At 36.4% G+C, this 60,948-nt stretch overlaps 1 protein-coding gene across 1 annotated transcript; it reads left to right on the forward strand.

Annotated features, from left to right (window-relative positions):
• Positions 1-29,341: 29,341 nt before the first annotated feature.
• mAChR-B (muscarinic acetylcholine receptor) lies at positions 29,342-60,723 on the forward strand. Its single transcript, XM_028313811.1, has 5 exons — positions 29,342-29,421; positions 38,260-38,388; positions 53,403-53,553; positions 56,936-57,119; positions 57,683-60,723. Exons 2-5 carry the CDS (start codon positions 38,309-38,311, stop codon positions 59,776-59,778), a joined length of 2,511 nt encoding a protein of 836 aa, XP_028169612.1. The 5' UTR covers positions 29,342-29,421; positions 38,260-38,308; the 3' UTR covers positions 59,779-60,723.
• Positions 60,724-60,948: the final 225 nt, after the last annotated feature.

Below are 60,948 nucleotides of genomic sequence, written 5' to 3' on the forward strand. Positions count from 1 at the left end.
TTTAGTTTGCAATTTGCTAAACTTTCTTTGAAGAGCTGACAAATCTTTGGTACGTGAAATGAATTTTTGAATATCTGTAGTTGCAAACTGTAATGTTCTCTTTAAATCGTCTAAAATTAAATCTCGCTCGAAAATATCCTGAATACATGAACTACTACTCTCGCTATTGGAATCTAATGAGGTCTTGGAATCATTTTCCACTTTCGATTGCGCCATTTTGCGTTACAAAGATGGTCGCACGTGGAATGAAAAATGTGGTACGTATGTACGCTAAAATTACGATAAAACTACACAATTGGAAGGAAAATGAAAATCCGGCTCGAAGGACCAACAAATAATATGTTAGCTATACTAAATTTTCAAACAAACGGCGAACAAACCTCTTTTCCACAGTGCCAGCCGCGTGCTCAGCCGGGCCCGGCGTATCTCCGAAATGCAGTTTGCTTGTGAAGTATTAGCACATATTGATGAAAAAGACCATAGTTCCATAGGGGCTGGATCCCGCACTCATTAGATTCACTTGATTTTGGAAATTGACAAACGCTTATGTGGTTGCCGAATTAAAGAACACACCGCTGTTGCGCACGGGCGTCCTTCCGAACTCAAAACTCTTGCGTCACTGGGGGGCGTCGCAATCGCAATCGCGAGCCTAGCTCTTTAGGATTGGAAAGAATGTTGCCAGTTTGTGATTAAAAAATGCAATTAAGAAAAAGAGCAAATTCCTTCCAGTTTGTGTTGTTTTATCTTAAACTAAAATTAAGAAACTAATAAATATATTTCGGTACGAAACAGTCAGATTAAAGTAAAGCCTGCGAATCCACAGTTTATTACAATTGCCTGAAAACTAATTTAGTTTTAGGGCCCTAATGATGAATTCCTTCGGGAAAGTTGTGGTCTAGAAATAATAGGTATATCAAGCTAAATACAGTGTCGTCTTATATCATTATAATACAGGCCATTTTGGAACAAAAATGTATAGTCTGATGTCTAACTGCACCTACCCAATTTAGATGTTACTAGCGGCCGCCCGCGTCTTCGTACGCGTGGATCTCGTTTTACCCGCTTAGGGGTTGAATTTTGCAAAAGCCCGTCTTAGTGAGCACCTACGTTCTAAAAGGAAACCCAATGGAAAATTTAAGACTCCTAGGACTTGTAGTTTCTGAGATTTTGTGATGAGTGAGTCAGTCAATCAGTGACCTTATCTCCTAAACTAAGCAAAATCGTAGAACATCGTGTTTTAGATACACCTTGATGTAAGGAATCTAAGTTTTAGCTTTGATTGAACGTCAACTGCCTGGCCAACCTGTAGATTAGATGTAATACCTGTGGTAATACCTAATTGGGTTTTGTCGAGCGTTGTCTATAAATATACGGTTGGATATTCCAGCCCCTATCTGGAACAAGAAGTCTCTTAACTCTTAGTTAAGTGCAGTAAAATCTGAATATGAAGTTGCAATAGATGTAGAGCAAGTTTGCCGCTGCTTGCGCTTGTTTATACGTTTAATGGAAGAAGTTTGGATTTGTGTTCTTAGAAGCACAAGTGGTAATACTGGAAAGATGTTTAGCTCTGATTAGGAGTTATGTTGTCTGAGTAAATGGGTTTTATCTTACAACTTTGTATGACGTAGACTTGCTACAGTCATCGGCGAACACTCTAGGATCTAGGTGATTAACGCCCGTATTCACAAAAGATGCTTACTTAAGTGAAATCGAACGCACAGCGTTGAATAGAGCTCTGTGATTGGTTCATGTGTCACCCTGTGCGTCTACGCGCACTGTGATACCTCATAGTATGTTTGTGAATACGAACGTAATAGAGTACATAATGATAAATACCCAATAATTTTAGTTTTCTTTATTGTAAACGTTACAGTTGCGTTTCAATACTGCAGTAAATTATGACGATCTAGTCAGACAACCCACGAATCACAAAACGGTCTTAAAAACCAAACGCTTTACATTTCATATTAAAAGTATACAAGTATTATGAATTCTCGTTGATAAAGTAAACAGTTATCCTCCCTCTAAGATTTTTCTCTTTAAAGTCTCTTTTTACTACAAGTTCAACATACAGGCTGATAAACTAAGTTACTGTCACGTTTTTTTACTAGTGGGTTAGTTCAGAGAGCAGTAGGACATTTAAAAATGAATCACTCATCACGAAATCTCAGAAAGTATAAGTGCTAAAAGTCTCAAATTTTGCATGGAGTTCCTTTTAGAACGTAGGTGCTCACTAAAAATGGATTTTACGAAACTCCACCGGGGTAAAACGGGATTCAAGCGTACGAAGTCGCAGGCAGCTGCTAGTTATAAATACTGTCAATATCTTCTGAAATCTGTCGCCAACAAACTGTAGAAACTCCAGCGAGTCGCGAAGCCGGCAACAGCTAAGTTTAGATGTAGGCGTTTAAATGAAACGTGATCCGGATAAATGGATTGCGGTCGGGTTTCAGAAGTCTCGGTCGTTGTTTGTGAGACTGTTTTGTGATTTAGACAAAAAATCTTCTTGTGACGTAGGTTTGCGCTGTCAAACGTAAATAGACAATTTCTTGTCTCGATCTCTTTCCATGTTTTTATACAAGCTTTGCTTTGTTTGGGAATAGAGCGCGGAGTGTTAAATGTTCAAGGATATTTATTTATTCCTTGCAAAGACTTTTCTTTATTTATTAACTTAATTGCGTTACTCATGTCAATTTTTTATCCTTCATGGGCTTCAGAGATCTGCCATCTCTGCTCATTTTTTAGTAAAAGAAAATTGAGAGAGCCTGTCAAGTATCTGAATTGAAATCCACCTCTAATACACGAAATTAATATCCTGTATTGTCACACAATCCATACAATTCCATTCAACATTAAATAAACAACAGATAATAATGTGTCAGTCAAAAACAAATCTCGCTTTCACAATAAATAAATCATGTAGTACATCGAACGTATAAAGACGGGCGTGATATTTCGGTTTACGCAACAACTGTAGATAGAGAATCGATTAGATCTGACAAAGATAAATAAGTGTTTAGGCTGTAAGACACAAAAATCTGATCTGAAAAGCCTAATCAGATTTGGCACAATACGAATAATTCCAAACCACAACTTTTCTTCTGGTTTTAGCTCTTATTTTTCATTCAACTTTAAGTATAAGTAACAATTTGCAATTTAAAAAGTTTGTCTATTGAGTTGATTAAATAGGGAGAAAGAATCACGTTATCTCAATTGTTTGGTGGACTTAATCAAATGCCTAATTATTTTGCGATGGTTATTTTTTAAGTGTGCATAATATTTTCTTCCCTTAAAATGTTAAAACACTGTAACCACTGAAACTTTTCTCTCTTTTAAAATTCATTTATTAATGCAAGTAGGCTTTTATAAAGCACTTTTACACGTATTAACCCTACTACTGCTTCAGGACAATAAATGGGCCAGTGCTGAGAAGAAGCAGCGCAAGAAACTCAGTCACTATTGTTTACTTTTCATAAGTCTATGTATCTTCAAGACTATCTAGACAATCTTTAGTCTACTGCAATACAGACTTAGGCTAAGAACTCATGGCGCGATTTTCACCCGCGCCCGCGCGGTGGTTGCGGGCCCGCAGCTTCTGTAGAATGCACATACTTATGTAAAAAGTAATGCACAACTCACGACGCGGTTTTCGCCCGCAGCGGGCGCGGGTGTGATCGGGTCCCGCTCGGCGGTTTTCGCCCGCGCGAAAACCGCCCGATCGGTGGGCGACCATTTTGTACCAGTGACTTAGCACGCGGCGCGATTTAAAATCGCGCCGTGAGTTCTTAGAATAACCGTGCAAATAACCGCTCCCGTGAGTTTTGAAATAAAACCGCAATCCCACAATCGCCGCGGGCGCGCGTGAAATTCGCGTCGTGAGTTCATAGCCTTATCCAACGGCTGTGACGCAGATCGAAACTGTTGTTGACAGGTGCAAATCGGACTCTCGAGTGTTATACAACTAGTCGTTATCGATATAACAAATAATCGTGCGACGCGTCTGTAACGAGAGTGGGTTTTGTTCGAGTGGGAATAATCGAGAATTGGATAAATGGATATGTTTTAGTAGTTACTGAAATAATTTAACGAAAATTTTAATAATGGCTTAAAAGATGAAATTCTCTAAGAATTAAAGTCTTCAAAGACATTTTTTCTGCAAATTGGATTATAAAAAGCGCTTTCAAACATCCAGGCTATAATATTTCAAAGTGTCATACATAAGTAACAGGTATGTAAGGTAAAAAAAATGAGCAAAACCGGGATACCTAGCTTTGTTTGTCGATATCTGGGTTAATGAGGAATTAAAGATAAAAAACGTAGATTTATTAGGTTTTAATATAATTTAATTACTCATAACTAATTATTTACTGGAGACTACAATGAATGTTTTTTGCGAACTAACAGCCCAAAATGTTGCCAAGCGGCACTACCGTGAGATTCAGTTTATGAACCTTTGAACTTCAGAGACAATAGCGACATTCCCCAATAATGAAGGTAATTAATAGCTACGCTTTATTTCCGTCCCTGATAAAGGCAATTTATTAGTTAGTAAATCTGAAACTAAACTGAAGTAGGTTGACATTTAAATTGAAAACCGTTAATTAAAACTTTTTGGTTAGAAGAAGAAGGGTGAGTTTGTGATAAAAGACACAAGGCATTAATAGTACACGAGTAGGAAAGGATTACAACTTGAAATAATGTTGCAAGTAATAAATAAATAAATAATTCATGTACTAGCCACATAAAAGAAGAAAACATACACACATGCATAATACAAAAAGTAGGTACTTGTACTCACATGCTAGCTTCTCGGCATTTCAAAAGAAGATTTCATGACAAAACCACGTCCAAATTCCAGCACGTAACGAACCATCCTTCTGGAAAAGAAATAAAAAATTCAAAATACAATAAAGCATACCTAACTTTTGACATAAAAACATTTAAGTGAATCTTTTAAAGACAAAAGTTAAAAGGACTTCTTTAAACCTTAAAATGTTGAATGGTTAAAAGTTCCCAAGAGTTATTCTCTGGGGTAAGATCATTAGGAGAGAAATGAAAGCATCTAAGTGAGGAGTCTCGAACTAAGTACGACACAGTTTTTACAGAGGTGGCGAACACTAATGACCTTTTTTGTTATTAAAAACTTGATTTATAATTTTACTCTGTTCTTTACCAACGACGTTTCACGTTTAAGGTAAGATTTTCACGTGAAAATTTTAACACTTTGAGAGAACTTTATCTTTACTTTGTTTTAAATCATATTATCTTATATTGACACATAAAGTTGTTGTACCTATAGTCTATCCAATATAGCTTGATTAGAATGACAGCTGTCATCAAAAGTAACGACATAACTTTGTAGTAGCGGTCAATGAGAGCTAAATATTGGCGGACAAGAAATAATTCACGTCTGACCTACAAACAATATTTTCGACGACAGTGCTTCCAATAAAAATGATAATTTCGTGTAAATGCAGCGTTAAATTACACTAATAAGTAGTAATTCGAAATCATAAAAATCAAGCTAGAGTATTAACGACGTCTCTACAAGGTTATCTCGAGTTACAAAAATGTTAGTGTTGGGACATATCGACAAATGTCATATTAAATTAAAACTATTATTTTAACATATTGAACAAATTTTGTTTCTAACTAATTTTTTAACATATTTAAGTCAAGTTATACGTTTTTCTAAATGTTCACTATTAAAAACCAAAAAACATTTCATTCTTTAATAATCAAACATCGGAAATCAATCACTGGTAGTTTTTNTTATTTCGGTACGAAACAGGTGTGTACAAAAGTGACATCATAAATAACATTTTTGTTATATAATCAAGGAAAGAAAAGGTATTGAAACACCAAATCGTAATCATTCTAATGGTAAGGGCCAAGTAATCCTACAGGTATAAGGATTTGCCAGTAAAAGCTTTACTCGGGATTTTCGGCCATGTTGTCATCACGCGATCCAGAATTTATGTAACCTTATATAAAGTAAACCAATAACTAAGCGAAGTATACTGAAGTAAATAAAGAGACCCTCAACAATAATTGTGATACAACTAAGCTTACGTACCTTTAAGAGACGTAAGACGAACTATTATGTTATTTTATCCCACTATACACAAATACAGAACGCGTTCTAAATACTAGTTCCCAATTAAATAAACAAAATAATATACAGAAGAGTACGTTTATACACAGCGCATAAAGCAACGACAGTAAAATAATTTTCAGCTGTGCAGTTTTCACCGTACTCCTGCTAAGCTTATTATTAGTGCTCAAAGTGAACAAAATATTATGAAGTATTTCGGTTTTCACGTCTACACTCCAAGAACATTTAAAGCAATGCTTTGGCACAATTTTAGCTGTTGAATGCTGTCACTCTTTGACAAGTGTCGATTTGGCTAGTGAGGACACCAAAAAGTATTTAATTGAACCCATAACTTTGGTTGAAGGCAGGGCTTGATCTAAGTCCACCTAGACAGCTGCCACCATATTATCTAAATATTTCGCTATAGCAAAAATGTTAATAGCATTGTTGTGTTTCGTCGACAGTTAGAGGCCAGTTCCACGTGAGGATTCCAGGTGAAACTCGATTGAACTGCCAAAATTGGATGGAATTCAAATAATAACATACACACATACCTACAATTCGCGACAGGTCTTCTACAGCTTATAGACAATAAACAACTTAATTGGAAAACTACCTAATATGTCTCGTTAATTGAGTAGGTAGGTATTTCTCCATCATTTGGTTTTTTGTCAAAGGAAAGAAAACAAATCGTGATATTGCTTCCATCGTTAAATAATAGCTTTGATTGGCGAATCACTTTGTTAATTAGAAACAGCGCCTTGTTTAAAACTTTACTGTACCTTATTTTCCTGTACATATTTTATTTACTTTTCGTCACTCGGTCCAAAAATAGCATTTCGTTGTTATAATAAACAAGGAGAAACTTCCAGAATTACTTGTCAACTTCGTAATTTAATAACAACCAATAAAATAAAACTTTTAATTACGAAAGTCAAAGTTTAAGTGTCCGCATTTTTCCTTATTGTTCTACATTGGAGCAGTCTAAGGAAAACAACCAGTCTATGACTATACCGAGGGATAGAAGGATTTATGCTAATTTGTGAGACATATAGATAAATAAATAGAATCTTGTGAAATCAGTGCTCAAGACTCAAGAAGTAGAAGTAACAGCTGAGAACAAAATATACCTAAAGTTAAACGTAGTGTTAGCATGAAACATTAATTAATTTAATAATATATCCAATATTCAAATGATCCAAATAACTGCAACCTCACATAAAAAATTAAGACTTAATGTAAATGTGGTCTATTTCCAAAAACTCGGCTCACCGTAAAAACTTAATGTTTACTATGATTGTACGTTTTACTGTTGTTGTTTTCCTAGAAACAGGGAAAGTTTCCGAGAAAAATAACACAGAACTTACATATTATGATGTTAGCGAAGTGAGTCAGCTTAATTCGTTTCGAAAAACTCCAAATTATTTGTTTGTTTTGAAAGTTTTTCGTTGTTAACATTTTGAGAATTTGAAAAGTTTCCAGTCAATTTTGGACGATGCAATCGAGTTTATTGAAATAAAATGAAATTCAGTTTGAGCACTACTTCTACAAAAATAATGTAATAGAGATGTTTGTTCAGACAAACACTAGTTTTACAAAACAACTAGGTACCTATACTCTACTTTAAACTAAATTATCATTATTTTCAGCATTTATGAAAATATAAAACCACCCTGGCGGTGCGGAGCTTCGTCTGAATGGGGAATTTACAGTCAAATCTAAATTACAAGTAAGTAATTATGTACGTATTCGGCAAGCTTGTGGATTGTTATTACGGATTGTATTTCATGGAATTGAACTACGAGTAGTGTAGAGTTCAGTCTACTCAATATTTACCAACCATCTGCCTTAATGTCTGTATATTATTTCTCAAACAATTTCAAAGGCAGCTTCTCTTCTTCTGAACATTAAGGCAACCATGTTTTTTAATGTAGGCATTTGACCACAATCGCACCTGATGTTAAGTGAGATGCTGTCTAGGATGGTAAATTTTTTATCTGCCCTGTAAGTGCTTATTTACTTTCACCCTGAAAAGGCCCGGATTATAACGTTGAAACTTTGTAGACTAAATCGAAGTTTCTCCATAAAAGCAATGAAATACGCTCTTTTAATAATTAACTGACATTATCATTAATAAAATTGTGTATCAATTAAAAAGCTATAGAACTCCCTATCCCAAAGGACGAAAAACTGACATAATTCTTCTGGCAAGACATTAAATGCCGTACTTTATGGGGTTTTCTTGCCGGCCTTTCTGTTTCGTCCCATGACCCAGTTCAGGGCGCCAGGATATTTAGTGGCGTTCGATGGGACGAGACCTGATAACAGGTGATCGATTGGGATCTTCGTGGGAACTTGTTTACTGGTTGCAGGCGCTGAGTTTTAAGATAAAAAGATGATAATTAGGGTAATTTGGAAAGTTTTTCTATGTATTTACGATGAAATATCTAATACTATTTCAATATTGTAAACGTAAAAGTGGAACATGATCGCGCATTAGTTTTATATTGCTCTTGAGCAAATATTAACGAAGTAGGTACATTATGATAAAACCTCTTAGGAATATAATAATAACGGGTGCAAAGATGTACTTAACTTTTTGTTTGTTAAAATAATTAAGTATCTACTTAAACATAAAATAATGTTGTTGTTAAATTGTTAAAGTTCCACCACTTTTTGATGAAAATATTTTTAAAACTTAAAGAATCACTAAGATGTCTATAAACAACACGAATAAAATTGTTATGGTTCTATTCAAAATCACTTTTTAATGCGCCGTCTTTAAAATTCTAAGTAGTTTTAAAAAATGTCTAGCACCTATAAATTTTACTGCGCTATAAGTTGTTTAAAATCTGGAGGTGAGAGTTTTGATGTTGAAAAGTAATTAAAACTCCGTCATCGGTATTTAGTGTGAAAGCAGGCTGTGCCACCTCCTTCATTTGCATTTTTATAATGTACAGAGAAATAAATAAAAATATGTACAGAGAAAAAGCTTGATTTACTACTTGCTAAAATGTCAGATGACCATTTCAAAGTTTAATTAATTAGATTAAGAGTTAATGTCAAGACTAATGTCCGTTTTCACCATCAAATTTTTAAGTGACCTCTATGAAAACAAAATTTCTGTTATTTTTTACCATAGGGGTCACTTAAACATTAGGGATTTATGGTGAAAACGGGCATAAGGTAGGTCAAAGTAGTCTGATTTCGTTTCTAAACCAAAGAGTAACCCTCCTTATTTTAAAACTACAAACCAAGTTCATTTATTTATTGCATTGTTTTGTAAACAAGCTACCTTTTTATTCATTCATTCATTAATTGACGGATAATTAGTAACAAAAAAACATAACTTTGAGAAATACCTACTTAAACACCTGTCCCATTAATTAAACTGCTTACTTTATCCCTACTTAAATATCACAAAGCTGAAAGTAGCAATTAAAATCATCGTCTTGAGCATGGTGACGTAATAATTAGATAAAATTAAAATGTATATCTAAATACATACATGAGATTTCAAAGTCATGTTGCCCGATTTTCATATTGAACGGAGGCAAAATTCTTATCCCAAGTATTTAGCTTTTCTAAAGCTGTGTATTTTGTGGTCTGTAACAAGCAATCTCCTTGCGAAATTAAGTTAAATGCTGGCACTTATCAACGCTTGCTTAGCGACGACAATATTACAGGAAATTTTAAATGTAAATTGCTTAATTTAGTTAATTAGGAGTTCAAATGGGTGCGCTTTTGAACGTTCATTCTTAGTTTGCATTATGTATTAGTTAAGTCTTCGCGTATTTATTCTGCAAACGCTAGAATTTTAATAATTACATAATCCTAATATTTAAAAGTTAAATTATTTTGTTAGTCTAACTAATGGACACTATTAAGTACATTCATCTCAATACATTGACTCTACATAGGCATCTACAAACAATAAAACATAGGCATTACTCTGGTTCAGCACCGTCCTATGGCTGAGATGATGATGATGATAATGATTCTCTGGTCGTTGTTGGAAATGATCATTGGGCTTTTGTTCTGTAGTTTTTTTGAAGCAAACGAAATTGGCTTTAAAATCACTTATAAACGTTACTTTTTAACGCTAAACCCACCTTTGCTTTGCAATAGGTACTAAGTTGTGAATCACAACAGTGTTAAATTGTTAAATTTAATTTTTTTGTTAAATTTTATTTTATTCAAGCACTACAACTTTAAATACTATTCCAACTGGCTGCACTACAAATAATATCATAGTCCCAAAACAATATCGGCTAACTAACGGGGTCAACATCTCAGTAGTGACGTCACAGGCCGCAAATCTCCGGGGTGCGGGCGTATCACGTGATCGCGGCTGACGAAGGCCCAATTAGACCTATTTATGTAGCCGAGTCCCCAGCGGACTGATCCGGTTTGGACTGGTTCGGGATCGGAGTTCTATCATTGGGTAGCGTAAATGGAGATAGCAAACTCAGACGCGAGAAAGCTTTTATTGTAGGAGCCCCCCTAATACATCAGGTATTAAACTTAAAAGGAGTCCCCAGCCACTTGAAACAAAATGTAATCTTTAAAGATACTGAATAAAGATTTTTTTTTACTTGTTTCATCTAAAAAAATTAAAACGAAAGATCAAAGTATATTTTTTATTGCAGTCATTAACACTTACTATCATTAAAAACCATTTTATAATTCCATATACTTAGCTAGATATCTAATTTAATAATAGCGTTCTTGGTCTTGAATAAAGTTTTTTTCCATTTTACGTTACACTTTTTCTAGTCTGGTTTTAATCAAATCAAGTATCTTAGTAAAATATTCCTTACTTGTACAATAGAATCTATTCGAATAAAAAGCAATTTTATCGTGCTTTTAATAATCGCGAAATATTAGGTCCCTGAATCTAAGTAAAAGGGATTTCCAAATAAAATACTTTTGCATATTGTCTGAGCTATTAATTTTGTTTTCTGTAAATAAAATCATATTTAGAAGAGATGTTTTTTAACTACAACTGATTCTAATCCTCTATTATTAAAATCCACTAATATTTAAAATTAAATCCAATCTCATAATAAAAATAATGGTTTTTTATCCTTCGACGATATGAACATTATTAGTTATTATTTTTATAGGCAAAAAATCGCACAGCCATGTAGTAATTATTAACTGGATAGGAAATGAGTAAAAGAGAAAAGGATCTTTGAAATAGGTATTTCATTTTAAAACATTTTCTATAGAGAACATTCTCGATGGCAACGTAAGTCCGGATTTGCGTTAATAATAAGGATTTATTAAAATGTATTCAAATCCACTTTGAATGTTTTGCGATGAAACGAGACTCGTGTATTTTTTTCTACTGATGAATAAATAGTGGGCATTGATATACGAACTTTTTGTCACAATTCTGATCATATGTATTAAACTACAATTTACTATACGATACAAAGCTAGCGTGGGTGTGGGCATATGAGGAGGGCGTTCAGCTAGCCGCAGCCTTATAAAAGGTCGTCCGTTCATCGAGCACGTCCTACGCTACGATTGCCAAGACGCGGTCACGTTTACTCCACGGCAGTTTCAGCATTCTACATTTTTGGACTACGTTCATTTCTTCTGTCTTCTATCGAATGACCTCTTGATTTCAGTTTGTTCCCATAACGAGATGGCAAGCACCTACTACCTAGAGATCCAAAAGTACAAATTACATATAACTTTAGGGATCTCCAAATTATACTTTTGTTTACGACATGGCACTGACACAACTCATTTACTCAGCGAAACAAATAAATTGTAAACTCAACGAAAACATTTAGACCTCCCCAAATGTTACCCGCACACATATTAACTTTAATGAATCTCATTAACTCATCCTGTATTGTTTTTCAAACTTTGTTTCGTTATCGTTACTCAATGCTATTTTGTAATAAGCAATCCTTAAATTTTTAAAGTCAAGTTCCGGATTTGATTAATTTTCCATTGTTTTTGGTTAATTGGCTGATTATTTCGCTATTTTCGTACCACTTACAAAAAATGCTTAAATTAACGGTGAACTTTACTTTCTAAAACTTTTCCTTACTTTTAAAAGAGCTTCTGCACGAGCTTTTGAATTAATAGCGTATAACCGTAATATTACCATATCAAAAACATTTAAACTGCACAAATGGGATAAAATATTATTTTAATTAGTACAATATGGGATTCTATGAGCAACTCTACAGCACCACAAACAGTGTTTTTATGGACTATTATTATCGAACTTAATTCTATGAAACCAAACTAAGATCTCCAGATAAACCCAATATTCTTTATTGATACTATCTCAACGCTAATGCTATTCATACAAAAGATTTATCTAGATGAGGTTTCAGTAATTCTATCGTCAATACCTTATTCACATACACAAATCTCCAGATTATCGTACGCCATAGAAAAAGCTCGTCCTTTCTTAGAGCACACATAAATCGGCTGTATCGACGGATCTAGATAGTAAACATGGCGGGACGAGGAGGCTTGTGTAGGCACCTCCGATATACGCTGTTATTGCCCATTACAAACTCGCTTTAGATTAGGCCCCTGGCTGAGACAGGCGGAAATAATATGGCGTTGTGTCGTACAAATGTCAATTTAGCGTTCAAAGACAAAAACTATATTACAAGATAGCAGAGTGAGCGCAGAAGCATGTAGGAATGGGTACTAAAGAAACTATTGTGCCGTAATACCTACATAATACTTAGTAGCATGGTAATTCTGTTCATGATCAATGTTTTTCACCTTTAACTCAATCAAGTTACAATAATTGTGTTTAAGAAGCTCATATCCAATGGCTTAAACCTGAAAATTATTAGATATAGTCAGCTTTTTGCAAAACGCTACGCTTTTTCTCAAAAAGCGGAATGGATTATAATTATCCGCTTATACAATCGCTATCTTATGTAGGTAGGTATTTACCTGATGAAAAACTCGGGTCTTAGTCTGTTCTGTGTGCTTAGTGCTAGTTTACATTAAATGTCATCGCAAGGACTGCGTAAAAAAATGACATAAACTAAAATCTTCTTTGTTTTTTTTTGAGGCACTTGCTAGCGACGTCGTTTAATGAAAACTTGCACTAGTAAGCAAACTATAGACAATTTTCTTGTAACAAAATCGCTGTCGCACCTCACACTGGGCTAAGTTCTAGACATGTAAGGATGCTTACCGAAGCACGTGTACAGCGGCTACCTGGGGTCAAGTGTCCAAATAAGCCGTCAGCAACTTTGCTACCTCGAGCGCACTCCAGCGCTGATTGCAGGAGACTCCGGGATACAATGGGACTGGTTTGTTGTAGCACTTTGCGTATGAAGGCGTTTGGTGTTTGAAGAAAGGCTTACGATGGGGATGTATAACATAGCAGTATTTAATAAATAAAAAGTTAAGATGATACAATTTCTTAATGGTTTCAAATGTAACTTCTGAAATCCAGTGTGATTTGATGTTGTTGATAAGTTTTGGCAGTATACTTGGTCATATTATAGAAACATACAAATAAATGAATTAACTACGTACTTGCAACAAGACGAGAGTGAATTGACACTTACAGGGCAGGTATGTAATATCCATCTCACAGGCACAAGCCAACATCAGGTGTGATTGCAGTCAAATACCTGCCTTGTTCTGTATTAAAAAATCCACTCATCCAGTTTAATAGAGTTATGAGACAGTAGCAGCTAAAATGAAAGAGACTTTTGTAATAAGTATTCCCAGTATTTCATAACTTAACTACCGTTTTATACGAAAATAGATTTATAATATGGATATAACCAAATTTTACGATCATTCAATTGAACGTAAAACGATATTGCTTCCCACGCACTCGTCAATATTTCAACCACATTCTGTTCAGTGCCTGCTTATATCAAGTCAAATCGGTCTACGTTATTCCCACGACGTAGTTCCACCAAGTACGCAGATGAATAATAAGCCCTTTGGGTCGAGTACAATGGGCATCCTTGAGAAAACTCCTTCTACGAAAAAAATATTGATCCTAACAATAGGTACGAGTATCATCCAGTTGTCAGACCATGATAAATTCAATCACTTATGGATAAAATCTGACATAACCTAAAAAAAAATTGAAAATTATATTTTAAAATTCGTTGTGGAAAGTTGTTTATCTGAGAAAATATACCACAAATTCCAAGAAAGTTCCGCTAAGAAGTGTGGTTTTAATTATAAAATTTTCAACATACTTCTTAGCAGCTTATTGAAATAATTAGCAAATGCTTTGCTTAGCAGGGGTAACAACATTATTACAAGTACATTATCAAGTTTTTCTTTTGTTTGCAATTTTGTTATGTAAGACTTTACTGATGATTGTAAAATCATGAATATGGAAATATTTTTATTAGCTGCTATCAAAAGCGATAAATATATCATACTATTCATAGCCATTTCACCAAAGAAAGCATCCATAGTCGAATGCCATATTGATAGCTGAATAACGACTGAAACCGTTTGATCGAACGTTCGTTACGACTTTAAAACGCTTCCTTATCAAGGGGATGACGTTAAAATTTGAAGGTTATATCTGCGATAATTTTATGCACGGTCCATTAGGCATAATGTGCTAAATAGTTCTGCCAATAGTCGATTATCGATAGTAAGTAAAATTGGCGGAGACTAATGGGAAAGATCAGAGATAGCAATGGTAGCGGGTCTCCTTTTATGTAGCTCTACGTTTTTCCCTTAATAATGCGTGAGTGGGAGATATGGAAAGATCGAAATTATTTTAATTGTTTTGTGAAGTGGGGTTTTTATGAACGTTCCTGATTTGAGCAGATAATATTGTCATCATTTTTACAGAACTGTATAATATTACAGAAACATTGAACCCAACTGCGTAAAAATGTACTTAAAAATTATCGATATTAAATCTATCGACATTTCCCGACATTAGCTAAAGCATTAAACAAATAACTTAGCCATTCAAAAATGTACTCTCCGTCTTTATGATAAGATATTTACTTTAGGCATATTTACTTTGATTGGGTAATATACTTTAACGACATGTTTTTATAATCTCTCGTAGATAATTATGTCTGTTCATCTGCACTTTTATGCTTTTAGTAATAAAAGCCTTGTTTATGTAGAATATCGTAGTATATTTAATTATTTGGGCTGAGTTTCACCACCTAACTTTGACCGTAACTTTAACGATAACCGGTGTTTTTTGTATGGAGTTTGACAGATTTTTGACGTTTGTTAAAGTTAAAGTAAGATGGTGCAACCCAGCCTTAGAGGCTACCAATGTACCAGGTATTTAGTCTACTAAAAGGTCAGGATGGAGACTGAGAGACTGCTGAATAAACAGCGTTAAAATGGAAGAGATAAAGTTGTCCGTCTAAAAACGCAGAATAGGTAGTAGGAATATCTATATATACAGGGTGTTTGGTAAATGGGTATATGAGCCGACACTAGCCCATGTTAACATGGGCATATAAATGGTATGGTGAAGTCAGAAAATTGATATCTTAAATTTAATTATTTTAATTTTCATACAAATCTGATTTTATTATTTATTTTGTATGAAAATTTAAAAAAATTANGTCAGAAAATTGATATCTTAAATTTAATTATTTTAATTTTCATACAAATCTGATTTTATTATTTATTTTGTATGAAAATTTAAAAAAATTAAATGATGATATCAATTTTCTGACTTCACCATACCATTTATATGCCCATGTTAACATGGGCTAGTGTCGGCTCATATACCCATTTACCTACATACAGGGTATAAAAGAAAGTCGTGTTAGTTACTCCATTTATAACTCAAGAACGGCTGAACCGATTTAGCTGGAGGTAGTTTAGAGCCAGGAGAAGGACATAGGATACTTTTTATCCCGTTCGAAATAAAAAAAAGGTCTGCTTATTTATTGCCATAAAGGCGGAACAAAGTTCGCCGGGTCAGCTAGTAGTTAATATGTTTTCTTAGATATGCCTCCATTTTCAAAACATTTTTAAAGGATTGTCTATTAACGAAAGTCGGTAATAAATAAATTAGCGTTTAATGAATTTTCACTTTAGTGAATATTGTAGGTATCTTTATCTTTAAATGATGTACCTAGGCGTCTACCAGCAATGTGGATTATTGAATAGTGGGAATTATGCAAATTGCTACACTTTCCATACATTTATCCAAATGGACTATTCCATTTCCAACTCGGCAGTGCTGTGCCTACACAATTAGTGTTTAGTACTAGAACAGCGACTAAAAACCATTGTAGCCTGTTGCACTGCCTCAAAGCTAACGAGCCGAATTCAATTATGGCCGATCCTCCGGTTCAAACCGGTTTAGACCGGTTCGCAAGTAAACAACGATGTGTTTGACGATTAGCGTGGCTTTTTGGGCTAATTGATTTGTATGATTGATGGGATGAAATTTGGTTCGGATGTAAACGTAGCGTGCGACCTTTGATGTAGCTAAGTGATATTAGGTCCGTTTTTGTCACTTTCTGTTAGAATAATCCAGAGGTGGAATTGTGTAGAGCAATCGTAATCATTAAAATTTGACAGTTCATAACTTACGATAAAATCCGTTAGACAAAGCGTTTGACAGAATACGAGTAATCGTACGTTATGAGCTATCAAATGATAACGTTTGCTTTACACAATTCCACCTCAGGTTTGAATCCAGTTTTGAAGCACAACAGACATTATTTTTATTTTTGTGTTCGGCGATACTAGCATGATAAAATGAATGCTTTTATTTTTAGTTTAGCTGTAAAATAAGCTCGAGGGATTAGCGGGACTATTAGTACTGAGCTCTTTGCTTTTTGCACAGCTGCGGCACACGCGGTAATATCAAAATTCTATACACTACTTTTATTTAAACGTGCTTTACAAAAAATATAATACATAGGTAGGTACATTTTTATTGGACTATATTAAATTAGGTACTCCAATTTATCACATAGAGTCGTCATGTGTATACTTTTGTATAGGTACACCATGTCCTGAAATCTTTCTACACCAACTCTCCATGAGCATTGAGCATGGACTTGCACTTAGACAAATGGAAATTGGAATATGTTTGCACAGCACGAAAGCCTTCGATGTCGGATACTATCGTTTGCATAAGAAGCGTATTTTGGAAGTCCAATCTACGTGTAAAATCGAACAATTGTTCGTTCGTTTCAGCCAAAAGACGTCCACTGCTGGACAAAGGCCTCGCCCAAGGTTTTCCACAACGAACGATCCTGCGCTGCCCGCATCCAGGCACCTCCCTCGACTATCACCAGATCGTCGGTCCACTTAGTGGGAGGCCTGCCCACACTACGTCTTCCGGCTCCCTATAACCCCTATGTTAACATATAACAGGAATATGGTTTTCATAGGGGTCACTTACAAAATAGGAATTGATGGTGAAAACGGGCATTAGTCTTATAAATTATACCTACTTGAAAAATAATGAATATTTTTTAACTACTTAAACTTCCATCTAGTCGGTGCATTTTAAAATAACATTAATGTACTTATGGGACTCTACATATGAAACCCGCCGACAGCGCGGCGATTTACACCCGTATTNTACTTCGTATGGACACTTGACAGGCAGACTAAGGGTGAGTTGCACCATCATACTTTAATTTTGACAAACGTCAAAAATCTGTCAAACTCCATACAAAAGCACCGGTTATTGTAATTGTTGCAACTCAGCCTTGTATAGTTTTTATTTTGTATTTCTGTCTACATACATTAAACAATTTACAAAATCTACCACGTTTTAAAAGGGTATTTTTTGTTAGTAGTTCATTTGTATTTATGTGTATTTTGATTATCAGTAACTATCTTTCAGCTTATTTGGTGCGGAATTATCAATTTGATATTGTTATAAGTATCTCCACATCCCTACAGTTTTACGGTATTCCAAAACGTACCCCAAAAGTAATCAAACGAGTATTAATATTATCAGAATTTGCACAAATGTTACCCGGTCCCATGTTAATTTGCCCCAAACTATTTATATGCAAATACAGTTCCAATAGTTTCGGTTTACTAGTCATTTTATAGCCTTAGCTATCGAATTTATCGGGCCGAGTTTACGATGTTGACTGTTTAAAAGGAATTCTACACAGATACAATTTGATTCTTTTTACTGTAGGCACTTCACCTCATTCAACTTTCAACACACAACTCTAACATTCGATTATAAAAGATCAGTCAAACAGTCTCCGGTGCTAGGTTTTTCATTTACTTTTTAATCAATCTTTCAAAACTAATTAGAAATACTCATTTGATAAGATAAGATAAGAGAAGAAAAACTTTATTTGACACAAAAAGAAAATTAAAAAAAGAACAAAGAAGAAAAGAAAACTAAAAAATAAACAAATTAAAAACATTTGAACTCCTATTTTTGTGTGAGAAATAAAAAAAGCGATCAACTTTTTGATTTAGTTGCATAGGCGTCAAATAGTGCTTACAAATCGTCAAATATTTAAAGAAAAAAAAAGCCAATAAAAAACAAAGTTTTGATCATAAAGAGCCTTTACATGTCTCATTATCTTTTTACCTAAGCTACTAGCGCGTTTGGTTGCTGAGAAGAAGCGCCGCAACAAACTCAGTCACATCTAAATTTTAATAAAAAATATTTTTTCAAATAATTTATTCAACGTGGACAACTCACGGGCACCAGGCAGTTAGCATATCATATCCTATTTCCAGGTACTTTACCTTTTTAATAACATAATAGTATCTGGCGAGTGCTGATATCCCACCAAGCGTTTTTTCATGAGGCAACCCTCGTTCGAGTGTGTAACTGGCGAAATAACATGAGCATTATACGCTTAGAGTATACTCAACCACAAAAATGTGTACTGTGACACATGTTATACGAGTACTTGGCGCAAAGACTCACATTAGTTATGGGTGACGTCACACAAAGGCCGGCATAGCGTTGTTACGTATAATACGTTCGTTCGTTCGTTTCAGCCAAATGACGTCCACTGCTGGACAAAGGCCTCCCCCAAGGTTTTCCACAATGAACGGTCCTGCGCTGCCCGCATCCAGGCTCTTCCCGCGACCTTTACCAGATCGTCGGTCCACCTAGTAGGAGGCCTGCCCACGCTACGTTTTCCAGCCCGTGGTCGCCACTCGAGAACTTTCCTGCCCCAACGGCCATCGTCTCTACGAGCTATGTGCCCCGCCCACTGCCACTTGATTTTAGCAATTCTGCGAGCTATGTCGGTTACTTTGTACGGTTACGTATAATACGTAATAATTAATAAAATATTGACGAGTGTGCATCTCTGATTTATAAATTACTTTATGTCATCGCCTGCCACGAGTCTTTGCGTCGAGTATAGGCTGGGTTGCGGTTGCACCATCATACTTTTATTTTAACAAACGTTAAAAATCTGTCAAACTCCATACAAAAAACATGTTAACGTCACTGTTAAGGTTAGGTGGTGCAACTAAGCCTAAAATCAAAAAATCTAAAATATTTCATTCAAATAAAATAATTTGAAGGTTTTTTAGTATGCGAATACTTTTAATGAACCTCAAGTCTCAAAGAAACATGCGACGGATAATATTTTTCTATACGATTTAAGGTAAAATGTAAATTTCCTTTGATCGAACAAAGTTCTCTAAGCATGAACTTAAACGTTAATAACTTTCAAATAAACATCATTAACCAAGCAAACTCCTTCAAAAGTTTTGAGTTCTAATTATACTTATTTATCTTTTCTTAAAGCTAATTTAAAATCAATTTTAAAAGACTCCACCTCCTCCAGAACATCAAGAGTGTTTGCATAAGCAGCTTAAAACATTTTCTCATAATCTAAGCAAAATCTAGGTAAAGCTTTAGGGAAATTAGAGAATAAATTAATCTAGATACCTATGGCGGGCAGCGCAGGACCGGTCATTGTGAAAATCCTTGGGGGAGGCCTTTGTCCAGCAGTGGATGTCATTGGATTGAAACGAACGAACTTACCTGAATATTTGAAGCATTCTAATACAACACATATATTATAGTAGAGTATCATATTGTTATATTATGATATTAAAATTTTGTGCATGGGGCACACTGAAAATCAGCGTCGTGGCCTTCCTCGCCGTGGGCTATGGCATATGCTGAGTGCGTTCCCATTGCAATTGGCATCACTGTTGCGACAGGCTGGCTCTGCTCCGTTCATTTTCTCTTCCATTGTTGTTTTATGTGTTGCCTTGCCTCTATTTTTTATTTTATTATTTACCTTTTTTGTCCTTGTGTGATATCCATAGCATTAAATGTTTCTTTTTCTTTTTTTCTATATTGCCACAGTATAATACACATATTTTGTAGTTGACTGTACCAATTCAAATACCCTGGATTACAGGGGACACGGCTTGGAATCACATAGATGGCCATAATATCTGGGTTGGATTCGTTTTGCTAAGGCTCACAATGTGCTTACACGTTCAAAGTTCAAACATTTTACTGGATAAGTGTAAACATAAACATTAGTATAATCACACCTTCTAAGACCTTATGTAAAGACTTTTAGTAGTAAAAATACGCATTTTTAGCAATAACATACCAAATTCTAAGATCTTCGTGTGCTTTCGTAGAATCTACATTAGTTTTGTAAAGAAAACACTGGAAATGTTTTTCCTGACGAGTTCTTTGTGTGCGGAACTGCCATAACAACGTTGTGTCAAATTTAATGAGGCGTCGAGGATGGCTGACAAGGCTCTACTGGGCAGCTCGTGACGATAACGGAATGGACAGTCAGATTGTTCAAGCCTTTTTTGGATTCCGTAGCATAAAATCCAAATTGTAACTCTTAGAGGATTGTCTGATCGTTGGTTTGACATAGCTATTTAATAAATAAATAAATAAATAAAATCATTTATTTGCCAGAATACGGTTACAAGGTTATAGAGAAAGAAGTTTCCAACATATTCTATTGTACACACGCCCACACTGTTAACTATCCATTTCCGTTTTTGCTCTCGCTCTAATCAAATGGCGATTCTTTGCGATAGAACGAGATGACATGACTTTCAATGGGCAGCGATAGTACATATGATGTGCAAATATTACAAAAAAAATACAGTTATGTTATTAATATTAAAAATTACCCAGTAATATCATTATTATTTGAATGTCATGCAAATGTCAGAAAATGATTATGAATTATTGAATTAACACAATAGATCACACATTAGATTCAAACAATGTCAATGATACTTTAATTTTTAGTCAAGAAGGTATCAACTTGAAACCCTTAGTCCGAGAGCTGGACTCGTCATATCACACTCGTTATTATATCATATCAATTTTAGGAGAAGGATAAAACAGTGATAGCTTTATTTCGAATCTTTGATCAATTAATACTCATAAGTAGGTAGGTACCTACTAGTGCTTAACGTGCAAATATTTGCCGTGTCATGCTTTGTTTATGTGAATTGCATATCAAAATTGCTACTGTATTTGATAAATATTTAAAAATATTTATAATCTTCCAAGTTATCACAATTCATCAACATGATGGATTGAAATAAATACTTTCTTTCTTGGATTGTTGCTTATAATGAACGTCAACATTTATTCCTGTTACATACTGGCTAACTAAAGACGGTGACTATGCTAAAGACGGTGAAATCTTACCCATTGTAATACAGACAGTTTTGGAACAAAAATGTATAGTTTCATGTGCTGTCGACTGTACACACATCAAATCATATTTAACAAACACAAAGAAAATTGTAATATCTTTTAATCGTCATTCGTCAGCATTTTAAATGTTTCATAATCCCGTTTCAAGACTACTCTATGGGTCTGACATTGAATAATTCGGCTCATTTATACCGCTTACAGATAATGATCAGTTAAACTTTTGTCCAAATTGAAGTTATTCTATTATCATGTGTCTAGAAAAGATATTAATCAATTTAAGCTTCCAAATAAAGCTTTTGTAATTAAGGCTGAGTTGCACCACCTAACTTTGACCGTAACTATGACGATAACCGGTGTTTTTTGTATGGAGTTTGACAGATTTTTGACGTTTGTCAAAGTTAAAGTTAGATGGTGCAACCCACCCTAAGTATTTCAGTATTTTTTACGTTTAATTCAATCTTATGATAGTCAACGTCAAATAGTTCGTGATAACCAAAAAAGTAGTTTTTTTTTGTAAATGACTGAGTTCCAAATCTCCTTCTAAAATAACTTAACCATAACAAAAGAGCATCTGACAAAAAGAATTGCAGAAAATGCTTCAAACAAAAACAAAACACTACGCTACGATCGTTTTAGTTTTTATTTCAGAAGTTCTAACAGAATTCAAATTCAGAATCGCATAACTACTTTTTCTATGAGTATTTCGTACTCGTATAGACAAAGGAATAAATGCCAAGTGCCAAGCATGCACTTTAATTCAACGGCTGCCATTGTTGCCTTCTGCCTGCTCTACTATACCATTAAGGTAGCGAAAGGGCAAACTACATACAACCTTTAAGGCTATTGACCATGACATTTGCAGCTTTGAACTTGATTGGAAATGTCAGGAAGTGGTTTACCTGTGCGCTTTGAAAATGCGCGATTACTTCGGCCGTTAAGTTTAACTTTAACGATTCCCTAGCTACACTTTTTATTCATTTCAAATAGCTGTAGAATAGCCATTGCTAAATATGCTTGGCATGGCTTGGATGGTTGGCAGTCCACAACAGTACGTTTCTATAGAAACTTCCTACCCCGTACAACCAAACTGTGGAATGGACTGTCGTCTGCGGTGTTTCCGGACGGATACGACCTGCAAGCTTTCAAGAGGAGAGCGTATCTTCACCTTAAAGGCCGGCAACGCACCTGTAACGCCCCTGGGTCTGCGGGTGTCTATGGGCGACGGTAATCACTTACCATCAAGTGATCCGTCTGCTCGTTTTCCTCCTGTCACATAAAAAAAAATGCTGTTAGATTTTCAAGAGCGAGGATAGAGCGAGCGAGATACATAAGCCCAGCATAGTATTGCCATTTAACAGGTCTGTCTGTCAGTCCGTTACCAATTTTGGAAAAATGGTGACTGCAGTGGTCTAGTGGTGCGATAGGGCATTAAAATGTACTTTTTTCATATTTGTGTGGAAAAGTTTCTCCACGCCATAAACATTTCATACATGTTACGCTTACAATTTATATCTATATATATAAAAGAAAGTCGTGTTAGTTACTCCACTTATAACTCAAGAACGGCAGAACCGATTTAGCTGAAAATTGTCAGGGAGGTAGTTTAGAGCCAGGAGAAGGACATAGGATACTTTTTATCCCGTTCGAAATTAAAAAAAGTCTGCTTATTTATTGCCATTAAGGCGGAACAAAGTTCGCCGGGTCAGCTAGTATTATATAAAAGGAAGTCGTGTTAGTTACTCCACTTATAACTCAAGAACGGCTGAACCGATTTAGCTGAAAATTGTCAGGGAGGTAGTTTAGAGCCAGGAGAAGGACATAGGATACTTTTTATCCCGTTCGAATTAAAAAAAAAAGTCTGCTTATTTATTGCCATTAAGGCGGAACAAAGTTCGCCGGGTCAGCTAGTTTGACATAAAATCTAAGTGCCTAAACATAATCTTATCAATAGAAACCAAAGGTGATGGCGCGCGCTAGCTCCAATTTTCCCTACGTCATCGAATCAGAAATGAGGAGTCCTTAGGAGAACCAAAGTTACTTAACAGTTACTTGGTAGTCAGCACAATTGCCAAACATAAGTCGTAGGTAGTTGGTAGGCCAAATGGCTCAGTTCAACTTTCTACTGTTTGTTAGAGCGCAAAAACCAAACTATAGTTTTATACTCTTTATAAATCTTTGGAAGTAGTTAAGTAAGTATAATTACGGTTATACCATAATTTAGAACATGCAATTTAGCATTGTAAATACTGCTAACCGTTTATGGAGTTAGTTTAACCTTGCAGTTAAAGTAGGTACGTCAGTTTTAAAAAACTCGAGGTCAGACTTGTCTTGACGTGAAAATTTGTGTTAATAAATACCTACGTTCTAATGCAGTGTATTTAAAAATTTCGTGTTCTAAATTAAGGCAAAAAGGCAAATATGAACTCTGTGGTACATCAAGTCTTTTTAATGCAGTGGTATAGCAGTCGTGCGGTTTCGAGTCGTCGGTTTTTAAGTGAAAAATCATGTTCTTAATTTATTTAGAGCTTTTCCCTGTGGCTTCACCAGTCTTTGCAGAAATGCACGGTATAAAATCGTACGTTTTCATAAAACATGAGAAATAATGAGTAGCTCGTATAAACCTATATCATCCTGTTTCATTTCTTATAAGAATTATTACAAAATTATACAAGGTGACTGAATTTAGACCCGCCATAGCAAATTCCCATGTTAATTAACTTATTCATACTTACTCCCTGTTTCCCTGTAAAAAGAAATAGTCCAATAGTTCGCAAACGCCTCTTCTACATTGGAATTTGCTACCTACCAAAATTCTATAATATTGGTTTAGAGGCTCAATGGATGACAAGGATGCGTGGTCAGTTCAGTCTGCACATATTTGATGTACTCGAATTTGGTTATTCTTACCGTTAGATAATTCCTGGCAATTAGTGGTGACTGAGTTTGTTCCGGCGTTTCTTCTCAGCACTTGCCATATGTTTGTCTCGAAGCGCTGGTAGGGCCCAAAAGATAAGGAGACATGTAAAGTGCCCCATAAGGGCTACCTTTTCTTTTTTTATTATTTTCTATAATAATATTTTGACGTTCATAAGTGCCACTTGTCGTCTAAACTGAATAAATACTTTTTATTTTGATTTTTTTTGAATGGATGAAGACTTAGTACCTACTGGTATACAATTTGCCACAAAGACTTGTTATAAACCATGTCCTTAACCTACTTAAAGTCTCTATTTTCTGTTTTGGTATCCTCCCCTAAGGTATCCGACCGATGTCTGAAAATAAAATAGATCGAAGGCTGCCGCGGCTAAATGTTACGTTTTACAATGACAACAACAAAGCTTGTGTTCGCGTTTTGTATACGGGCCGATTTCGACCGCACTTGGGAATTTCGTTAGAGAGGTTTCGAGTTCCGATTCGCATCAGTATTGGCTTTGCAAGAGAATCCCTATGAACTTTATGTGTAAAAGTAACCCATCAAAAACAATACTTGTCAAAAAAACCAAGTCTCGCAACTCAGTTGTTCTACGGTAAAAAGTTGTGAGATCCATGTAATACCAAGTCCAGGCCAGGAAATCTTTAACGTTTTACATAAATTATTGACTTGGCCATCGCACTAAATAATTTAATTTACACGTGTTTTCATGCGATGGCCAAGTCAATATATTTATGTAAAACGTTAAAGATTTCCTGGCCTGGACTTGGTATTACATGGATCTCACAACTTTTTACCGTAGAACAACTGAGTTGCGAGACTTGGTTTTTTTGACAAGTATTGTTTTTGATGGGATCTCATTTCTTTTTGTATTTTGTAGACAGCAGTTATGTATCTAGAAAACTGGACCGAAATTGAAAAATTTTACTCGACTAATCCACAACGAAGTTACAGGCGGTCGAAAATGGCCTGAATTGCTTCGAGAAAAGGATGGTACGGCCGTGCCGCTTTTTTGCTCGACTTGGTGGGGGCACTGCCGTGCCCCCAGATTTCATTGATTAACGGTAGGTACATAATGTTAGTAGGTACATAATAGATAAGATAATTTGTAGGATAACGGCAATGTTAAAAATAATTTCTGAGTAAAGATAAATAGCACCTTGCATGATTAATCATGATACATAATCTAAATAATTTCTTAAACCACTGATTACGTTTTTAAACGATGTAAAGACTTAATTTTGTAGAAATGTTAATAGGATCATTTTTCCAAGTGTGCGTGATTTCCGGTGCTAGCAGAAAATAGGGTATTTGACACCACCAATCAATTGACGTACTTTTTAAAAGTGTCAAATGACACTACTAGCATGTGACGTCACAATTTTATCAACTCAATGAAACTACTTTTTTCAATTATAATGCAACCAAAAATCGTAATTTACAGGTACCTAATTAAAAATTAATTTAGTTTTTAAGACCAGAAAGAAGTGTCTTTTTTAAAAAGTTGTGCTTTAGAATTATTGGGAAATGGTGTCAAATACCCAATTGGATCGTGTCAAATTTATAAAATAAACAATACAAATTACGTTTTCGATTAACTCGAGCCTAATTATGGGATTACATAGGCGTCGGCACGCTCGTGTATCGAGTATGGACGGTTCACTGACTCCGAGTGTACTCGGATGGAAGGACTATCTTGAGAAAATAACATAATTACACGTGTAACACACGCACATGCGTTATTAATAATTTATAATTATTCGTGGAAATCATGCTCAGATGATTTATTTATTAAATATTATACTGCTTAAATGCCAAATCCACCATTTTGTGAAAGTAGGAAATATCAAATCCACCATTTAATTTTGCCTGGTTTAAATAAAGAGGGTCGTCCTCCTACAGTGATGTTTAGGATCTGATAATAATAATAATAAAGCATTTATTTCTTTCTTTCACAATCCAATAATACAGTGAAACACAAATTGCTATGTACTAATTGAACAGGGTAAGATTGTGAGAGAACTGGAGTCTGAACTAGGCGAGAAGCCTGTACTAAAGAGCGCCAGTACTCTCCTCTCTCGATAATGGCCGGAGCACATAGAATTTATTAAAGTTATTTTAATGATGATGATAATAATGATGATTAGATCCCAAATTTGAAATTAATAATGCACTCCTATGTTTAAAATAACTCGGTAATAGTTTTCGAGTTAATGTCTGAACTCTACTGGTTTTACTATCTTTTATTCTTTTCAAACTACGTCACAGGAACTAAGTAATTATTCAGTAAAATAAAATGTCCTCAATATTCTAATTCGCTTATTGTCCTTAATATTAAGCCATCCCAGGTAAGTGGCACGTTTCAGCCACTTCCATCTACTTGAGCTCAAGTTTTCTCAACGCCCGTACTTCTAAGACGTAAGGGGCCTTATTATTAAAACCATTTGGGTCATTAGGTCAGTCAATTATGTTCTTCAACACTGACAGCAAAAGTTCATTTTATGATGATCCATTGTTAATAGAATTTGACAGGCAGTAAACACCAATTAGGTAATGTAACGATGTTTGCCATATAGGGACAGGAAGGCAAAAAAGGCAAAACTTAAGCAATGAGTTCAGACCATGTTACTAATTTGGAACTTGGAACCTTTTGGATAGGTAGATAAATAGCAGCAGCTTTTTTGGCAACAGTTACACGTACAACAGATAATAAACAAGACAAGGTACGGAAAGAGCACCCTCTCAATTTGGTTTCATTATAATGTAAATATCCTGTGGTTTTTTGTTTTCATTGGGAAATTCATTTGCCTATTTGCTTGCAACTTCGTCCGCGTTGATTGATAAAAAGTTATTAAAGCATAACTAATAAACATAGCTTATTTGCAATAATATAGTAAACTTCTATTGAAATCCATACAATCATCTTCACAAACTTACTACTTCTCATAAAAAACAAAAGCAAATGCTGAGAGAAAAACTAGTAGAGCTACTGGTTTTTGCTTCGTTTTGTCTTGTTGAGAAAGACTGGATTGCACCATCTTGCTTTAACTATAACAAAAGTCTATCAAACTCCACATCAAAAAACACCGGTTATCGTTATAGTTCGGTTAAAGTTTGGTGCAACTTAGGCTGAGTTGCATCATCTAACTTTGACCGTACCTAACTATGACGATAACCGTTGTTTTTGTAGATTTTAGACGTTTATCAAAGATGAAGTAAGATAGTGCAACCATCTTCTAATTCTATTCACGTTTGAAGTTTTGCCCGACTATTAAACTAATAATTCCATAAATTGTAATCTTTAATCACTTTACTTAGAGATGATATTATTCCAACAATTGATTGGCGTGTTATTTGATAAAACTAATATAAGTAAACCAACTAATAACTTTGTTATTGTCTGCGTATCAAAATTAACTGTCTATCAACATATTGTTAATAGAAATCTATACATATTGTATTGTATAGATCACACGTGTACTTAATAATTTTGTAAACTGAAGTCATGACATAATTAAAGTACACTTTACGCTGCAATGCTATTCATATGGCTTTATGGTTATACATAAGCTGAAAGCTTGTGTGCTTTCCGAAGAACGGAATATTTTTTATCAAACTGTCCTATTAATTCAAGTCGATAAATTCTAAAAAAAATTGGAAGTCAAGGTAATTTTAATTGGTGTTTCTCAACTGAGAAGTATAGTTGTCTCTTTTATCTTAGGCTAAGTTGCACCACCTAAATTTTACCGTAACTTTGACGATAACCGGTGCTTTTTGTATGGATTATGACAGATTTTTGACGTTTGTCAAAGTTAAAGTAAGATGGTGCAACCCAGCCTTAGTTATCTTTTGTAAACACTGACCTCTTTTTAGGCGGCAATTCGATTTGAAATTCGAGCGTGAAGTCTTTTTATAAAAAATACAAAAAGTGAGAAAAAAGAGCTTGTTTAAAAAGTTGTTAAATCTGGGGGCACGGCAGTGCCCCCACCAAGTCGAGCAAAAAAGCGGCACGGCCGTACCATCCTTTTCTCGAAGCAATTCAGGCCATTTTAGACCGCCTGTAACTTCGTTGTGGATAAAACTAGAAGGCTGAATTTTCATTAGCTAAGCAGGCATTGTAAAGACACGGTATATTTAAAATTTCATTCAATTTGAACCAGTAGTTTAATCAAAAAAACCAAGTCTCGCAACTCAGTTGTTCTACGGTAAAAAGTTGTGAGATCCATGTAATACCAAGTCCAGGCCAGGAAATCTTTAACGTTTTACATAAATTATTGACTTGGCCATCGCACTAAATAATTTAATTTACACGTGTTTTCATGCGATGGCCAAGTCAATATATTTATGTAAAACGTTAAAGATTTCCTGGCCTGGACTTGGTATTACATGGATCTCACAACTTTTTACCGTAGAACAACTGAGTTGCGAGACTTGGTTTTTTTTTATGGTTATCAATTTACACTAAGCAAAAAGTCGCAAAAATAAAATAAAAACTGTTCACATGACCCTCAGCTTAGTTTAATCCTTAATCGGACTAGCAAGTTAAAATTGTTCTTTGGTTTTGGACTTTAACACAAGGAAATACATTTTAAAATTTGCATTTCCATTCTTATTGAGGGATAACCGGCTCTCACCGGTCCGCGCCAGTTCAAACCAGTCACAACCGGTTTCCTTTCCAGATGGCATAGGCCGTGATCGCATGGACGACGCCGAGGTTCCGGGCCGGACGGCGCGCGCCGCCAGTCTGCCCGCGCCCTTATCTTAGTGGTGAGTAGATAGCCGGTAAGGCTGTGTTCTTACTGACAGCAAAGTGTTATGTTTTGTTGCTAGATTTTTATTAATAGTGATGACTTTTGATGATTTATGTAGCCTAGTAGCAATCGACATTAAAGCATGATAATCATAATTTGTTTTTTTTATATTTTGTTATGAGTCAGGGTTATAAATCCAAGCTTGTAACTTCGATAAACTAAACTGTGAAACTTTGTCTTTTTTACCCGACTGCTTCAGAGGGAGGGTTATGTTTTTCGAGTGTATGTATTTATGTGAGTATGTGGTATGTGAAACTTTGTTTTTTTTTTTCTCTTTTATCTCTAATTCTTTAAATCACGCAAAGTTAAGAACAGCTTCTTTTATCTCTACCAATGATTAAAATCCAATGATTTTATCTAAATGTGATATCTTGACGATATTCTTTAGAATTAGGTAAAACCCTAAAGTATTTTTATCTCGAGCCCTATACAAAAACAATAAATTTCATGTAGCCTTGTTTCCATGCTAACAAAAGCTGCGTTTGTTGAGAGAGCATACACGAAAACGACGTGGTCGTGGTTTTCGTAGGCAATGAGATGTTGACACGCACTTTGATGATGAGTCGAAAACAAATAGAATAGAGCTGTGTCTCTTTCTTATTTGTTTTACTTAAATATACTCGTATATTATTTGTACACTTTTGATATCTAAAGTAAAAAGCTACTATGTAAAAGACTTTATTGCAGTTTTTAGCAAGAGGGTTAGTTGTGCCGTTTATTACGCAAGAACGAAAATTATAATGACCTTTGGATTCGTCTCTGCCTTGATGGCCCTTTTCTGATCTTTCCTTTCTAATGCGTGTTTTAGATATTTGTCCTCAGATTTACGGCGGCATTCAAAATACTTATTCTGTTAGATCATCATTATGCATGTCATGATCATTATCAGTTATGGCGTGCGAGAGCTGATCTTCCCTGCCCTTTTGTCCCTATGTCTGAGAGTCCTGGACATGAGCTCCCTTCGCTAACCTGGAAGTCTTTAAATAGACTTCGGACGCAGGTCGGCCGAAGTACAATCTGTTCAGGTGGGGATTTTTGGACGGTCAGAAATAAGCTCCCTTGGCTTACCTGGAAGTCTATAAATAGACTTCGGACGCAGGTCGGCCGTAGGATTCTTGGATGGCTCAAACTTGGAGTGCTAGTGTGGTTTTGCTCCCCATGTCGTGTCCTGCGTGCCCAAAGAACTGCACGCAGGAAGATTTAATTAAGGCTACTGACAACGCCACTCTTGTGGCGGAGTTTTGAGCTGACACTGTGTAAGTTTGTTGTCGACACGACAAGAAGAGGATCATTAATTTATTTAATATCTACTACCTACTGTTAAATACTACTTTGAAACCCTACATGCCTTAGTGAAATATGCAAACCATGAGTCACTCATATGTATAATGTGATCTGCAACATAATGTTTTACAATCTGATAATGGATAATGAATCACTCAATATTAATGTTGGTTTTATCAGTACGTTTGTAGTTTGTACCTAGAAGAATAGATTTGAGAAATATAAAAATCTGAACTTTAACTAACAATATTTCTAAAAAAAATGTCACAGTTGACTAATTGCTGCCAACATTTAGCAGCGCTGGGGTTGATATTCTTCCATTAATTCTTCGTAATCTAATTATTTTAATTAGGTAATTTCTTTGCTTTATATTCCAAATTACCTAGCATGTGCTGGTGCGATGACATTTAAAATTTTGATAAAGGCTGTGATAAAGGTTACAAAGAGCCGTTAAACAAAGGATCGTTATTGTGGGAGATCAAAAGAGTTCTATATTCAGCAGTAGATAGATTATTTTTCGAAATAATAGTAATTAATAATACCTATTATTTTCTAAAAACGGAATTTACCTTTTTTATTTTTACTCGCGTAACAAAACATTCAGTAAAGACTGTTTAAGTATTTATTTTATCTAGAAAATACCCCACAGTAAGGCTGAGTTGTACCACGTATCTTAAGCGGTGACTTTAACGATAACCGGCGTTTTTTGTATGGAGTTTGACATATTTTTGACGTTTGTTAAAGTCAAATTAAGATGGTGCAACCCAGCCTAAGGAAATTACACAAATATTTACCTGTCGTCTCGTTCGGGCTACACCGACCTTGGTCACAGTCTAACTGGAGTATAAAGGATTTCGGGATCCGTAGAATGTTTTTCTTCTTCTTCTTCTTTTCAGCCAAATGACGTCCACTGCTGGACAAAGGCCTCCCCCGTAGAATGTTTACCCTCTTATTATTATTTCATCAACAACTCTCACAATACACGTGTCCTTATTCTGCAACAGATAAAAGTATCGTGTTATCCCACATTAACTTATAAAATAACGCAGAAAGTTAAAAAGTAAAAACTGCAGGATAGATTTTGATGAAAACAGCCCCAAACAATTGATTTTTTCCACTTAGATATTAATGAAAAGATAAACGTATCTTGAACACTACTTGAAAAACACCACTCCATATTAAATGTCACTTTCAACTGAGCACGCGTTTATGAAAGGAAAGAAGGGATGAACATACCATCTTAGACTGCATCCAGGTGCGATTTCCGTCAAATAAAAAAATTTTAACTTGTCAAAATTCATGCGAGTGAAGTAACGCACCGAAGCTGTGCCCCAAAACATATATAATTCTCCCTCCAGTGGAAACGAACCTTTATGTACTCGCCGGCGAGTACGAGGCCCTGCTTTCCATTTCGGACGGTACAGACATGTACCGGGCCGGTTCTCCCCTATCCGTCCCCCGGACACGGCCTGAGCCGAGGTCCGAGCCTACCGTGGCGCCCTCAGGCCGCGTCCGTAGTCCCCTCGATCGGGCCCACTAGAGTGAGCCCGCCGTAGGCTGGACTTTGGTCCAACACCGCGGTGGGCAACCCTCTAGTTGGGTTCGCCACTGATCGGGCGCCTTATGCGCTCGATACGGCCCGATCGCGAACGTCGGTCTGCGACCGACGCGGACGAGCCTGGGCTTCGCTTCGCGAAGCCCACACTCGGCCTCGTCGGCACGCGCACCGACGATCGCCAAACGGCTAGAGTACCTTCTGTACTCGCCACTCTGCCCGGTGAAGCTGGAAAAGCTCCTCAAGCTACCAGCGCGCCTCCCTTCAAAAAAAAAAAAAAAAAAAAAACGAACCTTTACACCGAACGAGAGAGTTGGGTTCATGCGTTTCCTGGAACCCAGATATACGTCATAAACATCTGTCCACGGGAATGTACGAAATATCATGCAACAGAAAATGATTCCGTTACATTTCTGAGCTGACACGAGTAAAACAACTGATATTACAATATTTTGCAGATACATTTTTGCGTTTGTCTGACATGTTCGTTAATTTGTTATAAAATGCAATATTTAAATTGCTGTTGAGAAAGATCTGTTGCTCTACCATGAATATCCTATCAAGTATTACCTATCGAGCATTTCGCTATACAGTGCGTAAAAAATGTATGTGCAAATTGTACAGCGCCCTTAGGGGTTAGTAGCAGAATTACAGCAGAACTAAAAACTGCAGTATGAGTGCATGTGCTGCATGTGAAAGATTTCTTATGCCCGTTTTCACCATCAATCCCTAATTTTTATGGCAAGACATAACAGGAATTTTATTTTCATAGGGGTCACTTAAAAATTAGGGATGAGGGAAAAACGGGTATCAATATTTTATACTTAAGGTTACAGTTATAGTTACTGTTAAAGTTGGATGGTGCAACTCAGCCTTAGTATGTAATTGAAAAGAAGTGTAGGTAGGCAGGCATCCCACTAAGTGGATCGACGATCTTTTGAAGTTCGTGGAAAACATCTGGACACTGGATGCGCGCAGACCTTTATCCAGCAGTGACTGGAATATGGATGTTTATTACTTAAGGTTTACACCTTAAACATAAATATCAAGTACTTGATTAACGCACATAGCTCGTAGAGACGATGGCCGTTGGGGCAGGAAAATTCTCGAGTGGCGACCACGGGTTGGAAGACGTAGCGTGGGCAGGCCTCCTACTAGGTGGACCGACGATCTGGTAAAGGTCGCGGGAAGAGCCTGGCAGCGCAGGACCGTTCATTGTGGAAAACCTTGGGGGAGGCCTTTGTCCAGCAGTGGACGTCATTTGGCTGGAACGAACGAACTTGATTGACGAATAATAACATTGCCTCATCCCTGTCCTTCCACTCATTACCAAGATAAGATACATCTCGCCATTTACAGGTGCCTGAATCTGAATGCCGACAGTGATTTAGGTCCGATTGGTTTTGATCAATGAAAGGAAGAGCGATGGCTGAGTGGCCATCATGTGTCAGTGATCAATGTGGTTAGCCACTTGGATGTTGTCAGATATTGAGGAAATTACCTAATTCATAAAACTAGAAAAATATGGTATATACAGGATGGAAACGATAAAAGTGATCTCATTCGATTATTTCTAATGTATGGAAGCTGGAAACACTGAATTTTCGGATAGATCTAGTTTATTTTGTAACCCATCATTACCGGTACCGTTTGAAAGAGCTCGTGAAGCACTTTCAGGATCAGTAACCAGTTTTTCTATATCTTGTATAGTTTATAAATAATCGAGTAATATCACTTATCGTTTCCACCCTGTAGACACATTACGAATGAATGTTCATTGCACATAAAACGTTGAAGATCAATGAGCAACATTTTGGCTCTACTTGGAAAGTAATTTAAATTATTGTATGCTAAAAACCGATTTCCTTTTCACTTTTCCTGGAGTAAAGACTCCTGAAAATTAAATAGACATAGTAGGTAATACTAAACTAATAAATCAAGACGAGGTCACTCGACAGATAACCAAAGTGGTGGTCCAAAAATCTATCACAAAACATAAAAAATCTATGACCACGGCTGCAGCATCGCAGACGAAACGTCAAGCCGTGAGTTAACCAATGTAACTCTTTAAAAAAGTCGCGTTAAGACCCGTGTCTTACTATTTTAGTTGAAATGGAACGCGAAAGTTTAAAATCTTAAATCACAAACCGATAATATAATAGTGGAGTAAGTTTTACAGTAGAGATTGCATCTGAATGAAAGTAGTAAAGCGAACTCCTATCGATCCCGGACCAACGATCTCTAGAGGAAAGCTGTCTAATAATTTCTATATTCAATCCTAATCCAAATCCGTCCGTCATCTGTCAAATTTCAATATGTTTTTGGTCAAAATATCTACGGCTGTCGATGTTTTTACATTTTCATATTGTTTATTAGACTATTTAAACAATATTAAACTGTTCCGCATTAATTATGGATATTTGATCGAAAACAGATTCAAATTTGACAGTTGTAATCCGGATTTGGACAAGGATTGAAATGGGAAACGGGCGTAAAACTTATAGAAAAGTCATCGAACAATCAATTTGATGATGATGATTGTATTCATCCCGCTTGTGCAATATCTTTAACTGTCCAGTGAAGGACTATGCGGATATTATTAATTGAATAAAAAGGTATAAATACGAAAGAACATACATAATGTATCAGCGTGTGAAATACGGAACGTGTTATTATACTTTATGAGGAACGTTCGACCTCAATAGCGAAGAGCACTTTTTAATAAATAATATGCAATCCCAACTAATATTATAAATGCGAAAGTAACTCTGTCTGTCTGTCTGTCTGTTACGCTTTCCCGCTTAAACCTCGCAACCGATTTTGATGAAATTTGGCATAGAGATAGTTTGAGTCCCGGGAAAGAACATAGGATAGTTTTTATCCCGGTTTTTGAAACAGGGACGCGCGCGATAAAGTTTTTTCTGTGACAGACAAAATTCCACGCGGCGAAGCCGCGGGCGGAAAGCTAGTTTTTAATATATTACTTGTACTAACTTTAATATCACGGATTTCAAAATCTCTCCCAGTCGATAAAATTTTAATAGTCATTACAACTGGCAGGCTTTTAAAAAACAAACACTGCCAAATCAAAATTATAATACTCGTACGAGTACGTATAAAATCATAACAAAACTGACATGTTTTTTTACGTTATCTAAACAATACAAAAGATTTATTTTTGTCAAATCCTTGTCTTGATTTTTTTATTTGAATACCGTAAATGCTTTCAACGACACTAATGCACGTATTAAAATTTTCATCAACATGCACTCACCGTAGAGTAAAACCTTTTCACGTTTTATGTGAAAATCACCATTTGCTACAAATGTAGGCAATTCATTCAATTTCAAAGAAAGGATTGGATTCGCCATGTTGTTTCAAATGAGCTCACCGTCGCAGTTCTTAGGGTGTGTTTGCATTGATTTGAGAATGAATAAGTAGATTATAAATCCCAACTAATCCCAACTAATATTATAAATGCGAAAGTAACTCTGTCTGTCTGTCTGTCTGTCTGTCTGTCTGTCTGTCTGTCTGTCTGTCTGTCTGTCTGTTACGCTTTCCCGCTTAAACCTCGCAACCGATTTTGATGAAATTTGGCATAGAGATAGTTTGAGTCCCGGGAAAGAACATAGGATAGTTTTTATCCCGGTTTTTGAAACAGGGACGCGCGCGATAAATTTTTTCTGTGACAGACAAAATTCCACGCGGGCGAAGCCGCGGGCGGAAAGCTAGTTATTAATCTTTTTTAAACTTTTCGATACTTCCGATTGTACGGGACTATTCCCACCACTCATTCCCATCGCTGCAACTCCTGTGTAGCCAGGATCTGCAGCATGACCGCCAACCAAGAAGTTAAAATGTCAGTGGACCCGTAAAGAAATGAATCAAAAGAATGAGGAGTTCACAAAAGGATTCAGGGTAGATTCGGGATAGGGAGAATTATTTTTCGAGTAGTCCTACAAACAATGTTTAAAATAATTTAAGCAGATTATTCCTACAGGTAGATTTATAAGCGGCACGAACGTGTGAAATACTTACCTACTACCCGTTCGCGCTAAGTTTGCCGGTCCGTGGAATGCGCGTCCCTTCCCCCAACCGCGATTAAACGCAATTACCAAAACAAATTTAATGACGATATTAATGAAACCTTAAAGAGTCTGATAGAGTGGTTCCATTTAAACAACCTTAAAATAAACATTGAGAAGACAAATTTTGTTCAATTTTCTTCCTACAAGGCAAAATCATTAGATTTGTTGGTCCAATATAATGGTGAAACTGTTGACATGAAAAACGATGTGAATTTTCTTGGCTTTACTATAGACAAAAATTGTAACTGGAAAGCACATATAGAAAAATTATGTAAAAAAAAATAGTAAATTTGTATACGCTTTACGACGTCTCAGTAATATTTCGTCTACCGAAACTGCTATTTCTGCGTATCATGGTTATGTGTCGTCCCTACTCAACTACGGTACTTTGTTATGGGGTAACTCAGTTGATATAAACAAAGTTTTCATAGCACAAAAAAAATGTATAAGGGCAATTTGCAGAGCACATTTTTTGGAGTCTTGTAAACCCTTATTCTTACAACTTAAAATTTTACCATTACCATGCTTGTACATAAAACAAATGTGTATATTTGTAAAACAAAACCCTCAATATTTTGTTACAAGAGGCCAATATAAAAATAAGCAAACGAGACACCAAAGTAGAATAATGTTTCCTAGCATAAGACTGCAATTATTTAAACGAAGCCCCTATTGTATGGCTATTAAAATATATAATAAGTTACCTGAATTTTTTAAACTGTTGCCGCTAGAGTTGTTTAAAAAAAAGTTGCATATCTGGCTTTTGAATAAATGCTATTACTCAATACAAGAATACTTTGACGACAAATTATTATGATTAACAGACTATTTAATTTTCTCGACTAGAATTATTTATTGTAAAGCATGTTAATATAATCCATTGTAATAATAATCCTGACATTCAAACGCTGTAATTTATTATTGTTCTTTTGTACTTACATTTTTTTTTTTTCAATATTTGCACGACTAATTAAGTCAACATGTGGACATGCCAATTGTAATAATAATATCTTGTAAAACCATGTAAAAGCAAATAAATATTTCTGATTTCTGATTTCTGATTTCTGAATTAGTTAGTGATTAAACGCAATGAATGTGTCTTATTTTACGCAAATACGCAATTTTTATCAAAAATAATAGACAAAAAATATTTTAAATATAGTTTGATAAAGTTATAGCCGCTTGCCTTTGAGTGACGTCATATCGCCAGCGGCAAACTTAAAGCGAACGGATAGTATAAAATATTGCTCCGCTCCGATCAATGGAAATGCACCCTTAAGAAAGTCCAAATGAAACGGACTACGCGCATTGCTTACTAAGCTCGGAATTTAATACACAGAAACTTTGCATTTAGAAAGCGTAAATTACCTTGGGAATAGTGTTCGTAGTTTGCGAGATCGCAAACCGATATTCCATTTCAGTATAAATTCTTAGTTTACGATTATTTGTATTCTGATAGAGACACCGTTTTCTTTTTGGAATAATCCGCTGACTTTTGTTGCTCCATTTGTCTTAGATGCAAGACTCTCAAACTTATAAAATTCTAATAATTTTATCATAAAAGCGTAAACATATGTTTATGACGAGAAACCATGACGATTTTATTTACTAAGGAACATAGAAACACAGTTTTAATACCTTTTCAAATTTCGATCACGTTTGGTCCAATGTTAATAATTTCGCAGAGTTATAAAAAACAGACTGTTGAATGATTTCATTTATTTTATTACCGGTGCTTTTTTGTATGCAGACTTTTGACGTTTGTTAAAGGTGCAACTCACTCTACGAAACGTCTTCACTGTCTGGCTGTAGTAACTGCATTGTTCTTCAAGATAATACAAGGCATAATCAACCCTATTTGTTCCAGACGAGCGTCGAGCGGATCTGATGGTATCTGCCGCCGGAGCGCAGCCACAATGAACGTCACGGAAGCTAGCCTCGACGTCAACAAGTCCACCCCCATCTACGCTATCGGCACCAACTTTATAACGCAGTGGTATGTATGACAAGTGAGCTAGCGAGCTATCCATTTTCAATTAGGGTTTTCGCGAATGAAAGATCCGCTAGATGGCGGGACGTGGATGTGGGGTCTGACTGCTGCGTGATTGATGGATTTTGACATATCTGTCAATGTCATGTCAAAAATAACCAATCATGCAGCATTTGGACCTCGCGTCTACGCGTACGTCTGGCGGATTTTTCATTCGCGAAAACCGTCATTTTGCCTGTGGCCTAATTCACGTATTTTGACAGTCAAGATCTCGCTGACGTTCAGAAGTCGTCCCATTGAAAAACAGTTCTAAATCCGTATTCACAAGGGTCATTTCGATAGAACGATTACTCGATAGGATCGCATTCAGCGATTTGTTGTCGTTGAAGTTTTATTACGTGAATAAGGCTATGAACCAGCAAACGTTGTTTTGTCATATACGAGTAGGAGTATAAAAAGAAGCCTCCAACCTATTCTCAGACCTACCAAATAAACACAAAAAATTCATGCAAATGTTCTTCCATTTCAACCAAGAGTTGAAACAGAAAAACTTGCTTTATTACAACACTAGCTTTCCGCCCGCGGCTTCGCTCGCGTGTAATTTTGTCTGTCACAGAAAAACCTGTTCCAAAAACCGGGATAAAAACTGTCCTTATGTCCTTTCCCGGGACTCAAACTATCTCTATGCCAAATTTCATCAAAATCGGTTTAGGCGTGAAAGCAGGACAGACAGACAGACAGACAGACAGAGTTACTTTCGCATTTATAATATTAGTATAGAAGTATAGATACTCCTATTACCAAATGTAACTAACAGTCAGGACTCGGCCCTTACATTTTTGTTGTTATTAATCGAGGGGTTTTGTAAATATTAATATGCTTATTCGAAACGGATATTTTATTTATAACATAAATTACCTATTAAAACCTGGGTAAAGTTATTCGTAGGGAGCAAATCAAGGCTGTATTAATGAGAAGTCAGCTCGCAATTGCGGGAATATTTCATTCATTAATCTCACCCGACTCGATATCGCTTTTTTCAGCCGCCTACAAATCACTCGCCAGCAGGTTTTAGCATCGGCACAGTAATAAACCCTTGAACACACCGAGTGGGATGTAATATGCCTATTCCCGCAAATAACAGAAAAGGTTAGGTATACAGATCAAGCTTAGAGCATATTATTCCGCTGGGAAATGGACTCTTAAAATGGAAACATGCGTATAAGAAACAAAAATAATGAATTCTCTATAAACATTGACCTACATCATTACTTTACATGCTACTATGGTCCAGAGGCGCCTTGATACATCCAGATAACGTCCTATTAAAACATAACTTGCTCTAAAAAAGACTCAACTGGGAAACTTATCCAGAACTCATCAATGGACATCGATAACTGTTCAAAAATACTTCTTCTTCTTTTCGTGTCGACAACAAACCTACACAGTGTCAGCCCAAAACTCCGCCACAAGAGTGGCATTGTCAGTAGCACTCATCAAACCCTCCTGAGTGCAGTTGCTTGGGCACTCAGGGCACTACATCAGGTGCTTCATCGACTGGGGAACAAAACCGCACCGGCACTCCATGTTTAAGCCATCCAAGAATCCCCACCTGACCAGATTGTCCTTACTACGGCCAACCTGCGTCCGAAGTCTATTTAAAGACTTCCAGGTAAGCCAGGGGAGCTCATGTCCAGGTGGAGGACTCTCAGACATAGGGACAAAAAATACTGATTGTAACTAATACTGATGACCACAGTTTTTAGCTAGATGTTCTCACTGAGGTGCCATATCGAATAGGTACCTGAATTGCGAATACACTCACTGTGTAGCGATCCTTACAGACGATTTTATTCAGTAATTGAAACATTTCCCCAAACCTGAGTGCCTATTTAAGCCACTTACCATTTGGTGGGAATTACTCCCTCGCCACTTAGAATTGATGATAGATTGGTATAATTTATGGAAGTTCCTCCAAAATTGTTTTTTTCTATTAAACCTATTTGTCATTGATTTTAATGTCCCACTGTGCTTTGACCGCGGTTTAACGCACTTATAATTTAACAAAAAATACTTTTATTCATCGTTCGATGGTAAAGTTATTCATTAAGTTCAGTTAAGATTTTACGTACAGCTCTCGATTGGGCTATTGTTTACGGATGATATTTTCTTCTTATGCTTCAACCACACCAACGCGTGTAGATCGCCATCGCCGGCGCGATCACGCGACCGTCGTTGGCCTTGGACTGGGCCTCTGCCTCGAACTTAGCGGGCAGCGGCGCGGGAGCGGCGGCGGGGCGGGAGCGGCAGGATCTTATGCGTAAAATCAAATAGACCGGTTCTCGAAAACAGCGGCGCGGCAGCGGCGCCGGAGCGGGCAACGAGCGGGCAGCGGCGAGGGAGCGGGCAACGAGCGGGCAGCGCACTCCTTCTTTTGCCCACAATAAATCGAGCGTTAGGAATAAATTTGAATCGAAATAAAATTGTCGCCGTTGTTCAGACATTTCGTTTGCAACAAATATCTCGACAACACAACCCCGAACACAACACTTCGCCGCTAAAGCGCCGCGCGAGCTGCCCGCTTGTTTCGAGAACGGGTCTGCGTTGCCCGCCCCGCTCCCGCGCTGCCGCCGCTCCCGCCCCGCTGCCCGCTAANATGTGATAATTTGGGAAACGTTTTTTGGCCAAACATTAGTAATCCATGCAAATTAGATTCTTGAAAATTAACGAACACAATGCTCTGTTCGTAGAGCAGGTGTGTTGTGTCGACGATTTATAAAGTTATAATGAACTTTACAGAAACGAGATAAAATCTATAATTTACTAGCTGTGCCCGCGACTTCGTACGCGTGAAAACCCGTTTTCGCAACATTTTTCATTGTTGCTCTGCTCCTATTGATCGTAGCGTGATGTTGTATAGCCTATAGCCTTCCTCGATAAATGCGCTATCTAACACTGAAAGAATTTTTCAAATCGGACCAGTAGTTCCAGAGATACTTGCAAACAAACTTTACTCCTTTAAAATAAAGATTAGCTTTTGCCCGCTTCTCCGCCTCGTGATTGGTCTGCTATATTCTATGTTAATTAGGGATAATGTAGCATTAAAATGGTGAAAGAATTTTCAAAATCGGTCCAGTAGTTTTTGAGTTAATTCGCGACAAACATACAAAAATATTTTAAGCCTATGTTACTCAGGAATAATGTAGCTTTCTACTGATGTAAGAATTTTCAAAATTGGTCCAGTAGTTTTTGAGTTTATTCGCGACAAACATACAAAAATATAAATCTTTCCCTATTATCAAAATCAAAATTAACTTTATTTGTTTAGACTAATTAAATTAGTACCATACTTACAAATCGTAATGTTCTTAAGGAGCCTATTCATGTCTCATTCTTTTTTGCCCTACCAGCGCTTCGAGACGAACATTTGGCAAGTGCTGAGAAGAAGCGCCGCAACAAACTCAGTATTAATAAATAACTCCAATTTCAACAGTTATTTTTTCGATTAAGAAATGCGAATTGCACGACCTTGAAAATGAAATACAGAGAGAAATCTACTGCAATTATGTATGATAAATTTTATCAGTAACTTATCTGAAATCGTGGTTTATCTAACGGACTTATTTCTAAAGATTTAGTAATAACTAGTCTTAGTTCGCGTCTTCGCCCGCGTGACGTTCAATTTGTGAGAAAGACCTTTACTTGTCATTTTTTTATCGTTGTAATTTGGGATAAACTCAATATTGTTATAAATTATAGCCTATTTTTTGTTATTCTGATGTATAAACAATAATACTGTAAAGTTTCATCAAAATCTATTTTTTGCATGAAAGAGCGTGAGATGTCAGCCCACAAGGTGGACCGACGACCTCATAAAGGTAGCAGGAAGGCGCTGGATGCAGGCCGCTACCAACCGGGCGATGTGGAAATATTGGAGGAGGCCTATGTTCAGAAGTGGACGTCCTACGGCTGAAATGATGATGACTGGTCGCTCCTCGGAATCGAACCTAGGACTTCTAAACCATGGAGTCTTCTTCTCAAAACCACTAACTCATATTTATTTACAAACACACAACTCCTATCCCAACTTCCCAACTAATATTATAAATGCGAAAGTAACTCTGTCTGTCTGTCTGTTACGCTTTCCCGCTTAAACCTCGCAACCGATTTTGATGAAATTTGGCATAGAGATAGTTTGAGTCCCGGGAAAGAACATAGGATAGTTTTTATCCCGGTTTTTGAAACAGGGACGCGCGCGATAAAGTTTTTCTGTGACAGACAAAATTCCACGCGGGCGAAGCCGCGGGCGGAAAGCTAGTATTTTATAACACTCACAGTAACCTATATAGCTCCGTTATATTTAGCTGGGCTATTTATAAAACGTTTTGCGTTACGCGCTAGGACCGCTTGTTTTCTTTAACTTTATTTTGAGGGAACAGGTAGGTTATGAAAGGGTTCAGTCAGTTATTCATCACTATCAGTTCAGCCAAGGGACGGCCATTATTGGACATAAGCCACCCTCAATGATTTAGAGGTTGCCCGGTTGTATAGATCGTGTCATCCACGAAGACGCGCCCCGCCATTTTTCCGCTAATGTTTGAGTGTTATCGGTACATGCTAAATGATCCATGAGTGCACAACTGCACACGCACACTACAGTAATGACGCTCAGATTGCTCGGATCAAACTGCAGCACCCCACGCGACCGAGAACAAACATTGGTGGGGCGCGTCTTCGTGGATGAAACGATCATAGCGGCCTGCATCCAACGCCTTCCTGCTACCTTTATGATGTCGTCGGTCCACCTTGTGGGTGGACGTCTCACGCCTACCTTTTTAACTAATTCCTACTTATTTTTACTAATAGTAGAAATTTAAGTAAAAATACTAATTTATCATATTTAATCACATTACTTAACAAAAATAGTTCAACCGACTGTACGCTGACGTTTACACAAAATGGCGTCGCACCAACTTCACGAATGACAAAGTATAAATCGAATTTGACAATCAATCAACCCAAATATTCAAGAGTAATTTTAGTGCTTAACCACCAGAGATATGGGCCATATTTGAACAAAATATACACGGTCTTGGGCACTTGCCAAATCTGTGGTCAGTCAATGTTTATAAACAGTAAACACTGAGTACAGTCTGTGGCAGAGATCCGTACAGAGAATTTAAAAAGTTTGTTCTTCTTAATTTGAATTTGAATGTGACAATGTCAAAAATTAGGGCTGCTCCGTGTCCTTACAAAGCTTACAATATCGATAAAAATGAGTGCAGTCAGGAGCGTATAGCGTTCTTTAATTGAACGTCAAAAAATAGAAAAAAAAATAGTGCTGCTCCGCGACTTTAAGATATCGATAAATGGAGACAAAAGCCCGGTTTCCGAATTGATATTTTCAACTTGGACGTGCGCATCTGCTACTCAAGGATGAATTTAATATGAAATTTCATACTACATGAGAAAATGAGCACGCTCAAGCCAAAAATCTCAATTCAGAAACTAGGCCAAAGAAAGACACAAATACACAATAAACAAAAGTGTAGTAGATAATGACTAGTGGGTTGCCCTTACAGTAAAAAAGTCGGGTTAATTACATCATTTATAATTTAAGAATGGCTGAACCGATTTTAATGCTCTCTGAATGTTGAGTTCATCTTTGCCCCGTATCGCTAAACAACTGTTAAAATATTGAAAAATCTAAAACGTGATATTTATTAACTGTTAGGCTACGAAGTTTGCGGGGTCAGCTAATTAAGTGTAATTATAAAACGACACTTCAGCACAGCGCTACCTTCGTGTGTGGCAAAAATCCCACACATTTGGATTAGAAATAGCACGCAGTAACTAGATTAAAATGGTTTGGAATTGCGGATTTTTTGTTACTTGACAATTTCCAGTTTAAATTCCGCTACGTTATTATAATTTAATAAGAATACATCCAGAAAATACTACTACTTTATACTGCGGACTAGAGAGAATTTGTCGCAGTTACCGTAGCCGAAAGCTGCTTGGGAGAGAAGTAAGAATATATCGTACAAAAAATAAATTAACACCGTTTTAAATTGAGTAGTTATTATTATTACTTACACCAATCAATTTAAATAAATCGTATGTGATCTGTCAAACACGATTTCCCCAAAGATTATTACAGTAAAAAACCCTATGACATCATTTGTTTACTGAATTGAGTAATTTATTGAATAAAATAATTAAATCTACATCTATCAGGGGTTCCCAAACTGTGTGCTGTGTGTTGCACAAAAACATTGCAAACCTCCAAGGGTACACAGTAGTCATAGGTCAAAGGTCACAGTAAAAAAAGTTTGGGAAGTCCTATCCAGTTTAAAACAAAACGAATAGTTTTATTTTTTAGGATTATGAGTGTTATTTAGATATTTATGCGTTTTTTTTAATATTAGACTTGTACAAAACAATACAAATAGACCCGTTAACCCCTCCATGCTCGTGTTAGGGAGTACACCACAATAATCCCACGGACATGGAGCAAGCCCCGACTGACCCTCGATTGAGGGCAGTCCGACACTGACTGTAGCTATTGTAGCCTCAATTATTGGTAACTAGTGTTAATCAACTCAATTGTAACAGCTAGTACAAGTTAGTAGTACCTATCTCTTCCCTACTAGACCTATGATTCTTTATTAAGGGCCCTTTTCCACGGCGAACAGTTTTGCAGGATTCTACACTAGATCCCGCAAAGCTGAATTTGTGTGTTCACATGCCAGTAGCCCGTTTTCTCTGGGACGAGTGATTGCAAAAAATGTATGCAGGAAGCTGCTAGTGGGAAGACTTCTATTGAACAATACTTTATATTAAACTGGATCCCATTTTTGCTGGTCTAGTTTAATGACAAAACTGAATCCCAAATTCCAACGGATCGATTTTTTGGGGGACACTGCAAACGGTATGTATACAGTAGAAGGCCGATTATCCGAATTAATTGGTGACCGGGGTCGATTCGGATAATCGAAAATTCGGATAATCGGACATAGACTGGTAATAGAGATAAACGAACTGTCACACATAGAACAAACTTTAATTAGTATAACAAACAGATATATTCCTACTTGGCGTTATTGTAGAACTGCTACAATAACGCTTAGTTAAAATATATCTGAATTCCAACAAAAAAAATCAAAAATTACTTAGTTTTAATTTTTTTATTACGCTTAGGACCGATTCGGATAATTGCGATTCGGTTAATCGGCATTCAGATAATCGGCGTTCTACTACTTAACGTTATTTTGTAAAAAACGGGACAAGTCCGTGGAAGAATGCTCTAGGACTAAGTTATGCGCTAATTTCAGTCAAATTCCCAGACTAAAGATAAGCTTAAGATTAATTATTGAACGATAAACCGATCAATACGACACCATGTTTTCGATACATTTAACACACGTTGAAACGTCATCATGACTCACGTAACCGAGTTATTATTGTTGGTTTAATATTACCTTCTCGAGAAGTTGTGAGACTATCTTCTGCCCGTGGCTTCACCTTATGTAAACTAGCGTCCGTGTGTATTTCTTCTGCCTGTCACAGAAAATCTTTAATATTCATTAGCAAGGCTAGAATTAATAAGATATTTTTGGATGCTTATTATGTTTGTAAAAAAAAAATTTTTTTCAAACAAACATTATTCATTTTCACCTAATTAAAGAAAGAAAGAAAAATTTTTAGAAGTTCAAGTTTATTTATCAATTTAAAATCTTTATTGCACACAGAAATTTCCAAAGGCGAAATTAATGCCGTGTGGCACTCTCTACCAGTTAACCTTTAGGTCAAACAGAAAATTTGAGTAGGCGGTGCATAATATTATCAATACTTACATAAAAAAATACTAATGCAATAAGTTTCAATTCACAACCAAAACAACTGTACAATATTCCTACTATTCCACTCCACAATCTCCTTATCTCAATAAAATTGTTTTTTAACCTTACGCCGAAGTATTAAAGTTCAAATCGTTTATTTTTAATGGTCAGTTAATTTCTTGACGACTGTACATATTTGTGACGTGGCAGATGTCAAAATATTCAGGGTAGTTGACATTGCAAAAAATACCTTATGAATCATAGCCTCAAAGTCGAATACGCTTCGTGTGAAACACTTGTAAATTGAGTAGTAAACTAATAATTATTATGATCATCATTTTGTTACAATAACAGGTATAATAAAAACTATTATAAACAATTAAGAACGAACTCACAAGAGTAGATCAGATCTAGTACAGTGACCTTGAGATCGTCCTTATTGCTAACGAAATACGAACTACTTTTTTATTAGGGTTCCGTAGCCAAAATGGCAAAAACGGAACCCTTATAGTTTCGTCATGTCCGTCTGTCCGTCTGTCCGTCTGTCCGTCTGTCCGTCTGTCCGTCTGTCCGTCTGTCACAGCCGATTTACTCGGAAACTATAAGTACTACAGTGATGAAATTTGATGGGAATATGTGTTGTATGAACCGCTACAAAATTATGACACTAAATAGTAAAAAAAANCGAGGCTGAGGCCTAACGGATCGCGTCGGCGATGGCGATCTGCACGCGTTGGTGTGGTTGAAGCTTTACTCCATCCAACCCAGACCATTCCAAGAAATACAAAAGATGTATAAAACTTCTTATGTATAGGTAAACCATTAACTTTTAATATTCTCGTATTATAATCTAGACATGGGTTCACGGTCAGTCAACAGCACATCAGATAATACATTTTTTGTTGCAAAATAACACAAACAAATAAGATACCACATATTTAGCTTGATATGCCTTCATCTGTCTACCTACATACAAGACGTAAATATTTAAATCAAACCAGAGGAATTTCATAAAGATTCATCAGAGCAAAGTTTAGTGCAGGAATTACACCGAAAGCCGAAACTTGCGAGTTCTCGGAAACTTCCTTTCATAACCCAAACTGCAACTTTCTGTGAAACATATGAGAACAATAATTTGGTTAGATTCAGTAACTCTACTCTCCTACAAAGAAATGTAGCTGTAAGTCTATTGTTCGTTTCATCCACGAAGACGCGAGGGGTCGAGGTAACCATGATCCGACCAATCCGAGCGTCAACATTGTAGTGTGCGCGCGAACTCACGGACAACTATCCAATCACAACGTTGCCAATGCCAACAATGACGCGCGGATTGGTCGGATCAAACTCCCCGCACCCCCCGCTTACCTTGACCCCGCGCGTCTTCGTGGATGAAACGTACTATAACTGTAACGACACTGCACTGCTGCCTCCAACTTGTTCAAATTATGTCTTTTTGTTTGTTCAATTATGATATTGATTTTTTTTATTGTCTATTTAAGTGCTCTGGTGTTTCATGTAATAAATGGGCTATTACTGCAGTAACATAGCTTACGTCAATACTAGAAGTTCCTAAACTTATTTATTAAGAGACTAATGCCCGTTTTCACCGTCAATCCCTAATTTTTAAGTGACCCCTATGAAAACAAAATGTTTTGTGTCACTTAAAAATTAGGGATTGATGGTGAAAATAGGCATAACGCCCGTATTCACGAAAATTACTATGAGGTTTCAAAGTGACACATGAACCAATAACAGAGCTCTATTCAACGCTGTGCGTTCGATTTGCTGCTTCACTTAAGCAAGCATCGTTTGTGAATACGGACGTGAGGATAGTAACTAAGTAAGGTGACCTCTGAGGTCAAAGCAATAATGCAGCAAGCATGTCGCGAATACAAGTGGAACAAATAAGGCATTTCCAAAGAGAAAATTAATGCAAAAGTTGTTGTGGGTTAAAACCCATACTGAAAATATATTCGCTTAAGCTATTTAAACCCAAGTTACTAATACTAACCCATTGGTGAGAAAATGGTTATTTACTGCCCAAACTGTACCGCCGCGCCAGCAAGAGATAAATCTCTATATAATCTTCACTAAGAAAACTTTGTTATAACCGTAACCGTGTAACATTGAGTTCAAATGTGAGTGTTTTACGTTCATTGCAAATCGAACGACATAAAATTTGCCCTTTGGCTCACCGATTACTTTCCGAGCTGAGTTCAATAAAAGAAAACGATTTGTAGAATAAAAAGTACTGGCACAAAGCTTTGATTTTCGATTTAGACGGTAAGCACTCTCGGAATCGTACCGGTTTAAAAGCCGTTAGGTATGTTACATAGCCGTGGAAAAAAGGTATAAGGATTACATAAATAAAAGATATACAGAGTGTCTTTACAATCAGTACCCATCCAATTTTTTAAATAAACAACTTGAAAAAATCGTACTGCCTAAGGTGGGACTCGAACCCACGACCTTCCATTTTCCGGGCGACTGCAAGTTTAAAATTTAGTTTGAGAAGCGACTCTATTCGCTAAGAAAATTTTAATAACAGTATCCAATTTTTTAGGAGCGATTCAGAATCAGTAATTTAATCGATTTACGTAAAGAAAACTTTTTTTTATATTAATTATTTTTATTCGCTACGCGCGGTTTCAAAATTGGCTCACGTGGATAATTTCCTTTGTTACTTAAAAAAATACGTACACACGGTTAAGTACAAAGCTTAATAGACATAACGGTATGCGAAATTAAGCCTTAACCTTTAAAATTAAGATATGAGCGAGCACCCGCAAATCAGATTTTCAATAACCGTAATTTCGCAATTAAAAATAGTTAACATAACGTTGTATTGTTAAATTGTTCTATAGCTTTAAAAAAATTGGATACTGACAACAAATCACCCTGTATAACTTGGTTCCCAAATGGCAAGAACGTAAACGGGCGGCTCGTACAGGAAACACTAAAACTGGCCATTCGGGAGTTTACGCGCGGTTCGATACATTTTTTATGTTATGCTATACAGTGTGAGTCACGTTAAAGTGNCCCTACAGTGGTCGCGTGGATTACACCCGTAATCCACTCGTGCAAATTGTCGAATATTTTGAAATCGGTCAACGCGATCGTTTTGATACTTTGTGTACTTTAAGTTGCATAGTCGAAGATCAGAATTAATGACGTGTGAGCGCCAGGTCGCTTGTGGATGTGTCGCAGGAGCCCCGTAAATGCCGGTGGTCTACCCGTGTAATCCGCGCGACCAATTACGTAAGTATTTTTTAAGTTACCTTTTTTACTTAATGTGTTTGTTTTTGCATTATTAGTGTAAATCAATGCTTTATAATAAATAATTACGGCTTAAGTATGTATTTACATTTGTGTTTTCAATAAAATCAGTGTATTTGAGATAAAAATCATGAACAATAGACAAAAACCATAAATTTCAGAATGGCTAGAAGTAATTGACAATAAAAGCGTATCTTCTGGCGACTCTTCGGTTTCTGATGAAGAAGTGCACATTCTTCCACAAGAGAACAAGTTTCTCAGACCAGTGATTAGCCATCTAACTCAGAACCATCACAGCGGAGTTTTTTAGGTCGCTACTTTGACTGCGGAAGAAAGCGAAATCAAAGTACTGGTAATACTTGTAATTCGTGCAACAAATTTATTTGTCCTTATCATTCCATGATGGCCTGTATCTCCTGTTCAAAATATAATTAATAAATAAGTGCAATTAGTACTGAATGATTCATAAACTGCCAAAGTTGCCATTTTCTTGATGAAAAATGATGATTTTTATGTTTTGGTTAATTTATAAAAACTGAGAAGAGCTATTCGTTTCTTTGATTGATTATTTCATTAACTGATACATAATAATAAACATAAAAAATAAAGAAACAGGTTTTTATAAAGAGATGTCTTCTTTTTTTACTCCATAAAATGGCTTACGCATGTAATCCGCGCGACCACTAACGTAATATTTTAGAGCGCGACCACCGTAGGGTTAAAAGGTAATCTTAAAGTTTTGCCTCGCATTAAATTCAATGAAATAACTGTTAAAAAACGGGAATCTGTTTGCTATCTCGGACTAATTTNTATTTTAAAGTTTTAATATAATTACAGATAATCAGCAATTTATTGGTGGAATTTTATCGCTTCTTGCCCAAATATACTTTGGCGGGCGCAACATTGTTTTGTATATTAACATTGCAATAGGTATAACTATTTCAGAAAAACTACGCCAATAAAATGGTTACATTATTTATAAATTGTGGTTGTTATTTTTCACTATTAATACATTATTTAAATAACTTTTATAAATTTAATTTTAAATAAGTATAAAAAATTAAAACACCCTAAAAGGTACCAAAATGTTGCTTTTTTGCCATTTTATGCGCCGGAGACGGCGATTTTTGCTTTGATAATTTTAGGATTAAATTGTCATAACTAGTCAGTTAAAAAACATCTATTTACTAACCTAGTAGGTACCTACCTACAATTTTTTCTTCTGCATACATACATACTTAGTACAGTTTCTCTTACTGTGTTTTTTTTTTAACTAGTAGTTTACGTGGTTTTACTTTTGAGAGTTTTTCGTTTATTTTGATAAGCATTCGTTTTTAGAATAAGAAAACTTAATGTGAGCTTAAATATTGTATGTATATGTTACGGCTAAAGATAGATGTGAACATAAACTTAAGATTAGCCGGCTAAACTTAAGTTTATCATCGACGAGGTGTTAATGTTAGTTTCTTCTATCTTTAGCCGGCTAAACTTAAGTGTAACCGCAGGCCCTTGGCTAAAAATGTAGAGGAAATGGAAAAAGAAACAATGTAATAATGTTTTCTATTTTGACACGAAAACTTTATTAAAAAATAATCACTTTCATTACACATACTTTTATGTACCTATGTAGGTATTCAAAATTACAATTATTATAATAACAAAATATTAATTACTTAAAACAATATCTACTTATATCATTAAAATAAAATAATAAGGAACCATTTGGTCATTACAGAATCTTCTGTAGGTATTAAAATTACAAAATAAAACTGCGCGCACGTTGTCTCCCCACCGCCCCCTCAAGCCTTCCGCCGGCCTGGCGCGCCCATCGAATACATTTTTAGCCGTTTCGTTTTGGCTAATGTGCACATTAGCCGGCTAAAGATGGAATATCACGACGCAAACTAACATGTTATCGAACTTTAGCTGCTTCTCGAAGATAAACTTAAGTTTAGCCGGCTAATCTTAAGTTTATGTTCACAACTATCTTTAGCCGTAACATATACAACTGTCTGTCTACTTAGATAATATTTTTATAAGTGCAATTTAACATGGCAAAGCGAAATATTCGCCTGTTCCAAAAATTACCCCATTTTTACTGATTGTAATGTTATTAAAATAAAATAAAAATTTTCAAGATCAACGTGTTATCTAAATAATGACTTATATAAATATATTTTTTTACATCATCTTCAACGTGACAACTGAACTTACCATCTTCAAAATATTATTTTTTACTAGAACAACGTGATAAGTTGTCTCTTTTTTTTTCAATCGCTTTAATTTCATCAATTTAGACGCAAAGTTATGTCTTACTATAAATATTTAAATTCATTAATAGTTAATCTTTAAACGTTTCATACACAATTAGGTAATCCTAATCTTCTTTTAAGAGTTATGGTCATTCAAAAGTTATAAAGTCGATTTCTGTAAAACCACTGTTTTTGATATATCACAGTGTCGTCGCAAATGGACGATATGTACACTTTAACGTGACTCACACTGTATTTATACACCACTATAACACATAAAGCATATGTATCAAGAAAAAATACTTCGTTATTACCGTCCAAACACCTGGGTTGGATGCATATAAAGCTTTGTCACAGAGCATTCTAAGCCATATTGTATTTTTAATCACTTCAGATTTCTGTATTTAGTCGTACCTACTCGTACAATTATTGAGTAGGTATTTCATATTTTTGTAAGAAATACTGAAAATCTTTACGTTTGTGTTGTACATTTAAAATTTTTGTGACTACATATTTATGTCTTATCACAATCACAGTAGACGCGTGTTTAACTTGACATAATCCAAAGCAAATTTAAACATGTATGTACTCATCATTTATTCACTTACTTTTTTACGTTGAGCCTCTGCGCCAATCTTGCTTACGTTTGAAATAAAAATAAACCTGAACACAACGCAGTTTCTCAAACCGAAAAATATTTCTTCCACTTTTATCGCCGCCTCAGGGAGCTCACAGACGAGCAACAGTTTATCTGCGACTGCTTGCGATAGTGGTAGGCGATGGTTCAGCGATTGTAGGCGACTGTTGGCGACAGTCTCCGAATCGCACCTTTCGCTGTCATGACATATTGACACTCTCTGACTATGCGTTAATGACTGCACGTCTTCGAGAGTCGCGATGTATCGGCGAATGTCGGCGACCATCGGCTGTATTGGCGACGCGTCGGTGACGGTGCTCTACCTAATTTGAAAATCGGTCTTCGATGACTATACCTGATCGTCGCCGACTTAGGGCTGATTTTACTATCGTCGTATAACTTCTAACTAAGCAAGCAGTCGCCGACATAATATCGCTCGTCTGTGAGCTCTTACAAGATAATAAAACAAAATTTCCGGCCAAGGATCGAAAGCTTTTATTTTTATCTGACTGCTTCAGCAGTGACCATATCTAATACTGTGTTTGTTTTAACTGAGGCATCGTAAATAAAGATAATGGTTAATGGATTACATTGTACGTTGAATTAAAGTGGTTTGAGTGCGACAAAGCATTTGCGGTTGCGGATTTGAGTCTTGTTAGGGATAAAATACAAAATGCGATAGCAAATTACATTGTACATGACATCATGATGGTCGTTCTAGTATATGACTGAGTACGCATTGTTTATTCATTTGTACTCGTATCAGTCGTTTGATCATTATTGCTATCAGGTGCTCTGGTCACATTTTTCACATGTACTTTTTAAATAGAGAGTACAGTCCACAATGTAGAGAGCCCCCGCTATTCTGTCAAACCCTAAATTCAATATTTTACAAAATTGTATACAATACAAATACAAATAGATGTTACACTTACTTACCTAGTATCCTTAATTCCTCATGAAAACAGAAGCTCACCACAAACCTATTTGTTTTAATGTTAGCTCTTGTTGAAGGAAACTCCAGAAACTGAAGCAGCGGTCGTGCCTGTCTTCGGGCAGCTTCCAGGAGTGCCAGGCCTTCTTCCTCACCAACAGCTCCAACTATACCGACGTCTACTTCTTCAATAGCACCGTAGAGAACATCCTCGCTGCTAACGGGGACCTGGTAAGTGGAATATGTTATAAGGAAACTCGTTCGTTTCAGCCGAAAGACGTCCACTGCTAGACAAAGGCCTCCCCCAAAGTTTTCCACAGAGACCGGTCCTACACCGACCGCATCCAGGCACCTCCATCGACCTTCACCAGAACGTCGGTCCGCCTAGTGGGAGGCCTGCTCACACTACGTTTTCCGGCTCATGGTTGCCACTCGAGAACTTTTCTGCCCCAGCGGCGTGCCCCGCCGTATATGTTAAAGAAACTACAAATCTCAAAATTATTTTATGTATTTAATTCCATAAATCTGAAGCTCAGAGAAAGAAAGACATACTATCTTCCCTTCGAAGACGAATGTAAATATTTTAACAATCTCCATAGATCGAAACCAGTCGCAGTGATCCTTGGACTCTATTATATTAGACTAGATGCTTAATTGAAACAAAAAATATAGGTACGAGTAGGTACCTACAACGATGAATAAAAACTAGACAAAACAGTAATTTAATTTTGGATCGTATTTTAAAAGAGAAATCAAATACCACTCAATCAAAGGTTGTTGTAAGAATTATTAAGAACTTGAGAAGACTCTAGGGATATCATATTCCGGAAAATTCTTGCTGAATAGGCGATGACCTATATTTCCATTTTTGAAAAACAATAATAAGTTACTACATACGAGAATACCTCATAGTACGACTTGAGTATAAAGGCTCTTGCTTACGCTTGGATAGAGTAGTACTTTATTTAGCATCCATATTGCCGATATTAAACTCCAATTTTAATATGTTAGATACTTAGGGTGGGCTGCACCATCTTACTTTGACTTTGACAAACGTCAAAAATCTGTCAAACTCCATACAAAATGCACCGATTATCGTCATAGTTACCGTTAAAGTTAGGTGGTGCAACTCAGCCTTAAACTACACTCGACGTCAAATAAATCGCACCTCCCGCGACAAGCATTTTCAAACGTATGCATCCCCACTTCCCACCAATAATAGTACCATTTAAAAACCTAGTTCTAACCTTCATTTCATTAAAGGAAAGATTTTTACCCCAAAAATGTGTCTTTAGAAGGATCCAGAGTCACTTCTTCAAAAAATAGGTAGTTACGCTAGAGCCAACTTTTATGGCTATAAGACTGTTAAGTTGAGTTTAATTGCTATCCATCTGTTAAAGAGGACACGTGAAATCATTATTTGATTTTATAATCATAAAAAATGGTCTAATTGATCCCATAGGTGGGCCCAAAGTGAGGTATTTTTTCAAGTCACATTTATGGTATATTATGTTATTCATTTATTAAGAAATTAAATGTGCTTTTCTTTAAGGATATTTATTGGGCTTTCAAATAACACCAATATTGTTGGGGCACCATGATTGTGTCAGGAGAAAATCGTTAAAGTTTGCGTCACGGAAGGTGCGGTTTATTTGATGTTGAGTATATGTATAATGTTTTAAAGAGGTTTAAGCTTAATTTGAACTTTGAGTTTAGAATATGTTGGTTCTTCATAGTTGTTTACGATTTTAAATTGAATATCAATCTTACATTAAAAGAAACTTACATTAAGAGAAAGATCTCAGACTGACACTTGACCGCCATTTCAATCTCCCAACACGGCCATCTTAACATTTATCGACGTTTTACGACAGAGTGCCGCCGTTAAAAACACTTCGTGATTGCCTACCTCTCCAGTAACTTTCCGAAGACTACTAAAGTCACTTAGAACAGAGCTTTTTATTATTGACTAAATGAACATACACAATAATAATTCCTTAGCTTTTATTTGATAAGCTGTGTTTGGAATTGATTCGAGGAAGAAGTAAGCTGTAGTAATCTGGCTCTTAAATTAAGTATGAATAGCTTAGTTTAACATTGAACTGTTTAGCTGTTTTGGCATCTTTTCGTTTTAAAATCAAAAAAGTTTATAAAAATCAATTGTCTATTTATGTGTATCGATTGGCTTAGCGGAAACATACAATCATCATCATCATCATCATCATCTCAGCCATAGGACGTCCACTGCTGAACATAGGCCCGATTGGTAGCGGCCTGCGTCCAGCGCCTTCCTGCTACTTTTATGATATCGTCGGTCCACCTTGTGGACATACAATACAGCATAATATACGCACAAGTAGGTACTTACGCTATTAATAATACGCGTAAACCAAGGTTCACGTTATTAAAATTTCACCTGATGCCATTATGCCATTATGCCAAAAAAATGTAAAGCACGCTTTTATTCGATACTAATATCAGTAATTACCTTCTCTATTTACTAGCACGTCAAATTGTAGGTCACAGTTCCGTGGCATAACTGAAGAAATTTCCCTGCAGCAACCATTCGTGTCGAGGGTAATCGATTAACGCCATTATCGAGTCCACACATCACGGCACAACTCTAGTGCTGATGGCTATCGGAATTTTGTATATAATTGAAATAAAAATTCTTTATCCATCGGGTCAAGCGGCATACCTTTTGCTGTATTGATCTGGAAAATGAACAATTTTTAAATAGGACTTGCGCATCTTGGTGAAAATGCTCTGTCCTGATTATGAAATAGATCGAGCCAAACACTATTTGACAACAGAAAAGCCTATAAGAACTAGGTGTAACATAGAAAATAAATAAATAAATTCAGCTACTTGTCGAGTCGACCGGCTGTCAGCCTTGATGTTTATTAGGGACTAGTCATAACAGGCGCCGACGGGTGCCCAAAATTCTATGTTTTGGGTGCCCTATAAAATTGGGATGTGTGTGATTCGTTGCATATAAATTCATAGAATTTTAGAAGCGTAGTGTTCTAAGCGCGCTTCAAATGCCAGACATTATTCAACGAAATAGAGCGAACGTGCAACATCATCACATTGCACATACAGTTTTGCAGCAACATCAAATAATCCCATTTTTCTCCTCGATTTGGCTTTATTTTCTAAAGTCTTATGCTTGTTACAGCAAGCCACCTTCCCGCTGTTCCCCTAGTGCTGGTAATCCTGCTGACCGTCAGCGGGACTATACTAGCTCCTGCTCTGAAGCGAGCGATTATCCAATATTTACCTCTCGAGTAATTATAATAGAATTCACGATAGCCTAACGGTGAATGGATCGGACTGGCCGACTCGTGATCCGGGGAACGCGAGTTCGATCCCCGCCGGCGCTTGACTAAGTATTGTGGTGAGCACACTCGTGACAAAAGCATATTAAATATTGAGAAAGCCTTTGCCTTTGGCCTTTCGTATAAAGGAAGAATTTTAGCTTAGTACGAGGGCTAACTTTTAAGTTTTATCTTAAAAAAAATGATTTGTGACAACTCCTGCAACTCTTCAACCTCATTTGTCTGCTCGATACTTACACAATCCAAGGCTTTTCAGAATGCAATGCTTGTTGCAGCAAGCCGTCCTCCCGCCGTTCCCGCTGTGGCTAGCGGCCATCTTTGCCACGTGTCTGGTGCTGGTCATCCTGCTGACCGTCAGCGGGAACGTCCTGGTGCTACTGGCTTTCCTCGTGGACAGGACCATACGCCAGCCGAGTAACTACTTCATCGCCTCGCTGGCTGCCACCGATCTATTGATAGGTAAGAAATATTATGATATTATAGAGAGGACGAGAATTTCGTTATACTCGGTCGTTGTTGTTTATGTAAAATATTATGTGTGTAGTTCATTTCAACTAGTGTTGACTTTTAATTTAAGCTATAAAAGTAATTTTGCTTAGCCCACTTGTGTGGTAGCAACCTATTCTTACTAAATGAGAATGAGGACAATGAAGTATCCGGGAACTGAGTCATAAAGATTATTAAATTATCTTTTTCTATTAAACTTCCATATCTATTCGCTTTTCATTCTAAGGCTTGTTTACTCTGTCATTGATTTCGTGATGCGTGTTTGGTTATTTGAAATTAATTTAATGCGAAATTTATAATGTACTGAATAAATTAAGGATAATGAAATATGTCATCCTTCTCTACAGGCGAATATTATTCACCGACCGGCCTTAAACTTCTGACATTCTATCTATTTGGTTGAATGAATTAGCGGGAACTTTAATTAAGAGAAAGAAAAGTGCTTTTCCATTTTAAAAGCGGTTTCATTTAGTAAATGAAAGAATGAGAGCAAAAAGTTGTTTCATTGTCCGCAGGTACTCTGTCCCTTCCGTTTTACACTGACTACGTCTTGAAAGGATATTGGCATCTCGGGCCCTTGCTGTGTGATCTCTGGCTTTCCGTCGACTACACCGTCTGCTTAGTATCCCAATATACAGTTTTACTTATAACAGTGGACAGATTTTGTAGTGTGAAAATTGCGGCGAGGTACCGAGCGTGGCGGACGAAGAACCGTGTCATATGGATGGTGACAGTGACGTGGATTATACCAGCCTTACTATTTTTTACGACTATATTTGGATGGGAACACTTTGTAGGCTACAGGGATTTGCAGGAAGGCGAGTGTGCTGTGCAGTTCCTCAAAGACCCGATATTCAATACAGCCCTCATAATCGGATACTATTGGACGACGTTGTTCGTACTTATTGTTTTGTACGCGGGGATTTTCAAGACTGCATATGACATGCAGAAGAAAAGCGAAGCGAAGCAGAGGAAGATGCAGTCGATGGTAGCTTTAAGTGCAGGTTTTATGACAGGAATGGCAGGGCGCGCGGCCGGCACATCTGGTTTGTCTAAAGCAACAATATCAAGCGAAGATCAGGTGAAGGTTTCCGAAGCGGTCCGCAAAGATTCAACGTCAAAGGGCTCGTTAGCAGCCCCGCTATTGGCGTTAGGTGGATCTACTGACTCTAACTCAAGCCAAAAATCGTCTGCTCATAAAAGCAGTGCCACTGCTACCGGTACATCAACAACACAAGAGTCAGACGGAGATAAGAAAGAAGATCAAGTAGAAGCAGAACGGTCCAGCAGCCCAGCTTTCGACTCTGATGAAGAAAGTACGACCCAGACGAATTCGAAGAAACGACCATCTGTAGCCAATCTAGTGATGCAAACTGGTGCTTTACAATTATTAAATAACATGCGAATGAATGGTGGTATGTTAATTAAACCACCTGATGCAAAACAAACACCAATGTTTAAGCCTGACTCTGAGAAACCGAAAACGTCTTTGTCACAGATATCTGAAAAGAGTTTATTGGATACTGATAACCCGGATACGTCCCAAAGCAGCGGGCCAACTCCAGCTCCTACAGTGCCTCACAGTACAGCTAGCTTTATGTCGCCTATATCATCAGGTATAGCTACACCGTCCGACCAAAGGGAAGTTTCAACAACTATTTCTCAGAGAATCATCCCACCTCCATCAGAATTTAGATGCAGTCCCACTGTGTCTGAAAGTCCCCCGTCTCAATCAGAATCATCACGCACAAAAACTGTCAGACTGGTGAAAAGTGACGGCACCTCGTACGATGTTCTTGTGGGCATGGATGGTGCAGACCTCCGTTTTATGGACGAGAGTTCAGTCATCGTTCCTTCCCCTACTTTTGAAAGTCCACCATCTTCAGTGACCTTTCCTACTGCGACTGAGCCCTCATCTCCCCCAACAATGAATTCGGGCAATGTTACCAACACTTCATTGTTGCAAGCTGCCTTAATCAGAGCTACGGCTGAAGCTCAAATAGTCACTCCTAAATCTAGTTTTTCCCCGCCTCCGCCCGTCAAAGTGAACACGGAGGTAAGTTTGTCTACTGGCGAGCGATCCAAGCCAGTAATTACACTTGTATCAACGTCTTCCAATAATAATGACTCTCAACCGCCCAAGCCTACGGAATCAAAAGTTTCACCCTTAAAACTAAATCCAGTAAGTCCAGCTGTTGAAAACAGCGATGTTTCAAGTACCGCTGTAACTGGGTCAGGCCGCGGTGATTCCAAGAAAGAGTTTGTAAAAAACATAGGAAAAAAATTAAAAGTTAAGCGTTCGAAGCGAGACGGTTTATTCCCGAGCATCGGGCGACAAAAGTCTAAATCGGAAAATAGAGCTAGGAAAGCTTTTAGGACGATATCGTTTATTTTGGGTGCGTTTGTTGTCTGTTGGACACCGTACCACATATTGGCGCTGGTCGAAGGTTTTTGTACGGACCCACCGTGTATTAACAAACATTTGTACATGTTCTCGTACTTTTTGTGTTACGCGAACAGTCCGATCAATCCATTTTGTTACGCGCTGGCCAATCAGCAGTTCAAGAAGACTTTCACGAGACTCCTCCGTGGCGACTTTCACATCACCTAGTCCATGTATGTTGGCTACAAGGCGTAATTTGGGTGGCTCAGAGTCTTGGCCAATGTTACGCGCACAATCTCCGAATGACCTTCATTCGATTGTTGCTAAATAAGACAATACCCGTCATTTATGACTTTTAATACGTAAGTATGCTTTTGATGTATAGATATTATAGTAGCATACTGTGTAGAATATGTATTTTAATGTATAGAATAAAACGTCGGCTTTAAAAGCAGATCTCAAATTTTGTACATAAGGTAGAAAGTTGTATATTTATAAATTTTTTATTTGATCTTTGGAGTTCAGAACTGACAATAAAATGTTAGAGCGTGTATATAAATGTTAGATTTAAAGTTATTCAAAGTCTCTTTATATTTCTAGTTAAGCGTATATTTGTTTAAGCTATGATAGATTCAATATTTTAACAATAGCTTGAAAGTAATTGGGAATTTGTATGTAATGAGGATGTAGTTGACTTTATCTCGATTTGAGAAAAATATGTTGAGTATATTATTATGTAAGTACTTGATTAAATAACTACTTGGAAATACTGTGATAATGAGTAGACTATTACATTTGAAAGATTCATTTTAATTGGAAACTAGATTTTTGAAATAAAAGTACCTACTCAAAACCTACCTAACTAATTCTTTAAAGTAACTGTTAACGGTAATAGTTGGATATTATTAATAATTATTTATCATCACCAGTCTACTCACAATCACATTATTATAATAAGAAACGCTTTAAAGCTTTAAGCCCAGAGCCCAGCTAAAGATTTCGAGCGTTCAAAAATAGTCAATTATAAGTTAGTTTTGTATTAGATTTGTACACATGCGGGCCTAAACCGTTGTTAAGTTAACAATCAATAATAGTAATTCAAATACAATAAGCAATATAAGTAATTTTCGTATAAATCAAATTCAAAGATTTTTTATTTAAAACATTATAAGATTTTTCCAAACCATTTTTAACTTTTTATTTGTTCTACCTACATATTTTATGTTATATGTAATTCACATAATAATACCTACCTTTTTTGTTTATAGACAAATATTAAGTTAGAAAATTACGTTTTTTTAAACATTGCAGTAGCAAACAACATAGAAAACAATGTAAAAATATTTTATAATAAGCAAAAGTGTAATCTTTAATTCATGTATTATTAATAATAATAAG

This window comes from Ostrinia furnacalis, unplaced genomic scaffold (genome assembly GCF_004193835.3).
Source record: "Ostrinia furnacalis isolate ACB-3 unplaced genomic scaffold, ASM419383v2 OfSCF4384, whole genome shotgun sequence".
NCBI classification, from domain to species: Eukaryota; Metazoa; Arthropoda; class Insecta; order Lepidoptera; family Crambidae; genus Ostrinia; species Ostrinia furnacalis.

Bases quoted from the DNA above. Each gene is read 5' to 3' on its own strand.
- mAChR-B (XM_028313811.1), top strand. From the start codon at position 38,309: ATGAACGTCACGGAAGCTAGCCTCGACGTCAACAAGTCCACCCCCATC. The intron at 38,389-53,402 runs GTATGTATGACA...CTCTTGTTGAAG, and splicing joins ACCAACTTTATAACGCAGTG to GAAACTCCAGAAACTGAAGC. The intron at 53,554-56,935 runs GTAAGTGGAATA...TGCTTGTTGCAG, and splicing joins TCGCTGCTAACGGGGACCTG to CAAGCCGTCCTCCCGCCGTT.